The 72,089-nt window shown below is 42.3% G+C and overlaps 1 pseudogene; it reads left to right on the forward strand.

Moving 5' to 3' along the window:
• Nucleotides 1-1,600: 1,600 nt before the first annotated feature.
• LOC139704093 (homeobox protein TGIF2-like) lies at nt 1,601-34,844 on the forward strand (annotated as a pseudogene).
• The last annotated feature ends 37,245 nt before the right edge of the window (nt 34,845-72,089 follow it).

Below are 72,089 nucleotides of genomic sequence, written 5' to 3' on the forward strand. Positions count from 1 at the left end.
CGCGTTTAATCATTTCGGTTTTCTGTAGGAGACTCCACCCGCCAGAGAGCAGTGTATACCCAATAGCCACGCCCCCGGGGAATCCCTTCCTCAGGCCACACCCCACCGGCCTCCTGAGTCAATCTCATCAGGGATTCATTCACCCAATAAATCAAGGCTAATTAAGCCCAATCATTTCTCCTCTAAACTTTGCATTGTCTCACACGTGAACTTTCGGGGCACGTCACATAAACACAGGCTCCTGGAGGAACAAGTCAGGAGGCACAAAGATTTCCAGACTGCAGATGGCCATTGTTGATTGCCCAGTTTCTGGTCAAGTAAACCAATCTAATCAATTCTCCTTTGATAATCATACTTCCTGTTGATTCTGTTCCTCTGGAGACCCCTGACTAATACAAAATTTCCTTCCCCAAATTTTGGTACTGAGTGATTTTCATGGTTATTCACATCTATGTATTTTCTACTTTACCTTGTGCTTTTTTCTTTGATCAGAAAATTATTTGAAATGCTTTTTGCTTTCTACAAATGTGTGGATTTTTACTTCCCCTTCTTTATTATTGATTTCTAGCTTCATCCCATTGGGTGTTTAGAAGACACTGACAGCTATCTTTAAAATGTTTTTAAAACTCTCCATTATGAGCCATGAATACCTTTCATGAGGGATTATAACCTAACCTACACCAAAGAGCCCCAAGTCTTCCTCTTATATTGGTGACTCATTTTTCAAGGTATGAATTGTACAGTCAGATATGAGTAGATCAATCAGACTAAAGCACCAGATCTGAAAACAAAAACTCATTTTCCATTTTTAAATTGGTTTTTGGAAGTATTTCTACTCACAAGTACCCTGCAGGCAGAGTTCAGGAAGAAAAAGGGTTACAACCAAACCATGTTGTGAGAATCTGGGTATTGTGCTGACAACCCTGCTAAAGCCAGAAGAAAAAATATCTATTTTTCAGTAACCTGAATGGAGCAAGACAGCCTCCCAACTACACAAACTAACAGATTTTTGGTGTTGTTGTTAATCTCATTAACTGAACTTTGTGATGGGATTTCCTTTTAGGATTAAAGCCAACACCACCCAGGTTCCCAGTCTGTGGTTAGAAAGTCCCTGGAGGCCAAAGGGGTTTAAGAGCACCCAAACTGCTGCCTGCTAAGTTCCACATACTTGGTGGTGCCTGGTGTGAGGCCCACAAAGCCATGGAGCCATGTTTTCCCTGCTCTGTGCCACAGGCTTGGAATTCTGCAGAGCAGGCACCAAGACTCCAGAGGCCTCCAACCCTGAGCTCAATATGTCCTGAGCCCTTGCCACTGCCTTCTACAACCACCCACCAGATATCTCCTATGACTGCAAAGACTTCCATGGTGACCTGCATTCTACACCCTGAGGGCTTCTTTCCTAGCATAGGTCAAAAAAAGATGACTTTCCCAGAGAACACAGCACCTTGTGCCAGGACACAGAGCCTCCTGTCCTGGACCAGGAGTCTGTGAACAAGAAGAAGCCCCAGGCGCCCCCAGAAAAGTCGGGGGTCTCGCAGGAACCCCTCTATTGGTTGCCCGCTGGAGCTCCCTTTTTGTGTTCTAGGTGCACAGGTGAGGGATGTCTGGAGCCCCAGACCTCTTGGTGGTGGTGACCCTTGTAAGAGGCCTCTTCCTCCTGCCCCTGCCAGCAGCCAGGGGACTAGCCAAGGCTGTTGGGAGGGGATTCCAGGCCTTCTGCGCAGGACTCCCTGAGGCTGCTTGAGTCTGCCACCTTAGAAACCCAGGAGCATTGAGAATTCCCCTGCAACTCTTGTTTAGAAAAGCATTTTGGAAGGAATCATGTTTTCTCAATCAAATTGTGCCAAAATGTGAAATTCTTTGTTGTATAGTCCTCCTGTTGGGAATGTTGGGGAAAGTGGAGGCTCAGACTGCTGGGTGGTAAGAGACCATGTCCAGATTTAAGAGGGTCAAGTCTGTATTTAAGGGGGCCCTCCCTCGTTGTTCTTGTTTTGCTTATTGGCAGGGTGGGTTAGTGGCTTTTGCTAGGTATAGGTGGGTTAGACGGGTAACTAGTGTACCAGGGGTTTCACATGCTGTGTCTCCAAGCAGATACACAGCAGCCTTGAGCACCCAGCTTGAGAAAAGATCTTTCTGTACCACCCTGTCCTCTGTTACCTCTAAGTCTATCATAGAGGTGCTACTGCCATATTGCAGGATTTAATCTCAGTCACAGTTTTAGATTTGTTCTAGTTTTCTTCTTGTTTCAGCCTTGGTAGGCATTGTTAATGTTAGCATTCATCCAACTTGATAGGCTTAAGAGTTGCCAATGATTAAGAGGCTTCTGGGTATGTCAATGAGGGTGTGTCTAGAAATGATTGGCATGTGGGATAGCCAACTGAAGTGGAGTCCCTCCCTAATGTAGTCAGCACCATCCAATAGGATGGTGGCTTGGATGGAATAAAAGGGGGAAGAACAAGGCAGCTGCACCAGATACAACTGCAATTCTTCTAGAAGGGGTTCTTGATTGCTGCTGCCATCACTTGAGGATATCCTACTCTTGCTTCTTCACTCCTCCAAAGTAGGCTCTGCCATTGATTGTTCAGGGAGTTTCTGGAAGCCTTCTGTTTCAGTACCTGAGAGCACTACTGATTTCTCTTGTTTCCTAGGGCTTCAGCCACTTGTGCAGCTACAGGTTCCTCCAGCTCTACAGCCTGCAGATGGCCATTGGGGACTACCCAGCTCCTGGTCAAGTAAGCCAATCTAACAAATCCCCTTTTTATAATCATACTTCCTGTTGATTCTGTTCCTCTTGAGAAACCTGACTAATACACCTTCCTGGTCACTGTTCCTGCTTCATCCCATAAATTCCTGTACAGTGTTTGTCATTGTTATTTATATTAATGTATCTTCTACTCTCCTTTGTGCTTTTCTTTTTGATCAGAAAATTGTTTGTTGGGCTGGGGATGTGGCTCAAGCGGTAGTGCGCTCGCCTGGCATGCGTGCGGCCCGGGTTCGATCCTCAGCACCACATACAAACAAAGATGTTTTGTCCGCCGATAACTAAAAAATAAATATTAAAATTTAAAAAAAAAATGTTAAAAAAAAGAAAATTGTTTGAACTGTTTTTTGCTTTCTACAAATTTGTGAATTTTCACTTCCCTTTTTTATTACTGATGTCTAGCTTCCTCCTATTGGTTGTTACAAAGACACTGACAACTATCTTTAAAATATTTTTTTTAAAAATCTCCACTATAGGTCATGAATATCTTTCATAAGAAACTTGACATAATGTGCTCCAAAGAGCTCCAAATCTTTTTATTATATTAGAGATTTGTTTTTCAAGATATGAATTGGATGGAGTCGGGTATGAGGTCATAGATCAATGAGATTGGGTATAAGGTCATAGATCAATGAGATTTTAGCATGAGATCTGAAACTCAAAACTCATTTTCCCATTTTTAATTGCTTTTTGGAAGTATTCTTAGTCAGAAGTATTCTATCACTCAGGAAGAGTTCAGGCAGGAAAAGGGTTAAACCAAACCATGTTGAGAGAATCTGGGTATTGTGCTGACAACCCCGAGAAAGCCAGAAGAAAAATGTGACTTACATGCAACAAAATGGCCTCCCAGTTACAGAGACTAACAGATGATACGTTTTTATTGTTGTTGTTGTTGATCTCATTAATTGAGCTTTGTGATGTGATTTTTTTTAGGATTAAAGTGAGGTTCCCAGTCTGTGGTTTGGAACTCCCAAGAGGCCAGTGGAGTATACAAATGCAAAAGGTGCTCCCTGCTAAGTCCCACATACTTGGTGGTACCTGGTGTGAGGCCCACAGTGCCAAGGATCAGCACTTTCCCATCTACGTGCCACCAGATTGGAATTCTGCAGACCAGATGCCTGGGCCCTGGCCACTTCCCTTCTATATCCACCAAGAGGATAGCTCCTATGACAGCCAAGATTTTGACTGCAACCTGCTTTCCACACTGCAAGGACGTCTTTGCTGGGAACAGTCTGAACAAAGTGACTTTCCCAGAGCACAAGGTACCTTGTTCCAGGACACAGAGCCTCCTGTCCTGCACAAGGCATCCACAACACAGAACAAGCCCCCAGTGCCCCGCCATCAACCACCAGCTGGGGCTCCCTTTTTGTGTTCCCAGTGCACCTGTGAGGAAAGTCTGGAGCCCAAGACCTCTGCTGGTAGTGATCCTTGTAAGAGACCTCTTCCTCCTGCCCCTGCAAGCCACCATGGGACCAGCCAAGGCTGCTGGGAATGGATCTGGGCCCTTCTGCGCAAGATTCTCTGAAGCTGCTTGAGTCTGCAACCTTTGAGGTCCAGCAGCGCTGGGATTTCCCTTGTTTGGAGGAGCATTTTGGAACAGATCCTGTAACAGTAATGCTTGTGAGTCTGCACCCATTGGCATAGATCTTCCAGAAGACTTCACCCAGAATATTTTGCTGCCAGGGGACTTCCAAGGAACTCTACTAAAGCTGGCCTTCTTGGGTTTTAAAAGTTTCAACTTGAAATCATACTCTGGTTTTTACAACCTTATCAGATACATCCTCAATACTTTTAGATAACAAATACATCCTCAGTAGATTTTTGTTCTTATTTTGACACATGATCTAGTGCAGTTGCAGAAGCTTCTCTTGAATTTGTAATTCTTTTGCCTCAGCCTCCTAGGTCACTGAGATTACAAGCCTGTACTACCCTGACACATATTGCAAGATTTATCTTTACAATTAATTTAATATTCAGGGAGCTGGAGTACTGTTTCTCAGTGATATTTTACAAAATATCTAAATGGAGCTAAATTTTTGCTCCAGTGAAATAACTGAAAAAGGACAATTATGTAAAGTAATTCTAATGAATATATTGCAAGTGATTCTGCTCTGCTAAATGTGCTAATATCTTTAGTATATAACTCCGGGAAGAAAGTGGATTCAATAAGTTGTATGAGTATAGCATCTATTTGATAAGACTCAAAGCAAGGGATACCTTCGATTTGCATCAGAAACATTACACTCTGTAGTGCATAAGACAATGGAGCAGCTTGGGTTTGAATCAACACATGAAATGATATTTCATAGGTTTTTAGGTCCAGATATACAAGTCTAATCCCTTGGATTGAAATTTATGTTTGTATTTGCACTTGGAATTGGTCTCCTGGGTTGAAATTTCACCCTGAGCTCTTTCCATATAGTCATAGTTTGGCATTCTTATTTCATCGATAAGGGCTCCCTCTCCCTACCTTTCTCCTTTCCTTCTTTCCTTCCACCTTTCTTTCATTCTTTTTCAGATACTGCACACAACTTTGATGGATCCCAAGCTCCAGGATGACTACTGTGACTTCTATGGCCAACGCAGCTCCAGACACTGGCTTATTCCTGGACCTCTATGTAGTTTCTTCTTCCTGAATCTTGCCCTCTGCTACATTATCTTCTAGCAATCTAGAGCTCTATTCAGTGATGTCCTCGCCCCACCAAGGTTTCACCTAATTCTGACTGCTGATATGTTCTTGCTTTAAAATTACATGAGTGTTTCTCCTAGAGCAGAAAAGTAATGAGGCTTGGAGGTGGTATGAACCTGGAATCTGGAAAGGAGAGTTCAGATTACACTGGGTATCCAGAGTTCCTTACTGTTATGGTGCTAAGTGCTAACCATAAAGAGATGTTATGAGGTCAAAGATTTGAAATCATAATTGAAGATTCAGCAAGACAACAGATTGGGATGAATAATAGGGAAGAAAAAAATGGATATGAATGAGGTAAAGAGGAAACAATGTACATGAGAACTGGACACTTAATGCTTTTCAACATACTAATTATTGATAATTAGATATAATCAATGACATTCACCCAAAATTAATTACAAAAATGCTCAAAATTACAGAACTCTTTTCATATTCCCTCAGACAAATATATAATACTACAAGCTTCTCCAGTAGGAAAGATAAGGCTAGCCTCACTAATGTTAGACATAAGAAAAGTAAAAGAAACACATTTATATGGCATATTAAAAAGTGCTAAGGGGCTGGGGATGTGGCTCAAGCAGTAGTGCGCTTGCCTGGCATGTGCGGGGCGCTGGGTTCCATCCTCAGCACCACATAAAATAAAAGATGTTGTGTCCACCGAAAACTAAAAAAATAAATATTAGAAAAACAATTCTCTCTCTCTCTCTCTCTCTCTCTCTCTCTCTCTCTCTCTCTTTAAAAAAAAAGTGCTAAGGATTTTTATTACAGGTCTAGGGATGTAGGTCAGTGTTGGAGCTCTTGCCTAGCATGCATAAGTCCCTGGATTTGATTCCTACTTTATAAAACAGAAGAAGAAATTTTCATTATAACCCATGTTGTTAAAAAGTTAGCAAAAATATGCTCTTCAAAACTGGTTGTTTAGTAGGATACTTGAATATGCAACATAGCCATGTGTACTAACAATTTTAAACACTGTTTGACACAGGAATTCCATTTTTTAAAATTTATTCCACAGATTCACTCCCAAAACAAGAAACTCTATGAAATAAAAGTGGCTTTTTTTCATAGTACAAGATAAAAATGATCCACTTAGTTAGAAAGAAGGCAACACTTAGAAATCAAAAGGGAATAGATGGTATAGAGGTTCTAGGACATATTAAATGTCTTTATAAGTCCAAGAGGTAGAGAATACTATGGATTTTGCATCTATGTACATGTTTATAGTGATGAAAACATGGCTTCCCATTGACATGGAATCATGAAGATTTTAAATCTCTAAACCAACATAATGATGCTACACAATTTTACAGATTTTATGTAGAACCTTCAATCTTTCACTTTCATTTCTTTCGGTGTCTTCCTGGAAATTATTCTAATGAAATGAAATTTAAGTAATGACTTTTTTAGCAAAATATTTGTAGAGTCACAAAAACTACAAAAATGTACTGAGACTTTAGTCTGCAAAATGGATGCAAATGATATCAAAAGTAATTCAATTAAGAAGCTTATTAAATTATGAAATGGATACAAAAAATACTGAAGATTATTAAAAGACAAACTTTTAAATCATACAAAGATTAATTAAGGTTAGTTAAAGATTAGTTACATAAAGGTGTCATAGTACAATTAAGTGGGGGTCTAGTCAGGAGATACCTTCTTCTCTTCCTGGTACAATTTCTAAATCAGACCAAAGCACTTGGCCTCTCCCTGTGCTAATTATCAAAGGCTAAGCCTTCCTCAGGCTGTGGAATAGAAACAGAACCTGTGGCCCTCTGCCTGTTGCAAGAAACCACCCTGACTTTTGGCCCTAGGCACACTTGTAGCTTCAGGGACTCATTCCTGCACTGAAAATCCAATGAATATAGTAAATTAAAAATCATATCCCTTTACTATGGTTTTAAGACAATATGTTAATATTATGTATCAGATGTTATATTAGGTATGAAATTTAATTGTTTTCTTTCAGTTTTACAAAAAATGAAAACAATTTTGTAGGCCCCTAAAGTATTGTAAGGCCTTAGATTACTTTGTCTAGTGGGTGGGTAAGACCTGTCTGGTATCCTAGGGATTTGTGTTAGCAGCAGCTGGGCTCTGGCTCTACAGGGGCCAAATTATAAACCCACTTTAAAGCAGAATTCACTTGGTCCTGCATGTTTAAGATGAAACTTTGTGAGGGACTCTTTGCTTTTGTGTGTTTTCATAGACTCCCAATGATAAAAACTCCTCCTCCTCAGATCTTTGTGACAAAAATTTGACAGTAAAACCCACACTGTGGCTTCTTTCCCTCAAACAGAGATTTCTTTATGAATCATTTTCAATTCAAGATCATGAGACTCTTGATTGTATTTCAGGAAAACAATACCATATAGAAAATAAACATAATCTCCTAGGAAAGTCTTAAATTTTTTAAAAAAGGGCTGGGTTGTGACTCAGTGATAGAGCACTGCCCTAGCATATGCGAGCCCTGGGTTAGATCCTCAGCAGCACATAACATAAATAAATAAAAATATAGTTATCAGGTCCAACTATAACTAAAAAATAAATATTATTTTTTTAAAACATAATTCCTTTCAATGTAAGATTTTGAAATAGAGTTAGTGATTGTGAAAGTCAGCCAGCTTTGTGTACTACCTCTATGCAATTGACCATTATCAATCCCTAAAATGTCTGTAAGTCTACTACTCCATCATTTATACTACTCAGAAGGTTGAGGCAAGAGGATCACAAGTTCCAGTCTAGACTCAGTAATTTAATGAGGCCACAAGCAACTTAGTGTGACTCTCTCTTAAAAGATAAAAACAGCAGAGGATGAAACCCAGTGTTAAGGTATCCCAGGTACATTCCCAAGTATCAAGAAGAAAAAAAACAAAATTAATGTCAGTTTTTCTTTTCTATTAATTTATTCTGCTAGCATTATTTTTTATCATGTCCTATGCTATGTATTTCTTCCCATGATTATCAATACTGATAGCATAAGTTGTATAAAGACTTTTAGAGAGTTCTAATTTTGTTTTATGCAAATTTAACCAAAGGAAAGTACAGCTAATTATTTGGCTAGGCTGTGTATGTGTGTGTGTGTGTATGTGTGTGTGTGTGTGTGTGTGTGTGAGAGAGAGAGAGAGAGAGAGAGAGAGAGAGAGAGTAAAAACAATGAAACTTCCTCAAAAATGAAAAAATGTCCTTTTTTGTACATCTACTTTTGTAACGTATAAAGTCTCTCAAGGTCTGGAAACTTTGGGCAGTGGCATATGTAGTCATATCTCATTGTGCTTTTTTTTTTTTTTTTCTTTATTTCTTCCCTGTGGTGGTGCTGGTGATTGAAACAAGGGCTTCACACATGGTCAACAAGGCCTCTACCCCTCACCTCCATCTCAAATTTTTTTTTGAGACAGGAACTTGCTTATTTACTGTGGCTGACCTTGAACTTGTTTCCCCCCTCCCTCAGACTCTAAGTCCTTGGGACTACAGGACTGAGCCATTACACCTAGCTTCCTGCCTTTCTTTATCATGGAGCCTAATCCTCCAGTTCTCAAGTTTCAAAAAAATCAACAAGGAGAGGGAGAGGATGAAAAGCTGATTTAGACTTAAGTCTTTAAAGTGAGGGTGATCACATGGCATGTTTCTCTATATCTGAACCACAAAAACACTCTAACTCCTCTTTGATCCTCTACTCCTATTCCATGCCATGGACAATTAATCTGATGAGAAACACAAAGCAAACAGGTCTAATCCCACTGTTCAGGAAGACCTAGCACCTAAACCCCTCTAAATCCAAATCCCCTTAATCTAAAGCCTACTGCATTTCAGGGAACAGGAAAATTTAAAAGTTCATGTCCATCCTAATGAAGACATTTACTTCCCTTAAAGCTCAGCCCAGTGTATAGTAATTTATTTTCATTTTTTGCTACAGGATATTGCTCTGTTGTTCAGGGTGGCTTCAAAGTCCTGGGCTCAAGCAAGGCTCCTGGGTCTGTGCCTCCTATGTAGCTTGGACTACTGGTACACATCATGGCACCCTGCTGATGATAGTTGGCTAAAGCAACCTGAGCAAACTGATATTTGCCATGTGACCCCACTGTCGTGAAGGGCAAAAGGTGCAGCTTATGCAGTCCTGGTGGAGAAACAAATAATGTCCATGTGCTTCTGCCATTTTCAATGCTTTGTTCACTCATATCACTCAATGTCATTTTACTCTATAGGTTCTTAATCAAGGAACTGACAATCCTTAATGTTAGGCACTGCAATAAACATAATCAATTCACAGTAAACAATTTTAGATTAATTCTAAGCACTGAAAACACATTTAATCATGACAGGCTCATGAAAGACACTCCCTCTGCATGCTAAGCTGAAGTGTCAAATCAAACATCTCAAGCCTTGGGCTCTAAGTCCAGCAGATGCACACTTACTCTGACTGTGGAGGTCAGATCAGGAACCAAGGCAGGCTTCTCCTAGGGTGGAGCTGATGTCTGGCTGAGGAGGCAGTCATAGGGAAAAGTTCTTTCTCACCAGAGTTAAGAGGCTGCTGTAGAGTCAAGAGCTGTGAGAACAATGCTGTGAGGATCAGGCAGATGAGAAGAGTTGGGATGTCAGTCTAGGTCCTCATCAAGCTCTCAGGCTTGTGTGCATCTGTGTCAGCTGGCAGAATATCTGTTTATTTGACCCATCATTTATACTAAATTTGGGGGCTTCTTACCATCCTTTCAATCCCTATCAACTGCCACCAGGTTTCTCAGTGACATCAGTTGCTCTGGGGTTAAACATCTGGTCTGGTTATTGCCACGCTGATTTTCTTGCTTTTTGCTCTCATCAGGGTGAGGGCAACATGGGAGAGACTCGACTCTGAGCTTGTCAGAGTAGGGAGAAGTGAATAGTTTGTGTTTGAGGGCCATACTAGAGGGCTCTGTAGGTAGGCATGCCTGGTGAGACTGCAGGTTTCAAACTGGAGGGTTAAAATGGAGTTGCTTAGGCTAAGGCCTAAGGCCATCCTTACACCCACCACTGGACAGAGCCTACCAGGGCAGGAATCTGTAACTGCCTGGACATGTCTGACCTAGAGCTGATGTCTTGGATTCCCTGGTTGTCAACTCAGAAGGCCCAAAACTAGAGATTTAAATTGGTCTCCTTTCCTAGTTAATGTAACTGAAGACCATTTAAAAGACACTTATTGATGCTGGTTCTCTCCAGAGCTCAAGAAGGTCACATTCAGTTATGAAGAAACACCAGCAATCGGCCACCCAACTACACATTCTGTTAGCACACTACCCTCATATCTCCAGAGATGCCCTTGGGTTCAGCCTATAGCTCTGAGCTGGGTAATTATCTCCTTCTTGCCCCAGACCCACCTAAACATCTTCCCACCCTGACTCACCCTCTTAAAATCAATAGACAGACAGTGAATAAAGGAATGGCTTTAATCATCACAAAAAATTCAATCAGATTAGAAACTATGAGAATTCTCAGTCCATCTAAAAGAAGAGTTTCTTATCAAATTAATTACACAAAGAAGGAAGATTTAAGGTTCAAGACCAGTCTCAGCAATTTAGAGACATCTTTCTTTTTTTGTTTGTTTGTTTGTTGTTGTTTTGTTTTTCTTTTTTTGTGCATGTGTTTGTGTTCATGTGTGTGCATTTTCTTCTTCTGGTTTAGGAAAAAAATCTTTTTCAGTAAGGATCATCTCAGTGGGATAGGGGGAGTTCATGTACAGGTTAATCTGGCCGTGAGCTCTGTAATTGTGGCAGTATATCTTGGTTCTTTGCTCATTTGGACACATTAAATGACCAAAAACCCACATCTAAAACCTCAAGTTCAACATTACTCTCTCCATATTTAAGAATGTCTGCCAAAATTGAGCACTTTTTTTTTTTTTTTTTTTTTTTTTTTTTAAATCTATAGACCCTCATTCAGCCCCACTCTTTGGTCTAGACACACCAATCAACTCTACCATTTTAACAGTGGAATGGCAAACATTTTTTGTTTGTTTTTGTTTTTTTTGGTTACTGATGACTGAACCCAGGGGTACTTAATACTGAGTTAATCCCCAGGTCTTTTTGAATTTTCTATTTTGAGTCAGGTCTCACTAAGTTGCATAAAGCCTCACAAAGTTGCTGAGGATGATCTTGAACTTGGGAATCTCCTGTTTCAGTCTCTAGAGCTGCTGGGATTGCAGGCATGAACCACTATGCCAAACCACATTGTTTCTTTAAAGGGACATTTTTCAGACACTTGGTGGCCCTTTGGATATGCATACCCTTGATGGCTTTGGCAGTTTCTTTGTGTCTTAAAAGTGAACACAAAGATTTGAACCTCTTGATTTGTAAGATTTTGTGGGGTTATGTGCATCAAGACAATAGTGAGCTTTTTCACAGATCACCTTGGACAAGTTATAGGAAGAGGACTGATTCATTTTTCAGGTGATTATATTTTCACTTGATATAAAAAGCTTCAGGGGATATATCTAATTTTATTAAGAAGGAATTTCAACATTTTAAAAATTTTATTTATTAATTTATTTTTGTGTTAGCATTGGGAAGTGAACCCAGAGCCTCATACAGGCCAGGCAAGAACTCTACTATTAATCTGCAATCAAAGCCCTTCTTTGAGAGTTCCTAAGATCTTTTTATGTACATTTCATCTGCAGCTTTGAACTCTAACATAGTAGTCTCTGATGTGCCTCAGCACACCCTACCTCTTCATTCTCCTGCAGTGGACATTCATGTTGCTGCTATCCCCTGTCACCACACATAATTGTCCCTATGCACCTGTGGGAGAATTTATCTAGGGAAGGTGCCCATAAACATAACTGTTCCCTCAAAAGCGTCTTACCAGAATTTTGCTGAGCATTGCCAGATTGTTTTTTAGGGTGAACACTGCATTGACTTTCCAACAATAGTGTTGTGCTTTACTGCATGCACACATTCCCCCCAAACACTTGGAGTGACCCAGTATTCTGACATTTGCTGGGGCTTTGTGGTTTGCTTTGGGATTGATGGCCTCCTGATCCAGTTTTTTCTAATTTTTTTAAATTTTCTCTTTGTGAGTCTGTTGCTGTGTGTTTTTGAGAGATATTCTCTGATGTTCAGTCGTAAATATGTCTTTGCTTTTTGAACAGATTATGAGTTATCTTCATCCCTCATGCTTAAACTGAGTGTGGTCAGTTTCTATTCCTAAAGGCAAAAGGAACACAAGTGTGCCTACCTTTCAGCCTGTTACAATTTCTTTTATTTTTATCAACTGCAAAAGAATAGACATAGGTTTCATTCATAAAATATACATTTTCTCCATAAAAAGTATTAAAATATTTCTGCTTTCAGGATGTTCTTATCAGGTTAGTTTTACATTTTGATTTGAGCAAAAATATGAGTAAAGAAATTGCCTTTTAAATTTTTATTTTGATATTTTACAGTTTTCCTTTCATATAAGCTTTTCAATCAAAAGATAAATTGCCTAAACAGACATTTTTTTTTTACATTTTCTATATATATTAATTGCATTAATACAGGGATCCAGAAACCGGAGGCAGAAGTTCTGCCTTCTAAGACCTCCTGTTTCTGGTGGGTATTAAATCATATCTGAGTGACATTAGTCTGAAAGGGACCAGTTTCTGGGAGAGGCTGTGCTGGGCAGGGGTAGTTGTGTGAATGCATTAGAAACTGGAGATTTCCAGGCCCTTCCTTAAGTAGATGCAGAATAAAAGTACTATTCAAGGAGACACACATCCCACCTAAGAAACTCCCACCACACATTCTTTTCTATACTTGGATTGATTTGTTTGAGGCCAACAGCTGGGGCTCCTTTGCATTGCTCCCCCTGGATACCTTCCATACCTCTGCCCACCAAAGCAAGAGGAACCCTTCTCTAAGGCTCTGATATCAAGTCCACAGCACAGCTCAGAATCAGAGCTTTGTCCCCCACCCCTTGCAGCACCCCTCCATCCTCTCGTCTCTCTTCATTCTGTCTACTGTGGAGCAAGTGAACCAAATATTTATGAGGACCTGTAAAAACAACATCAATTGCTTATTAGAAAGTAAAAAAAGAGACACGTGTAAGAGAGAAATCTTATATTTGTCTGAAAGAGGAGAATAAATAGAATCTCTCAGATTGAACACTCAGTACTCCTAGGGCTCAGTGGTCATGGGCCAGGGTTAAAGATCAGTATGTTTCTGGGCAGCCTGTCTCCAGGACTACATGAATGTGACCAAGAGAAGCTGCCAGGGTAGGCGACTTCATGGTTGCTTTGCAGCATGGCACTCTCCTGAGGCTGAATTTGAGTTCTTCTGTGTCATGGGCATAGGGTTCCAGCGAGGCAGGCAGGAGGAACTAGGCATGTTTCTTAGTATCTGGGCTGCAGGCAACTGACTACGTCAAGGGCAGGCCCAATATAGCAGCCCCCATGGCCTAGATATCAGTTCCCAGTAGAAATGTAGGCTGTGCCAACAGGGTTCTTCCTAGCTTAGGATAGAAGGGGAGTAGCCATGGCCTAGAATCTTCTGAGCTCAGTGTCAAAAGCAACTGGGATCTCAGTGTCATCTCTGCAGGATCCAGAGCCTGCTTCACACAGGAGTAAATGGTCCATGATGATTTTGGCCTCTAGATCAGGAAAAACAGTGTTAGGGCTGAGAGAAGTGGCAAAGGATTGACTGGCTGCTAAGCATTCAGATGCTTATATATGGCTCTCTTGCACAGTCTTAACGTAGAGTTCATTATGTTGGGTGATGATGGTACTCTTGGAGGCAAGTTGCTTCAGAAGGCTGGGTCTGATGAACTTCAGTAGAAAAGCAGTCATCTTCACTTGACTATCCTGTATATCTAAGAAGAACAAATCAAAAAAGCAAAACAAAAAAAGGAAAGCAATCATCTTGAATGCACTTATAATCAATCAAAATGGTATCAGTTATTCATTAGGTTAAGGTTAAAATATTTTACAAAGGCTTGCTTCTTATGAAATGCCAGTCTCTCTGTTTCCTTTACATATGTGATATCCTATGTCACATAGCATTTCTTCAGGGCATGTACCTTCTTCTTCTACAAAGGCTTAATTCACTATTCCAAATCAAACCACAGGCTATGCTGTAGCTGAGAATGAAATTTAGGACCTCTTGGGGAGGACTGTTGGAGAGAAGATGGAGATCAATTCTCCAGTCTTCACTGGAATTCTCAGCTGCCTGTGTTGTTTCTGTACTGCTGAATTTCTACATCAAAAGGACTAAGCGGAAGAGAGAGGTGGTGGGAGGGAAGGAAAGGGAGGGAGGGCAAGCTATAGCTTAAATATCAAATAACTAAATACAGTTCAGATTCAAATTCTTGTCTCAACTTATAACAGATTTAAGTGTCATTTAAATTTTATAAGCCACAGGTGGTGGTGATTGATTAACCTCTGAATGAGAACCAAATTGTTAATTTCAAAAAGCAGATTATAGATATTAAGAAATCATAGAGGTCAGTCAGGCACAGTTGTCTCATACACCTGTAATCCTAGCTACTAGAGAAGCTAACACAGAAAGAGTGAAAGTTTGAGGCCTGGATGAGTAACTGAAGGAGATCCTGTCTCAGAATGATAACAAAGGTTGGGGATATATCTCTGTTCTAAAGCGATTCAGCTTCAATTCCCAGTACAGAAGAAGATAAAAGAAAATGTAAACAAAGTGACAGTTCCTGAGACATAATACGACTAATAACCCTTTTAAAGTTATATTTATTCTTATGTGATTGGTACTATTATGCTAAAAACATAACCCCAATGAAGGACAAATGCATGACTGTGGCCCTTTAAACATCTCCCTAATGTAAGAGGATTTTTCACATTCTTGTACCAGATCCACTTTATATTTATTTTCTTTTTGAGAAAGGGTCTTACTAAATTTCTCAGGTTGTCCTAGAACTTGAAATTCTTCCATCTCAGTCTCCTGAGTGGATGGGATTACATGCATGGCACACTGTTGCCTGGCTATCGGATTCACTTTAAAATTGTCAGAAGTACATATATTTAGCATCTTACAGGACTACAGTCTACTGTGATTAATTATCCTTTTACTTTCAATGTCATAAACTCTGCATTAGTATTACCTTAAGCATATGCAGAGTGCTTACTTTTTGCCAGGTGTTATGAAAATAGCTATAAGTATGTCATATTCCTTCTCAAATGTGGAATTTAAAAAAATAAACATTACTTTAATGTAGAATAGGAATTATTAGAGACTGGGAAGGCGTCAAGAGAAGTAGAAGAAGAGTGGATGGATGTGAGCATTACACTCCATATGTATATATGGAAATATAACATTAATCCCTCCCCAATAGGTACTGTTTAATATGTGCCAATAAGTAAATCAATTTTAAAGGCATTACATATGCAAAGATGAATAAAATCCATTATTCCCTCTCCTTTAGGAGCAGGCACAGAAGTCTACAACCCTAGAGCACCACCTAGAAAGAGAACAGGGTTAGGGAATAATTCCCCAGCTTGAAAAGCCTTCAGGAGACCAGAACCCAATCTAGTTTACTGGGGCTGATGAGCAGAATTCGTAAAAGCACAGAAATGACTTCCACATGGATAGGATTGGAGACTTCTGTCTAAGTACCTGTCTGGTCTTGGCAGCCCCAAGCTGCTGCAGATGAGGTTCTTGTCCCAGTAGATTAGGAGATACAAAAGAACAGAAGGGAAGAAGAACCTGATGGAGGCCATATGTGCCCCCAGAGGCTTTCCCACAGCCTGCTCCTGCTTTCTTGGTCTCTGAAACCCATTTCTGTTTCTTATCCACTGTCCTGTGCTGCTGTCCCCACTCAGGAGCCCTGCAGATTCACACCTTCCTGGGTTGGGTTGGAAAGGCACAGGGTGGAGTGGTGCCCAGATCTTGAGCCTGGAATATGCCTTGGCACAGGGACAGTTTCCTTTCTGTGCCTTTCCTTTCTAGACATTTAAGAAGTTTTGCAAATTCAATCAACATTATTTGGTCTATAATAATAGATATAATAATATTTGTCTTAATTGGTTTTATGGATTGTGAGGGAATATTTCTCAATGACATTCTATCCCCTCTTCAAATAAAGAAAAAAATAAGTCATCATTTCATGAATTTATTCAGTTAGTTGTTAAGTAGGAGAGCAAAACCCTCAGTGATTGGGGCAACAGAAGACCCTTTTTTGTCCATTTGCCTCTAGGTTCAGAACTGACTTTTGCCTTCCTATTCCCTTTTACCAGCACTAGCTTCTTCCTTGGGCCCTGGCTACAATCCTATCCCTATCTTTCAGAATCCCTTAAGTGAGTTCACACCACACCTATCATTGAAAGTACATAATTTGTTATGGAAAATTGAGATTTTCCTCATTCATCTTGTTTTATTTTTTAGAGTGAAAAACTAGAGGGCCATTATGAAAGGCAGAGGTTGGAACATGACAAAAGAGCCCCTCTCAAGAATGAAGAAACTGACTTCCATGCTGAGGATCCAAGGTGGCTGCATCCCTGCTCTATGTATGCCCTGTCCAGTCACCTGCCATTTGCCACTGTGGAGCTCTGGACTGTTCTGATGCTGAATGCCCTTAACTGCCCATGCCCCGCCAAATAGAGAACAAGGACTTTGCCCCTTTCAGCAGAAAATAGCTTGGAGATGTCGTTGCCCACTTTCCATAGAAATGGAGGCTAGAAATTGACAATGGGGAAATGTAACAGGGGTTCATTTGATGCTTTCACTATATCCCTTGGGGCTTTGAAACTTACATTTTTTTTTCTTTTGTCCAACCTTCTTCTTCCTGATCTTCTTCCTAATCTTTTTCCTATCCTTTTTTCCCCTGATCTTCACCTTCCTGATCTCTTCTCCCTAATCTCATTTTCTCTGAATCACCTCTATAAAAGCCCCCTGTTCCTGCTGATGGGCAGACTCACAGCCTTTGGGACAGGAGTCCCCTGTGTTTCTCCTTTGTTAGCAAAGCAATAAACCTTCTTTTCCCCTTTTATCAATAAAAAAGGGGCTTAATTTTGATTTTTCAACTGTATGCATTTGGATAAATGGACTCTACTCTTTTCCTGCCATTAGATGTGAAAAGAGAAAGACTCTTGATCTCCCATTCCTATTTACTGTTCTAGTTTTATTAAAAGGTGTTTTAGAAAATAGAGAAAGATATCTAAAGCCATAGATAAAGTAGGAGATAGTGATAAATCATAAAGGGTATCTTTTAATCACTAAAGGCAACTGAAATTAAAATGATGTTGCTGAGACATAAGTTTTCATTGCCTAAAATAAAACTTTATTTCACAATGCCATCAAAACCCCCAAGTATATCCAAACATTTGAAAGGGCAGATGTTGGAGCACCAGGGTACCAATGACAAGTGTTTCTAACTGATCCAAAGCAGAAATCAAGAGCTCAGAGTTTTGTTTATACTTCCCTGCCTAATGGCACATAGAAATCACAGCTCATCATACCCCATGAAGCAAAGATCTTCTCTTCCCTTTTCTATAATGGTGGGTAGTGTGCTGCAGCGGCAAAGACCAGGATCTGGTTTGTGAAAAGAAAATAGAAAAGGCTTTGCCCTGTAGGCCCAGGTCATGTTGGCTATGGTTTTTAATCTATTAGTACTGTGTGATGTGGTTCCTTTCTGTGGGCTTCACCTGAGGGCTGGTTAGAACTGCACTTCCACCTACTGAATCAGAATCTCTTTTTAAAGTATGGGCTGGTGATTCCTTTTTGCATTAGAGTTTGAGGTGCACTTTGCCAATTGGGTCCTGGGAGTTTGGAAACTGGCTGAGGAAAAATAAATATATGGAGAGTTCAACAGCTCAGATTGCTGCATCCAAATGGATGACAATAGACAAACAGTTACACTTGTATGTGCCCCTCCTTCCCTGAGCACCTCTGGGCAGGGAGAGGGGCGGCAGCGGAGGTGGCCTGGACATTTAGCTCTGAGTCAGTTGGGCACATCTCTTTTGATTATTGCTGCCAGTTTCATAGGGCAGAGGGGCCTTAGGCAGATGTGGGGCCCAGAGAAACGTTCAGGGCTATGGAGGGTGTGAGAGGGAGATGCTGGAGCAGCGGGAGGCTTAGCTCAGCTCTGTTTGTCTGCAGATGTGCTGGGCTTTGGCTAGGACTCAGGGCTGGCTCTGATTCCTTCTAACTCTTGGGCACAGACAGTGTGTTTTGTTCTCTTTTTTTCTATTTTTTTAGACTTTCTCTGAGGGTCTCTTGACATCTCTTTATATTTAGACCTTCTTCTTTGTTGGGTCCCCATCCTAGGTCTGGACAATGGGCTGGAAACTGGAATTGTAACATATCTTGGAGTAGCACAGCCTGGCAAAATCTGCATATGTATATTCCTGCCTTTTGTTCCTATAAATTGCAACACTAGTGTAGGATGAGAGAAGGAAGACTAGCTGCCTTCTCAGTTTGGGTCAAACTCCAATTAAATTCATTTTTCCTTTGTATATATTTTTTTTTTCTTATTTCAGATGCAAAAGCCAAATCCACTCCATCTGAACACCAGCAAGGCCTCTGCCCTGGGGTGCCATGAACTGGGAGGTTGAGACAGGAGAATCATAAATTCAGGACCAATCTGAAGTGAGATTCCATCTCAAAAGCAAAAACAAAATGATGATGACTGAAGACAAAACCACAAAAGTTTAGAAAAATAAACTCTACTCAGTTATAATTTAGCAACTTGCCATCCAAGACAATACGAACTCCCGGTGTAATAATTGTTCTGGAAAATCCACATTTACAAGACCAGGATTCTCATCCTGGCTGGACACTAGAAACATTCAAAAGAACTGATGGTATCTGAGTCCTGACCCACCAAAAATTGGTCTGAGGAGGCCAATACACAACTAGGGTTGAAAACACCTGCCGTATACTCTGTCTGTTGATTGCAGTAGAATTTCTAGGGGCAAAAATTTGTCCTGGACAGTTTTGCAAGGCACTGCATGTGCAACTTGTCCACCCAGGGCTGCTTTTCTTCCTCCCTTCCTTTCTTCTTTCTTCTTTTTTGTTTTGCTGTACTGGTGTTCAAACTCAGGGCCTCGTGAATGCTAGGATCCCTCTCCACTGAGCCACATCCCCTGGCCCAAGGCTGCTTCTGACCAGCTTCTCACTGAGAGATGACAGGAAGTTCATTTGCTCACCTTCATCTCTCCTTCCACTTCTACTTCCAACACCACCTGCTGAAACTCCCCATTGTATTGTCAGCTCTTTTTTCTTTTCTTTTTTTTAAAGAGAGAGAGAGAGAGAGAGAGAGAGAGAGAGAGAGAGAGAGAGAGAAGTTTTTAAATATTTATTTTTCAGTTTTTGATGGACACAATATCTTTAATTTATTTTTTATGTGCTGCTGAGGATCTAACCCAGTGCCCTGTGCATGCCAGGTGAGCATGCTACCGCTTGAGCCACATCCTCAGCCCCCCTTTTTTTAAATTAATATTTTTTAATTGTACATGGGCGCAGTACCTTTATTTTGTTTATTTACTTTTATGTGGTGCTGAGGATCAAACCCAGTGTTTTTAAAATTTTCTTCCTTTTATGGCTCTATATCCTTGTGAGTTGGGGAAAAACAGCACATTCTATTTTGTGGAACTGTCTTTTTATTTTTGCATAAAAAACAACCTTCCTTTCTTTTGTTGACAATCAGAATTATCTTTGATCATATATAATCAATTTCTCAGTTTACCAGGGATACATGTAGTGAAATAAACCTCAGAGATGGATGTTTAGGATTATGTTATGACGCTAGAAGCAGCTGATAAGAGACATTTGGAAGAAATTCACAACAATGTGATCATCTTGTATAAATGATTCTTTCCTCCCCTATTTCATGTAAGAATGTCATTAGATGTATTTAGCAATCTGTTAAATAGACTTCCTTGTCAAACCCAAGACTGAGAACTGTTTCTTAGTCATTTTTACAGAACTTTTTACATTAACTGCCTTGCATTTGAGATGGGTTCATCAAATATTTAACTGAATTAATCATATTAATCAAATTGTAGATGAAGAGACACCCAAACCCTAAATTAACTATAAACCCTAAATAGCATCCAGATTCTTAAAGCTATCCAAAAGTAGAGTAACATGAGTGTATTATCAAAAGGTAAATTTAACTTCCACAAAGTCTGCCCTTAGGGTGAGCACCATACATGACATCCTAGGGGACTTTCTCCAGGAGACTTCCCCATTCCTGCACTATTGGTCAAAGTAGAAGGACAGCAAGTTTGGATAAGTTTAGTATGTTATGTACCACAGAACTGAATGAGAGACCAATCTAAGAGAACTTTACTTAAATAGACCTGGGGAAGAAAAACAATGGCTTTCCTAAATTGAGAACTTCTTAGGAAACAGGTGCTATATTGAGTTCTATATAAATAGCAAGCCTCACTATTACCCACCACTTGGAGATGAAGACAGTTGAGAAAACTGAGGGGTAGAAAAATTAAGTAACTTCCCCAAGGTGTCCCAGCTCAGGAATGGAGTGCTGGGATTTGAACTCTGGTTGTCTGGCTCCAGACTCATTACTCTCTCCACTATGCTACCTCTCCAAATGTATTATTAAACTTTCTTTCTCTTATGTAATAAATTAAGACTTTTCCTATTTTTTTCCACTGCCACCTAGAACTCATTTGTCTTGTATTCCATTCCTAGCTCATTGGATAAACTTATTCATAAAACTCATTCTTAAAAACTACACTCTGTTGACAAGACTCCTAAAGCCCAAGAAATAAATCAAGAATCAATAAATAGATGGATTCAAACTGAAAAACTTCTTCTCAGAAACAGAAACAATGAGGTGAAGAAAGAGCCTACAGAATGGAAGCAAATTTTTACTATATGCACATCAGAGAAAGCACTAATGTCCAGGATATGTAAAGAACCCCAAAAAATTAACACCGAAAAAACAAATAACCCAATCAATAAATGGGCTAAGGAACTGAACAGACACTTCTCAGAAGATATACAATTGACCAACAAATATATGAAAGAATGTTTAACTTTTTAGTAATGAGAGAAATGAGAATCAAAACTAATCTAAGATTTCATCTCACTTCAGTCAGTAATATTAAGTGTTGTCAAGGATGTGGGGGGAAAGGCATACTCGTACATTGCTGTTGAGACTGCAAATTGGTGGAGATTCCTTAGAAAACTTGGAATGGAACCACCATTTGACCCAGCTATCCCACTCCTCAGTTTATACCTAAAGGATTTAAAAACAGCATACTACAGGAACACAGCCACATCAAAGTTTATAGCCACACAATTCATAATAGCTAAACTGTGGAACCAATCTAGATGCCCTCTGTAGATGAATGGATAAAGAAAATGTGGTATATATACACAATGGAATATTATTCAGCAATAAAAGATAATAAAATCATGGCATTTTCAGATAAATGGATGGAGTTGAAGAATTGTGTTAAATGAAGTAAGTCAATCTCAAAAAACTAAAGGCCAAGGTTTTCTCTGATAAGTGAATGCTGATCCATAATGGGTACATCATGGGAGGAATGCATGAACTTTGGATAGGGCAAAAGGTTGTGTGAGGAAGGGAGGGGTCATGGAGATAAGAAAGATGGTAGAATGAGATGGACATCATTACCCAGGTACACATATGATGACATCAATAGTGTGACTTTACTTTGTGCACAACCAGAGAAATGAAAAATTGTTCTCCATTTGTGTACTGTGAATCAAAATGCATTCTGCTCTCACGTATAAATAATTAGAACAAACAAATTAATTATTTAAAAAACTACACTCTGAAACGAACTTGGGAAGCCAACAATATAGACAAACAAACTGTGAGTTCTTTGATTACTGTTGCATTAGGATTTCTATAATGTTGCCCAGTGCCAAATAGGTTTTTGTTTTATTTTGTTTTGTTTTGTTTTATATTGGAGATTGAAATCAGGGGCACTGTGCTCCTGAGCCACATCCCCTGACCTATTTTTTTTTTTTTTTTTTTTTAGTTTCTGAGGGCCTTGTTAATTTGTTGAGGCTGGCATAGAACTTGCCATCCTCTTTCCTCAGCCTCCTGAGTCACTGGAATTACAGGTGTGTGCCACCACTTCACCTTATTTGTTTATTTTTATGTGGTGCAGAGGATCAAACCCAGTGCCTCACACATGCTAGACAAGCGCTCTGCCATTGAGCTACAGCCCCAGAACCTCTTTTCATGTTTTGTTTTGCTAAGTTTCTTACTGTCTCATTTAAGTTTCTGAGGCTGGTTTTGAAATTGTGATTCTCCTGCCTCAGCCTCCTGAATTGTGGAGATTATAGGCATATACCACCATACTTGGCTAACATTAGTAATTCTGAGGATGAGAAAATTTAAAGGAATGTGTGAGCTACCCCATAATATCTGTTTTTAAGACTTAAGATTGAAGGGCTGGGATTGTGGCTCAGTGGTAGAGTGCTTGCCTGGCACATGTGAGGCACTGTGTTTGATCCTCAGCACCACATAAAAATAAATAAAATAAAAGTATCATGTCCATCTACAACTAAACAACAACAATAACAATAACAAAACCTTAAGATTGAGATCATAGTTTGGAAACAAGGGAAGCAACTTGACTTTTTCCTTCCCCCAGAGGAGTCACAAGTCTGGGTATAGCAAGAGATGACCTGAGTGGGAATCAGAATGTTCCAGAACTACCTGTGAATATGAAAAGTCAGGAAAGAAGAGAGACATTTGTCCACCAGTCTAAGTCACTAAAATGCCTCCCTAAACCCTTTGGGAAAAAAGTTAGGATTCACTACTTTAGGACCAAATAGCTTCACTCATTTAAATAGAATTTTTTAAACCAATTTTCTGTTTATCTCTGATAACTCTCCACTGAGAGGAAATTACAGAAATCTTAAAATTTAGGTCTTTGTTATATGGCTGCTTCAAAAGTCATGAAATTTTAAAACAAACCTCTGTTTTCTACAAAACTGGGTGTATCCCATGCATTGGCTCTAACACATGATCGGAGATTTCCGAAGTCAGGAGGGATTGTTAGTACTTTGTAACACCATCATGACTACATGACCAAGACCAGAGTAAAGAAAGGGCTGTTGACATGGTTGGCTGGGATTTGTTGTTACTAGAACTACTACTTCTTCTGGTCTGTGCTCCCTCTAATTATTTGTGGTTGTTATTATTTTCTGTGGATTGTAGGGGAGAAGATACACTAGAGAACAAATGTTCTCTCTCTCTATATAGTCAGTGAGTAAAATTATAGTTGTGGATTGGATATTAAATGTCCCCCAAAAGCCCATTTTTGAAGGCTTGGTCTCCAGCTGATGTTGAAAATCAATTTACCTGCAGTCCTTCTTGGCTTAAGTGGTTTAATGTTATATTTCATTCATTTATTTGGAGATGGGGGTCTCACTGTGTTGCTAAGGCTGGCCCTGAACTCCTGGGCTCAAGCAATTCTCCTGCTTCAGCCTCCCAAGAAACTAGGACTATGGGCCCTCACCACTGCAAAAGAATGATTTCAAATGTCCCAAGGAACTTTATTGATGCAGAAAGCTGAGAAACATTAGGTAGTAGGAATGAAAAAATTCTTTTCATCTTCAACATTTTGACCATAGGATTATAGTCTTTTGAAATTAGGTAACGCTTTGTCAATCTTTCAAGGTATTGTAAATGATGTTCTCAATTGCTCTGTTGGCCTCCATTTAGAAAATTGTTTCAAACTTTTTACAGCACGATCAAGTTCTCATAAGTCACACCTGTGAATATTATCTGTGGAAAATATGCTTTGAACGAAGTGTGGTTGAATACAGGAAAACCCCTGGACAATGGTTCTTTCCAAGAGTGCATGGGGCTCAATGTTCATAGCAGCTCAATTCACGATAGCTAAGACATGGAACCAACCTAGATGCCCTTCCACAGAAAAATGAGTTGAGCTTTGTACCGGGTGAGACATAAGGATTTAATTTCATTTTGCTACATATGGATTTCCAGTTTTCCCAGAAGCATTTGTTGAAGAGACTATCTTTCCTCCACAAATGTTTTTGGTGACTGTGTCTAGTATGAAATAACTGTGCTCATGTGGGTTTGTTTCTGTGTCTCCTATTCTGTACCATTGGCCTACATGTCTGTTATGGTGCCAATACCATGCTGTTTTTGTTATTATGGATTTGTAGTATAGTTTAAGGTCTAATATTGTGATGCCTCCTGCTTCACTCTTCTTGCTAAGAATTGCTTTGGCTCTTCTGGGTCCCTTATTTTTCCAAATGGATTTCACGATTGCTTTTTCTACTTCTATGAAGAATTTCATTGGGATTTTAATAGGAATTGCATTAAATCTGTATAACACTTTTGGTAGTATGGTCATTTTGACTATACTAATTCTGCCTATCCAAGAATGGGAGATCTTTCCTTCATCTAAGGTCTTCTTCAATTTCTTTCTTTAGAGTTATATAGTTTTCACTGTAGAGGTCTTTCACCTATTTTGTTAGATTGATTCCCAATTATTTTATTTTTTTTTTTGTGAGTCTATTGCAAATGGGGTAGTTTTCCTAATTTCTCCTTGAGTGGATTCATCACTGATGTATTATGGGTGTTAATTTTATATCCTCTTACTTTGCTGAATTCATTTATGAATTCTACAGATTTTCTGATGGAATTTTTTGTGTCTTCTAAATATAGAATCATGTCATTGGCAAATAGGGATAGTGAGTTCTTCTTTTCCTATTCATATCTCTTTAATTTCTTTCCTCTAATTGCTCTGGCTAGTTTCCAGGACTATGTTGAAGAGAAGTGATAAAAAAAAAAGGCATTCTCGTATTGTTCTAGTTTGATTTTTAAATATTTTTTAAAAGTTGTAGTTGGACACAATATCTTTATTTTATTTATTTATTTTTATGTGGTGTTGAGGATTGAACCCAGTGCTTCACATGTGCAAGATGAGTGCTCTACCACTGAGCCACAATCCCAGCCCCTTGTTCTGGTTTTTTAGAGGAAATGTTCTCAATTTTTCTCCATTTAGAATGATGCAGGTCTTGGGTTTAACATATATAGCTTTTACAAAGTTGAAGTATGTTCCTACTATCCCTAGTTTTTCTAGTGTTTTGAACATGAAGAGGTGCTGTATTTTGTCAAATGCTTTGTCTGCATCTATTGAAATGATCATATTATTCTTGTCTTTAAGTCTGTTGATGTGATGAATTACATTTATTGATTTCTGTATGTTGAATCAACCTTGAGTCCCTGAAGTGAACCCCACTTGATTGTGATGCACTATCTTTTTAATGTTTTTGTATGCAATTTGCCAGAATTTTACTGAGAATTTTTGCATCTATATCCATCAGGGATATTGGACAGAAGTTTTCTTTCCTTGATGTACCTTTGTCTGGTTTTGGTATAGGGTGATATTAGCCTCATAAAATGAGTTTGGAGGGGTTCTTCTTTTTCTATTTCATGGAATAACTTGAGGAGTATTGGTATTAATTCTTTTTTGAAGATCTTGTAGAACTCAGTTGAGAATCCATCTGGTCCTTGGATTTTCTTGGTTGGTAGGCTTTTGATGGCATATTCTATTTCATTGCTTGAAACTGATCTGTTTAAATTGGGTATGTCCTCCTGATTCAATTTGAATAGGTCATATGTCTCTAGAAATTTGTTGATGTCTTCAAATTTCCTATTTATTTTCTATTTCTATTAGAACCTACTAGAAGAAAAAGTAGGTCCAAATCTTCACCTTGTTGGCTTAGAAACTGACTTCCTTAACAAGACACCTAAAGTGTTAAGAAGTAAAATCAAGAATTAATAAATGTGATGGATTCAAACTAAAAAGCTTCTTCTCGGCAAAGGAAACAATCAATAACATGAAGAGAAAGCCCACAAAATTAAAGAAAATCTTTACCACATGCACCTCAGATAGAACATAAATCACCAGGATATATAAAGAATTCAAAAAAACTTAACATAAAAAAAAACACACAAATAACCCAATCAACAAATGGGCTAAGGAATGGAACCAGATGATTCACAGAAGAAAAAATACAATCGATCAAAAAATTAAGAAAAAGTGTTCACCATCTCTAGCAGTTAGAGAAATGCAAATCAAAACTAAGATTTCATCTCACTCCAGTCAGAATGACAATTATTAAGAATAAAAGCAATAATAAATAATGGTGAGGATGTAGGGGAAAATGTACACTCATACATTGCTGGTGGGAATGCAAATTGGTGGAACCATAAAGCAAAGCAGTATGGAGATTTCTCAGAAAACTTGAAATGGAACCACCATTTAACCCATCTATCTTATTCCTCATTATATATCCAAAGTACTTAAAATCAGTATGCTACAGTAATACAGCCACATCAATGTTTATAACAGCTCAATTCACAATAGCCAAACTGAGGAACCAACCTAGATGTCCTTCAACAGATGCATGGATAAAGAAAATGTGGTATATATACACAGTAGAATATTACTGAGACTTAAAGAAGAATGAAATTATGGCATTTGCCAGTAAATGGATGGCTCTGTAGACTATCATGGTAAGGGAAATAAGCCAGTTTTTTTTTTTTAAAAAAAAAAAAAGGCCAAATGTTTTCTCTGATATGTGGATGCTAATTCACAATAAGTGTGTGGGGACTAGGGAAGAACAGATGTAATTGAGGTTAGACAGAGGAGAGTGAAGGGAAAAGAGGAAATATGGGAGTAGAAATGGTAGTAGAATGAATTAGACATTATTGCCCTGTGTGCATATACAATTATACAACCAGTATGATTCTATATTGTGTACAAACAGAAGAGGGAGGAGTTCTCCCTTAATGTATGATGTGTCAAAATGTGTTCTACTGTCAAGTATAGCTAATTAGAACAAATAAAGTAAAAACAGATGAATGAATAAAGAAAATGTGGTATATATACACAATGTAATATTACTCAGCCACAAAGAAGAATGAAATTATGGCATTTGACAGTAAATGGATGGCTCTGTAGAATGCTAAAGGAAATAAACCAATTCCAAAAACCAAAGGCCAAATGTTGTCTCTGATATGTGGATGCTGACTCACAATAAGTGGGAGAATGAGGGAAGGGCTGGAGGTTTATTGCATTGGACAGGGAAGAATGGGGGAAAAAGAGGAGGGATGGGAATGGGAAAGACAGTAGAATGAATTAGACATAACTTTCATATGTTTATATATGAACACATGACCAGTGTAACTCTACATTATGTACAATCATAGAATGAGATGTTATACTCTCCACATATGTATAATATGTCAAAATACATTCTACTGTCATGTATAACTAAAAAGAACAAATAAAAAATAAAGAGATCAAAAAATTTTTTAAAAGTGCATGTGGCAACACACATGACTGACTTAATTCCAATGCAAATTCCTTGAGGCAGAGACCATGTCTACTTTGTACTTTTGTATCTGCAGTTGGCAAGTGGATGGCACACAGTAGTATCAATATTTTTTGAAGAATAAACAAGATGCCATGAATATCCAGATGCCATGGCACATGCCTGTAATCTCAATGGCTCAGGAGGCTGAGGCAGGAGGAATGTGAGTTCAAAGCCAGCCTCAGCAATTTAGCGGGGCTCTAAGTAACTCAGTGAGTCCCTGTCTCTAGATAAATATTAAGAAAGGGCTGGGGAGGTGATTCAATTGTTAAGCACCCCTGAGTTCAATTCCTGGTACCAAAAAAAGAATTAAACAAATGAATAAATTAGGAAGTGGTTATATCAGCCATTTCTCATGTTTGCCAACTTTAATGAAGAGTGATTTTTCTTCACCAAATGGTTATTCCAAATGTAAACTTATAGAATAAAAATTTCCCTCATTTCAAAGGATGGTGGTTACTCTAACAGCCCTTAATCAGAAGCCTGTCTTAGTGATTGCAACTGAACTTATTCACACATTTTTCAACCTTATTGGAACATAGAGTGTTCATAGAATGACAGGAGGCACTGTTTAATCTGAAGATTATGTTGAGTCACCTGAGTTATGCTGCGGGGAGATTGATGGTACCGGAAAATTAAATACAGCACATTTAAAAGTTAGTGTAGGAATTGTGATAGGTTGGTACCAATAAATAATTAGAAGATGACATTTCATTTTATGGGTTTGTGTCAGCAACAAATTATAAAATGTCAACACTTTCTTATTTGGTATTGTAAAACACCAGATGTCAGATTAATAGTTACATAAAGATTTTATTCATTTTCCAAAAAAAATCTTAGACCTGAGTCATAAATAATAGACAATACACTTATTTTGTACAACTCAGTCCTTTTTAATAACAAAGAAATTGATGATTTCTTTGATAATTCCAGAATTCAAATTCCACTGTAAGTAGCTGAATCAGTTACATTCCGTGATACATTTGTTAGAAATATTTTCATTTCACATACGGCAATGCACAGCGCCAGATCATTTGAGCACTCATATCTGGCCTCAAGATCTAGATAATGTTAGAAACACATGGTAATCAGAGACCCAATACTTCTTATTTAATATATTATATGACTATAGAATTCAATTCAAATATGACTGAATGATCTCTACCCTTTTATTAACTTTTTTTGTGTAATTTTCCAAATGTTCTCAATTTTTTTTCACCCTTGGTTTATTTTATTTGGTTTAGCCTGACACGGTTTTATGGGACTCTTGATAATTGGGTATCATAGGTAAAAATAATCCAGGGGGTCTGGGACACATTTTAGAGTTACCTGTGCTCTAAATGGACAGGTGAATGGACAGAAGGGGTCCTTCTCAGCATGAGCTGTCACATCCCTTCTTTCTTTCCTCTTCCTAACACCTTTCTTTTTTTTTTTCCAACAGAGGGATATGGTGACCCAGTGGAGTAAGGGCTTACTGATATGAACAATCAAAGCTAGCAGAGTTTGAGGGCTGCGGTTATGCTCAGTGGCAGAGCGCTTCCCTCGCACATGTGAAACACAGGGTTCAATCCTCAGCATCACACAGGAAATAAATAAATACAATAAATATACTATGTCCATGTATAACTAAAAATATATTTTTAAAAGCTATCAGAGTTTGATTTCAGTAGTTAATGAATAAAGGTATAGCTTTTACAATGTGCTTTTAGTTTATCTATGTAAAAGGCTATATAGATTAACTGAACATCATTTTCAAAAATAGAAAAAAGGAAAAAAGGGCTAGTTTGAAACCATCCTAATGACTCCATGTGACAAACTTACCTTCATTTTTGTCTTACTGTGATTTTGTCTTACTGTGATTGATTTAGACTTCATCAGTATTTCTTTTCAATGAAATTGGAAGCTCCAAGACTTCTACAGACAATAAATTCTATTCAAATAATAAGTATCTTGGGAGGTGCTTGGTCATTTTAAAAATTCTAAAATATCCTTATATACATGTCCTTTGTCCAAAGAATGAAGTAGGGCTGAAGATGCAACTCAGTGGAAGAGTGTTTCCTAGCATGTGCCAAACCATAGTTCAATCCTCAGTATGGCAACAAATAAAATAAGGTAGATTTGATGGATAAATACAGCTTTTTAAAAATCATTCTATGGGCCTGGGGATATAGGTAAGTTGGTAGACTGCCTGCTTCACTCACACGAGGCCCTGCTGTTCAATCCCCAGCACCACCAAAAGAAAAAAAAAAGTAAAACTTGCTATGAATGTAAACATCATCAATTAAAACAAAAACCAGTGCTGGGCTGGGGTTGTGTCTCAGCTGTAGAGCACTTGCTTAGAAGGTGTGAGGCACTGGGTTTGATTCTTAGCACCACATATAAGATAAAATAAAGTTTCATCAGCAACTACAAAATACATTAAGTTTTTTTAAAAAAGGAATTTGCTTACAAAATTATATTCTACATAATTTTTAAAAGGATACAGTAAAGATCCTTGGTAAGCATCTACCAGGTAACTCTTCCAGGCCATTGCAGACCTGGCCCTGTAAGAATCTGTAAGTTAATAATTCAATCAGTTGCCATTATTCAGTCAATAAATACTCAGCAAATGTGTATGTGCACAGAGCTTTGATATGTTGTAAGAGAGACAAATATGAGTGATAATTTAAAAATTTTTATAGCTATAGATGGACAGCATGACTTTATTTTATTTATTTATTTTTATGTTGTGCTGAGTTGATCGAACCCAGTGCCTCACACAGGTTAGGCAAGTTCTCTGCCACTGAGCTCCAGCCCCAGCCTGAGTAATAAATTTTTGACTGTCAAGGAACTTAATCTTAATAGTAGCTGAGACCCAACATAAACAACCAAAATTACCCTAAAGGCAAAATGACACAGGAAAAGCACAAAACAGATGCAATGGGAGACAGAGGAAGAAGAAAATGACAGTTGACAAGACACAATCACAAAATAAGAGGACCAGAATGAGAAGACAACCCATTCACCCTTGGCTCTGGGATATCAGCACCACACTCAAACCAAGGTGAGGAGCTCAGAGCACCTCAGCTAAGAGCTAAGTTCTGTCTTCCACTTAAATCACCTGCCACCTTCATCCTCAGGCTCTTGAAGAGTTTTAGGGGTAAATTAATTGAGATAAGCCATACACTTGCTAATTTCAGGTATCGTGAGTTTATAAGGAAATATTTTTATGTATTTTAATTTGATTGATGCATTTTATTTCTCATCATTTCAGCCAATATGCCTAATAGCATGCCCAGTGTACTTTAAGGAGCTGGCCAAGGACAAGCAGACAGTTGTGATGTATGGAAGACTAGCATTGGAGCAATACAGCCTGGCCACCAATTTGGGGGAAACAGAAAAATAAACGTTTTCCTTCTAGGGACTCTATCTCAATTAAGTTGTTTAAGTGCCCAGGGGACCAAGAGAAAAAAGCAGCAACAATGACAGACAGTAGCTATGGCTATTGATAAGCCATGAATCTCATCCAGAGTATATGCAGACATGCAGCAGGGACCAGTGTTACTAGCACACTCTTTGTTCTCTACCCTGTTTACCCAAGTGTTTTAAATGAGATAAATCTTTTTCTGCTCAATTTCAGACACTGCTGCAAAATTCCTCTATCCTTGGAGCGCAATTGCATGTTCAAAAGGAAGATGCAGCTGGGTGTGGTGTAATCCCAGCGGCTCAGGGGTCTGAGGCAGTAGGATTGCAAGTTCAAAGCCAACCTCAGCAAAAGTGAGTTGCTAAGCAATTCAGTGAGATCTTGTTTCAAAATAAAATACACTAGGACTGGAAATAGGCCGAGTGCCCCTGAGTTCAGTCTCTGGTCCCCCCTCCAAAAGGAAAATGCAAATGGAATTGACAATCACCAAAATCATTAAAGCCAATGGGTCAAGATGACTAATGTTCTCTTACATAGAAGCAGCAGCAGGGATTAGCAAATCAGTATATCAAGAAATCAACTGTGTAAAAAGAACAGAGAATCTCCTTTTGTCTCATTTCATGCTTGCATTATTGCTCATTCTATTTTCTTTAAGAGACTCAAGAACTCTCTTATCATTTTTCCAATGGTGTGTGCATTCTGTGGCAGAATATCAGGACTAAAATCATTTTCTTTCTTTTTTTAATTCATTTTTAGTTGTTGATAGACCTTTGTTTTATTTATTTATATGCGGTGCTGAAAACTGAACTCAGTGCCTCACACATGCCAGACAAGTTGACTACCACTGATCCCCAGCCCCAGCCCCTGAGATCATTTTATTATATGTGTAATACTAAATGGAATGTCAACTGTATCAATTTATTAAAGGGGAAGTTTTCTGTTTTAATGTACAAAATTAAATTCAACAAAACATTCACAAAGCACCAGATAAGCATTGGGAATTCAGGACCCTTGACAGTTTTCCCCACTTCTCAAGCACTAACAATTTATTCTCCTTAGCAAGCAGGCTGATCTCTTCCCCAAGCTAGTAAGAAAGTGGTATATTTCATCTGTAGGTAACTCATTTGCAACAAAGATAGCCCACTCATTTCTATTGCAGCTTAACTTGCCACTAAAATAGACACAGACGTACCATTGTTTACAAGTGCTGCTTCCTTGGAAGGCTGTTAGACAATTGAATTGTTTCCTCCCTGAATTACATTATAATTTCATCAATGAGTTCAATGATCATTTTTGAAATGACAACAATTGGGGGTTTTAATTTTTAAATTTTATGTATGTATTTGTTTATTTGCAATACTGGGAATTGAACCTAGGGCCTTGTGCTTGCTTGCTAGGCAAGCACTGTATCACTGAGCTATACTCACAGCCCTATTTTCAAAATTTTTGACTTTTAAAATGCTCTTGCGTTCCTCAGAAAAATTGGAATGGAACTAGCATTTGGCCTTGTTATCCCACTCCACGCTATATACCCAAAGGACTAAAAATCAGCATTATACAATGACACAGCCACATCAATGTTTATAGCAGCTCAATTTACAACAGTTAGGTTATGGAACCAACCTATCCTTCAACAGATGAATGGATAAAGGAAATGTAGTATACATACACAATGGAATATTCTCAGAAGAATGAAATTATGGTAAATGGATGACTCTGTAGACTATCATGCTAAGTAAAATAAAGCCAGTTCTAAAAAACCAAAAGTCAAATGTTCTCTCTGATATGCAGATCTAACAATGGGAGCAGCTATGGAAGTTCAGTGGATTATACAAAGGAGAATGAAAGGAAGGGGGGATGAGAATAGAAAAGTCAACAGAATGAATTGGACATGACTTTCCTAGGTGCATAAATGAATACATGACCAGTGAAACTCCATATCATGTATAACCCACAAAAATGGGATTCTGATTAGTATAAGATGTACTCCATGTAAGTAAAATATGTCAAAATGCATCTACCATTATGTATATCTAAAAGAACAAATTTTAAAAAGAGGAGAAAAAATAAAAATGTAAAATGCTGTTGCATTAATTTGCATACTTATTTAGAGGTGATTATATATGTGTATGCAATTTTCTGATTACTAAGAAGTACATAAAATAAGTATGGACATGCTAGGTGGGCACCAAGGCATATGCCTGTAATCTCAGCAAGTTGAGAGGCTGAGGCAAGAGGATTGTAAGTTTGAGGCCAGCCTTAGCACCTTGATGAGCTCCTGTTTCAAAACAAAACATTTTTAAAAAGGGGCTAAGAATGAAGCTTAGTGGTAAAGCACCCCTGGGTTCAATTCCCAATACTGGGTTGGGGTCACAGAAATAAAAGAAATACTCAAAACAAAACAAAAAAAAAATGTAAATAATAATATTTTTTTTTCCTTCAACAGCCCAAAATCTAATTATAGAAAGCCAGACATTCAGACTTTAAGCAGTTGATAAACAAGGCAGAAGAAATGATTGAGTGCAGACAATTTACCACACTCACTTAATGGCTTAAAACAGCATGGATGTATTCTCTTAAAGCTCAGGAGGTTAGGGCTGGGGTTGTGACTCAACAGTAGAGCACTCACCTAGCATGTCCAAGGCCCTGGGTTCAATCCTCAGCATCACATAAAAACAAATAAATAAAATAAAAAGGTATTGTGTCCAACTATAACTAAAAAATAAATATTAAAAAAAAAAAAGTTAAGGATATTAGACCTGTGAGCTGTCAGGCCTGGTCGATATGTGTGCAACCCTGGTTCCCCTGTCCCACCCAGAATGCCCAGATGAGGCCAAATGGGTCTAAAAGCCACCAGGAAAACCTCATCTAAGACCCTGTCTAGCTCCTTGGCACCATGTCGGACATGATCTGGGTGGGGACCAAGGCTTTCTCTCCCTGGCTGGCAAGAGGAAGTGCACAGGGAACATGCCCAATGGCTCTTTGAAGATCCTCTGGGACTGGCTGTACTTGCACTACTACAAGCCCTGCCCCTCAATTCAGAAGCTGAGCCTTTCTGGTTAGACCAACTTTTTTTTTTTTGCTGCACATATGTGATTGGTTCATCAACCTCTGGCGGTGTCTTCCCCAGACACGCTTTGGCAGGATGGCAAAGTCCCTAATCAGTTTAGCATTTCCTGTCATGGTGCTAAACCCTGGAAAGTGGCCCTGCCAGGTGGTAATAGCTGCTTACTGTAACAGTGCTGACTGTATCAGTACCAGGTCCATCAGTGTGCTCATTGTCTGTGTGCTCCACACTTGCCCTCCTGACCAGGGCTGAGGCTGGGAACTCCACAGGTGGACTCATCAACACACCACAGTTGATAAACTAGGCAGAAGAAATGATTGAGTGCAGACAGTACCCTCACAGGTAGGAATTAGAGTCAATTGAAAGAACTAGGTCTTCATCAGGAGCAGCAGGACCTGGCACCCTAGATCCTACACATTCCAATCACTTTAGTTTTTGAGAACCCCAAGAAGGCATCAGCCAACAAGGGTGCTCAAGGCTCAAGCCAGCTGTTCTGGGTTCCTGGTTCACTTCCCTTTTATACAGAGGGTCTTCTATAGATCACTGCCAAGCATCAGGACCATCTTCTCTGTCCAGAGATCTTCCGCAGGATGGTGTAAGCTGGCATCACTGCATTGTGACAGGGACTGCTCTGCTAACTCTGCCAAGTCTCCAGGCCTCCTCAGTGATGAGACAAAAGATCCATAGAAAGGAACAGCCTCAGGCTGGGGTTGTGGCTCAGAGTAGAACACTTGCCTAGCATGTGTGAGGCACTGGGTTCGATTCTCGACACCACATATAAATAAACAAAATAAAGGTCCAAAAAAAAAAAAACAAAAAACAAAAAACAAAACAAAACAAAAAACACCAATCTTGTAAAAAAGAAAAGAAAAGAATTGCTAACTCTAATCAGAGGCAAACAGAAAAGGGAATACAGAGAAATTTGGGGAGGACACTATTCAATCCCCTGTGTTCATCAATACCTTTCTAATCAATGAGGTGGTATCATGGAGGGAAGGGAGGTCCAGCCACAAGCCTTCAGGCCACAACAGGAAGCCCAGGTCAAAATGCCTCAAAGAGGGCTCACAAGAACCCCCTCCCTTCCCTCAAACAGAGGCCTGCCTCAGGGGCATAACACAAGGGCTACAAGGGGAGATGCCTGCCTCTGTAATCCATAGCCCAAAGTCCCTGACACACAGCAAGTGATGAGGAGTTTCCAACCACTCAGAATAGCTCCACACAGAAACTTCTGTGGGTCCTGAGGGATGTGGGCTGCTGATAAGTAGAGATGGCTGAGAAGCTGGTTCTCTTTCTCAGGACAAGTACAACAAAGGTTCGGTTATAAATGGCCAGAAAGCATATTTGACAAGACAGGGCTATTGATCAGGAAATAATGCTCTGGTGGAAGCAGCACTCTTTTCAATGAGTAATTAAGATGGTATCACTTGATAACTACTCCAGGGATCATCCCTCTTTCTGCTCAGTGTCATTAATCTGGTGTCATGGCAACAGGCTGGCCTTGAGTTCTCCCTCTGGACCTTTCTTGTGCTAATGTGGCGATCTCCTGCCTCTGCACTGGTGTGTACATCCTTGCAGTTCTTGTTCCCTTAGCAGCAGCAGCAGCAGCAGCAGCAGCAGCAGCAGCACTGGGGTGCTGCAGTCTGGCTGGGCACAATCAGGAGCCACTTGTCAAAAGAAACTAACTTTATTTTTAGAACCAAACACGCCAAACAAACAGCATCTCAGGAAAAACCCCTCAGAGCCTCAACTGCCACCACCGGCTTTCCACACGCCTGTCTCTCCCCCCACAAGCTTCTCTCCACCTTCCACAATCCTCCTGCTCTTGAGGCCGATTGGCTGGGTCACGTGGGCAGAGCCAAAAAGTCCCCCAATGAGCAGCTCCGTGGTCTGAAAGGGCAGGGAAACAGTCCAATGAGCATCACCGCAGAGGAGCCAATCAGCTAGATGTTGCTGGGGCCGAGGAGCCAATCAGCTAGATGTTGCTGGGGCCGCTGTGAGCCAATCATCAGCCGGCAGCTGGATTGCTGGCAGCTGGAAGTTTGCTGGGGCCCCTTCAGCTGTGGCTCTCAACATCTCCCCCTCTCTGTTTAAACAACAAGCATGTGGCTTAGGGACCGTGCCTGTTAGGCAGTCCAATTCAACATATGTTCCTTACCCGTCATCGGATGAACTGACCTCTAGGCGTCAGCCTCCTGTCTTAGGTTGGTACCACTGCAATTGGATCATACCCGTCACTGACTACCGGTCCAGCATACAGCTATACTTGTGGATAGGCCTTTGCACCAGTGGGGGGGTGAGGTTCTTTGCCTCACCTCTGTTGGCCCCCAAATTTTAGACCATCACTAGTAGAGGAGGATGCAAAATGTCATGACATTAAGCCAATTGAGGGCTCCTTTGAAAAATTGTACCACCGGTGACATCATCAGCAAAAATACCCCAACACTACCACAAGTCGCTGCACCAACAGATAGTTCAAAATGCATACAGGTGAGCTCACAATGTGTCCAGGCAAGTTCTGCAAGCAGTTCAGTGATGGCTATTGTAGAAGGTGTAGATTGGTTTTATCTTTGACTTCACCAGCACTGGGATGAAGATAGGAATTCTGGCAATAATGGCTAAAGAAAAAATTATGTAACATTACAGAAGGCACTAAAAGAAAACAATTTTCTTAACAATTTACATTGTCTTTAAGAGAATTATTAAATATAATGAAAAGGAAAGGTGAAAGTAAACAAACAGATCTGTTAACCTTCTTTTTTGTTTACATATTAAAACAATCCTCAACAGTTGTTTACCCAATTTAAATTAAACCATATAAATCACGTGAAAAAAAAAATATTTGGATCCATTTTATCATGAGCGCTCATCATATATGATATATGGACATTCAAACATATAACACAAAACACAAGTGTGCACACATAACATAATACATACAACACATAACATTATAGTAAAGGCCTTATAACTTTTTACAGGTGAAATCTCCATTGCAATGTTTAAAAACTCTATAGTCAAAAAATAGAACTGATCAGCAAAACATTAACCTAGGTCTGTATGAGCTCAAAAAACAAAATAGAACTTCATGATATGGCAAAGGGCAATAATAAAATAGATATTGAAAAAAGCATCCTGGTTCTGTTGCAGATGTAAGAATAGCCAAACTGGAGTTTTGGATATCAGTTGTTATGGATTTGAGCCAAATCATCTTCTTTTTGGTCTGTAGAAATCGCTTTAGTTAATCTTTCTGGAATCCAAATCGGCTGCTGTTCTCCCTGTGGGAACACATAAACAGACCCCCGACTCCAGACAATCACTGGGTCAGGACTTTGGTTAATCTCTCTGGAATCCAAATCGGCTGCTGTTCTCCCTGTGGAAACACACAAACAGACCCCCGACTCCAGACGATTACTGGGTCAGGACCTTTCCATTGTCCTGTTAGAATATCCTTCCAAAGTACCTTGGGCTTATGTACATTTTTTGGACACATATGCCTTTCCGCAGCACTAAGTCCTGATGAATCCAAATTTAAAAAGTTTAGAGTAAAAAGGGTTATTTTAAGTTTAGCTTTGGGGAATATATACCCCTTCCCAATTCCTTCTTTTTGCTTTAATAAGTACATTTTAATAGTTTGATGAGCTCTTTCAACTATGCCTTGTCCCTGTGGATTGTATGGGATTCCTGTTATATGAGTAATGCCAAATGTTGAGCAAAATTGTTTAAAAGAGGTAGAAGTATAACCAGGGGCATTATCTGTTTTTAACTGTTTTGGAACACCCACAGTGGCAAAATTTTGTAAGCAATGAGCTATAACATCTTTAGTTTTTTCTCCGGCATGAAGGTAGCCCATCAAAAATCCAGAAGAAGTATCAACTGTAACATGCAAATATTTTAATTTTCCAAATTCTGGCAAGTGTGTGACGTCCATCTGCCAAATATGGTTAGGTATCAATCCTCTAGGATTGACTCCAAGATTAACTTGTGGTAAAAAGGTCACACAATTTTGACATTGTTTTATTATTTGTCTAGCTTGTTCCTTAGTTATTTTAAAACGCTTTTGTAAAGTATTAGCATTGACATGGAACTTTTTATGAAAATTTATAGCTTCTTCTAGTGTAGAGAAAATATGTATGTCATGTGTAGTTTTATCTGCTAAATCATTGCCCAAACTAAGGGCTCCAGGCAATCCTGTATGTGCCCTGATATGTCCTATAAAGAATGGATCTTTTCTGTCCCAGATTAGACTTTGTATAGTGGAAAGCAAAGAGAAAACAGTAGAAGAAGGGGAAATCCTACCAGCATCTTCAAGAGATACTATAGCATTAACTACATACTGACTATCAGAAAATAAATTAAATACAGAATCTTTAAACATCACAAAAGCTTGTAAAACTGCATTAAGCTCTACCTTTTGAGCTGATTGTTTGGGTACTAAAAATGTAAAAGTTTGATCAGGGGTAACTACTGCTGCTGTACCATTATTTGACCCATCAGTGAATATATTTGGAGCATTCATGATAGGTGTTTTTCTTGTCATTTTTGGAAAAATTACAGGATGCAATGCCCAAAAAGACAATAAAGGATTAGATGGTAAGTGGTTATCAAATGAAACATTAGATTTGCACATGATTATTGCCCAAGTATTTAACTCATTAGCTAACTCATCAATTTGATTCATAGTATATGGAGTAATAATTTTATTGGGAGAAATTCCAAACACTCCCTTTGCTGCTTTTATTCCTTTGAGTATTAATTGTCCTACAGCCTCAGGATACCTAGTAAGAATAGTGTTAGGAGAATAAGATAAATGTATCCATAATAATGGACCTTCTTGCCAAAATACTCCTGTAGGAATATTTTTTGTTGGTAGTACAATAAATAATAAAGGCAAACTTATATCAATTCTATCCAAATGCATATTTTCCATATATGTTTCAATGATTTTTAATGCCTTTCTTGCTTCAGGCGTTAACATTCGGGGTGAATTTGGATCTGATGGACCTTTTAGGATATCAAATAAAGGTCCCAACTCTCCTGTTGGTATACCTAAATAAGGCCTTATCCAATTTATGTCTCCTAATAACTTTTGAAAGTCATTAAGTGATTTGAGTTGATCTACTCGTATTTGAATTTTTGGTGGACGGACCATGGTTGAGGATAATAGAACTCCTAAATAATTAATTGGAAAATTTAATTGTACTTTATCTATTGCTATCTCTAGATTATAATTTTTTAATAAGTTTGTAAGTGTGGCATAACATTCTAGCAATGTGTTTTTATCTTTGTGTGCTAATAATACATCATCCATATAGTGAAATATTTGTAGTTCAGAATTTTGATTTCTAAGTGGCTGGATTGCTTTGTTAACATAAATTTGACACATAGTTGGGCTGTTAGCCATCCCTTGAGGGAGTACTTTCCATTCATATCTCTGATCAGGACCTTCATGATTCAGTGCAGGGATAGTAAATGCAAAACGTGGACTATCCTCAGGATGAATTGGAATTGAAAAAAAAACAATCTTTAATATCTATAACTAAAACATACCAGGTTTTTGGCAAAGCAGACAACTGAGGAATCCCTGATTGAGCAGGTCCCATAATAACCATCTCATTATTAATGGCTCTTAAATCTTGCAATAATCTCCATTTACCAGATTTCTTTTTGATGACAAAAATGGGAGTATTATGGGGAGATACAGAAGGTTGTATATGTCCTTCTGCTAATTGTTGTTTGACCAGGTCATGGGCTGCTTGTATCTTTTCTTTAGTCAGGGGCCACTGAGGAACCCACACTGGTCTTTCTGATTTCCAAGTAATTTTTATTGTCTCAGTGGCCCTTTCTGAAAATCCAACCCATGTCTGTCTGTTCCTTGATCTATTTGTATTGGTGCTGCTATACCTTGTTCTTGTTTTTCTAATCTTTTTCCTTTCCTAAAACCTTGTCTAGTCATAATAGTGGGTGCATTTTGGTTGATGTTATTTGTTAATGTCAAACCTAATTGATCTAGGACATCTTGTCCCCATAAATTTACGGGAAGATGATCCAATACATATGGCTGTATAGTTCCTTCACATCCTTCAGGATCCTTCCAATCTAATACCATTGCACTTCTATGGGGATTAGTCGCCACTCCTAGGCCTCGAAGCGTTTGAGTGGCTTGTTGTAATGGCCAATGTTTTGGCCATTCTTGACGAGAGATGATGCTAAGGTCTGCACCTGTATCCAGTAGCCCATTAAATTCATGTCCTTGAATATTTAGTTTTAGCATGGGGCGAGAATCTAAATTTAAAGAAAGCATAGCCCAATCTACACCTGTGGAACCTAATCCCTTGGAACCTCTTTCTACAGTACGACTGGAAAATTTATCATGTAGGCTGGGTATTATTAGTAACTGTGCTATTCTATCTCCTGGTGAAATTACTGATATACCCTTTGGAGAACTGGCTATAATTTTTATTTCACCTTCATAATCGGGATCAATTACCCCAGGACTTATCATAAGTCCTTTTAGAGTAGAAGAGCTGCGTCCCAATAATAAGCCTACTGTTCCTTTGGGAAGAGGTCCTTTCACCCCTGTGGGAATGATTTGAACTCCCATCTCTGGAGTTAGTACTGCTCTGGCGGAAGCGCAGATGTCCAACGCTGCGCTCCCTCTGGTTTGTCTGATGAGGGATCTGATGGACAATGTGTCCTGGGCACTACCCTGATGGGGTTGCTGGGTTCCTCCAGTGCTCCGTATATTTGTGGTTTTGGGCCCCGGAGCATTGGGCCCCCTTGTCCATTTTTTGGCAATGGAGCCTGATGCCTTTCTCCACGATATCGTGGATAAACACCTGGTCCTTGTTCGTTTTTTGATAATGGAGTACCCTCTATGGTGGTTTGAGAACGGCATTCATTAGCCCAATGTCTCCCTCTACGGCATCGTGGGCAAATACCTGGTATTCTACTCCTTGGATACCTAGTTTTGTTAAACCCTCCTCCAATGGGGCACTAGTAGAACTTGTGGGGAACTTGCTAGAATCTCAGAAGCTCAGAAGCTCAGACCCCACCCCAGCATCAGAATCTGACCTTAGCAGCATCCCCAGATGATTCAGAGTCACAGTCAAGTTCAGAAAGCACTGCCAGATAGAGACTTCCCTTGAAGAACACCAGCAACAGCTTCATGCAGAGGTTTCTCTTCTGAAGAGCCACCTTTTTTTCTTTTAGTGAGCCTTGCAGGCCTGTCAAGATTTCAACAAAGAGTATGAGAGAGACACTGTTTATACTGTAAGGAGAAAGCCTGGGAATGTAGCCTGGGACTCTGGACTGTAAATCTGGAATCATATCCAGCTGTATAAAGCAGAGGAGGCTGTTCCAGAATCTGGACCAAACAAATGACAAAGCAAGCTCCATTCCAGCCAGGCTACAAGAGGATGCATCACAGCAATGAATTTCTTGTCTAAACACTGACCTAAGAATGTTCATGAAAAAGTGTTGCTATCCTAGAGAATCAAGTTTGAAGGATTTTCCTCCATTCCTAGAAGGCATAGGAAAGGCCACAAGGCAGGTCTCTACAATCATAATGAAATGAGAAAGAAGCCAATTCCCTGGATACTTTCATTCCTCCTAGTGGGAGTAGATCTAATCCTCAACGGTGTAATAGGGAGAAGTTCATCACAATGTAAGTGAGTCTCCTGACACCGCTTATCCAATTGAACCTTAAAGTCCTGTTCATCCAGAACTCCGCAGTCTATAGACAGTATGTAACTTCCATCTGATGTTTACACTCTTGGTCAGTAATCATATCACCTCTGCCCAAAAGCTGGCCCATTGTCTGAGCCAACAATTATTGGGACACCAAATCTGAGAATAATTTCCCAGAGAAGCATCCTAGTATCTCCCTAGCCTTTTCAGTGCGGGTGGGAAAGGCTTCCACCCAGTCAGAGTATGAACACACAAGAACCAAAAGTTATTTATAGCCCCCTGAGCATGTAGTTCAGTGAAGTTTACTTCCAAGTCTTCAAAAGATGCTCCTCCTATAGTTTGGATTCCTGTTGGGAGCTCTGGCCCCTGCAAGGATTGTTGTGAGCACAAACTTCACATTGTTTGCAGATCATCCAGGTGTTGCTTGTGAGCCAGGGGACATAGAACTGTCTCAAGTGCTGTATGTGAAGCCACATTTAAAGATAGGTAGTTAGTGTAGTTAGGTAAATCGGGTCTAATATCCAGTAAAATAAAAAATGAAGGCCATGTTGAGAATGGAGCCCAGGAAAGCAGAGCAGCACTTGGGGAAATTGAAATGTTAATGTTCCCAAGGCCCAGAGCCCATTCTAAAGGAATGTTAAAGAAGCAGCTCCCAGCAAACTGGGAAGTACTAGTCAAAGGCAGCCCCAGGCCCTTCCTGCCCAGATTACTCCTCTGGCCCATCTACCCCTCACCTTTAGTCTTCTCACCTACATTCTATCACTGCAAGATAACAGAACAAAGGACAGAAATGTGGGAAAGATGAAAGAAGACCTTAGCTATAATCCCTTCCACAGATTCCACCTCTTGGTTACCCTTCTTCCTCCAGGGAGAAGTCTTTTCTGCTGTCCTTAATAAAGTTTCTACTTTCCACTCTAAACTTGCCTGGGTGTGCTTCTCTGGTGTTATACTTCAGCATTGCGGAAGCAAGGACTCATCACCTGTAAACAGCGGTAACATAGGTCCAACATGTTTTCCTGCGAAACTGTCTGATAAAGGCTGGGGCTAGAATCTCCGGGATAGCTATTCCGGCCATCAGAAAATCTCCACCATCCACCTAGGAGAAAAGTTTCTTTTTTCAGTCTTAAATCACTTACTTTCATGTTGGGAGTATGTTGGCTCCTATTCTGTTAGCTAGTCAGCTAGACAGAAGGGCAGCATTTAAACCTGGGACTGGATTTTCTTCCCATTTCTTTCAGATAGCTAACCTGGCCTCTCTGTCAACTCTCTGGTGCCTGAGAAACCACAGTGTTTCCCTTTCGATGACATTGGCAATATATAATCACAACCTTCCTTGGAGCCCACAGTGCATCCAAAAGTTTAAGAATTTCTTGCCCATACATTATGTCCCTTTTTTTCTCTCCTAATTAGCATACATAAGGCCCTATGAACATGAAGGGTAGCCAACACATATTTTGAGTTTATGTAAATATCCACACAGACTCCTGCTGGCAACTGAGGTGCTTGAATCAAAGCAATAAGTTTTACTTTTTGTGCTGAAGTTCCCTGAGGCAGAGGTTCTGCCTTGACAGTGGAGTCCAGAGTGACCATTGTATATCCAGCAAAACATACCTCATCTTTTATAAAACTGCTTCCATCTGTGAAGAACTCTGCATCAGCGACTTTGAGAGGCTGGTCTGTTAGGTCTGGTCTGCTGGAGAACACTTCATCCATGACCTCAACACATATGTGATCAGGTTTTCCAGGTCCAATGGGCAACAAAGTTGCTGGGTTTAGAGTTCTGAGGACCTCGACGTGGATACGTGGATTTTCACATATCATGCCCTGATATTTGACCATTTTTTCATTAGTCAACCAATAGTGTCCTTTATATTCTAACAATGTCAAAATTGAATGAGGAACTCTGACAACCAGCTCTTGTCCCATGGCCAGTTTATCAGCTTCCAATACCAGAAGAGCTGTGGCTGTAAGGGCCCGTAAACAAGGTGGCCAGTCCTGGGCTACAGAGTCCAGCTGTTTAGACAAATAGGCCACTGGAGGGTTCCATGTCCCCAGCATCTGAGTCAAAACTCCCATAGCCACTCCAGACCTATCATGGACATACAGAAAGAAAGGCTTTGTGAGGTCAGGGAGCCCTAATCCAGGTGCACCGGTGAGTGCTTGTTTAATGTCTTCAAAGGCCTTTTGCTTAGTTGGCCCCCATATTAGACGATCCTGTTCTCCCCTCTTTGTGGCTTTATAGAGAGGTTTTGTCTTAACTGAAAGATGGGGATCCATATATGGCTGAACTCAGTAGCCCCCAAGAATTCTCTAGTCTGATGGCAGGTTGAAGGGACTGGAATTGAGCAGATCTCCTGTTTCTTTTGAGGCCCAGTGGTTGTTCTGTTCTATTGCTGAGTCAGATGGTGACTAAGCTATTTGACTTTTCTTGATAGATGTGGACTTTTACGTTAGAGTCCAGTGCTGTCACAAAGATGGTGTACTCAAGCACCTGGGAGGAACTGTCATTTAGGGAAGGGAGGCATATATAGAGCCTCTGGTGCTTTAAGATGCAGGATTTTATTTTATTTTATTTTATTTTAGTTATCTCCCAGTGCAGGATCTTGGCTGCTAGGATTCTCCAACTCTTAAATCTAATGTAAATCTTAACAGAGACTGATGACCTGGGACATCATTTGTGTAAAAGCCACTTATGTCCATCTCATCGTGGGCTGTCTGCCAAGGATGGAGGTCAGTGGTGGTACCAGTGTGGCAGCCACATTGTGCCCATCTAGGTGTTGCTCCTTGACTGTGTGGCTTTCTCCTCCTGCCAGGTGGAAGCCTGCTCTAATTGTCCATAGTAGCTGCCCCGCTTGTGTTTTTGTTCAGTATGCCTGGGTGCATGGGGCTCTGTGGCCCTTCCTGCTGGTGGCTCCCAGCATGTGGCTTGGAGCCAGGGTGGCAAGTCCTTTTGGAGTGAGCACCCTATGGCCCACTATCTGCTGTTAACATGAACATATTCATGGTTCATTTGGAGGCTTGCAGCACCTGAGCCCTCCTGAGGTGCTGGGTCCCGTGCATCAGATGCAGTTGGGTGTCTATGGGACCCCTGCCATATTCGTCAATCATCAACTTCCAAGCAAGTGGGAAGAAACTGAAAGGAGGGGCTGGGACCAAAGGCTGGAGGAAAACATTCACTCCTTCTCTGTTCAAGGCTTAGCATTTGAGCATGACAGTGGGTGCTCTCCTGCTGGGGCCACTGGAGGCTTCCTATTTTTCTGGCCATGCTTTTTTTTCCTTATAAACATTTGGACCATTGGCTTTGTTCTAGTGAGACACCCCCCCCCCTTTGAGGGACCTCTGGGTTTGTGGTGAGGGCCACTGTAAGAAGATCCATCCTCCTCTTCATCTTTTTGGTCTGCCTGTCTTTGAGTCTCTGGATCTCGATCGATGAAAACTGTGGTGGCCACCTTAATCAGCTCACTGGCACACTTCTTAGTAAAGCCCTCTAGGATTGTAATTTTTGGCAAATGGCTCTCTGAGCCTGTCCCACTAAGGCTGCATTGATCACCTGTTGCTTGCACCTGTGCATTTCTTTACTGACAAACTTGCATTGCGGCTGTTACACTTGTATGTGCCCCTCCTCCCCCGGGCACCTCTGCGCAGAGAGAGGGGCGGCAGCGGAGGTGGCCTGGACATTTAGCTCTGAGTCAGTTGGGCACATCTCTTTTGATTATTGCTGCCAGAGAAATGTTCAGGGCTATGGAGGGTACGACAGGGAGATGCTAGAGCAGCGGGAGGCTTATCTCAGCTCTGATTGTCTGCAGATGTGCTGGGCTTAGGCTGGGGCTCAGGGCTGGCTCTGATTCCTTCTAACTCTTGGGCACAGACAGTGTGTTTTGTTCTCTTTTTACTTTTCTTTTAGAGTTTCTATGAGGGCTTCTTGACATCTCTTCATTTTTAGACCTTCTTCTTTGTTGAGGCCCTGTCCTAGGTCTGGATAACGGGCTGCATCAGATCAGTCATGGCCCAAGCTTTCTCCATGTAGGAGGGAGTATGATTTTTCCAGCTTATGAGCTCAGTGGTGGTGAAAGGCTGGCACACAAAACTGCCTTGTCTCCCTCAGACATTTCCCTTCTGGTCAACATGGGTATGTCCTTTAGTCCCTTGCAGGGGCATCTGGAGAGTTCTCATCTGAGTTGTGGCTATGGTCTCGGGACAAATCTCCCACCTTCATCTTTGGAGGTGAAAGAGTCTTTGGTCCTAGGAAGCCTTTAGCTCTGAGGACATCACAGAGGAAGGAATAGCCAGTATTGGGGGCCATCATTTGTTGCCTCTGAGGACAAGGGGGCTGAAAGGAGAGTCTGTTGTCCCAGTGGTCTTGGCAACGTTGGGTAGAGTGGCACATAAGGTCTTGGGTCGTCTTCTGGCTCACAGGAAAAACTGTTTGCCTTCCTCTTTCCTAGTCAGATTTTCTGTTTAGCTGCTTTCCTCTGGGTCTTAGAGATGCTCCTGGTGAACATCAGCTTGGACTGTCCATCTAGACAGGCTCTCAACCAAGGGGGCTGTTTCTGAACTATCTCTTGCAAGCAATCAATATAAGCAAATTGGTTCAGGGGTTCCAACAACAATCAAAAGGATCTCAGCAATGACTCTCTCTTCTAAAGATCCATCTGGTGGCCAGCCCACATCTTGGGTGGGCCATTCTAATTCACAGAGTATACAACCTTTGTGGAGTGAGTTTCACTCCACAGTTACCAGGAAAACCTTCCTAAAGGTTTCTAACACACGTCAGAAGGCTCAGTTTCCTTAGTGTGCCTCCCATGTTCCACCCTGCATCGGTGGAGCACACTTTAGAACAAAACACGCTTAGGACAAGAGTTGCTTCATCCATCTCCTGCCACTCCTCTCATGGGGACTTAGGGCCCTCTTAGCCTTGCAAGTCGGTATCAACCGCTGACCTGGAGCTTTCACCTGGATGTTGGTGGGTGAAATTCCGCCATAGACTGTATGAGGTGCCACGGAACCGCGGATCAGGACTCTGCACTTGCTTTGGCCCTCGGGTTGGGTCGGAACCCTTCCCTTTGTCTGTCTCATTCACAAAGTTTCACACACTTTCCCACAGACATGGCCAGGACAGAATTTCTATACCGCCCAAATTCCAATAATTCCAAACCAAACAAAAAGGGAGTCACGGTTTCCCCTCTGCTCGCTGTCCCTGAACAGAGACTACTCTGGCGACTCCCCGGGTTCATTTCAGCTTCAACTAGTTTGGACAGTACTCGGGACCCAACAGAGGTTGATCTGTTGTAGGGACAAACGAGGCAAGGCAAGGCACCGAAGATGGCAGGAAACAGTTTTATTTGGCTGCAGCCAGGTTCAGAGGGTACAGCCTTTGCTGTAATCAATCAATTCCCTGAACCTCGAGTTCAGGGAGTTTCAGCGTTTTATACCCAGCGTGTAAGGGGAGGGTCTCAGAAGTTCACAGTCTGCAGAAGTTGACATAAAAGCAGCTTTTTCTTTCACTGTTTTGGTCAAGTTAACTCTTCAAGGACAACACCTGAGAAGGGGAGAGCTTCTTTTCCCCTTTTTTCCTCTCCCTGCCAGTTGTTACCAAGGAACCCAATTGTAACTTATCTTAAAAATATAGACATCTCTGTGAAGCCCAGCTCAAGGCCAGAGGCCTTGTTTGCACATTTCTTCAAAGTACTATACTGAATATGTTTGTGAAAAACTAGTAAGGGGGTGTCCAGCACCTGGAGTGATGCTACCTTCTCTGCCAGTGGCCAAGTAAAACAGGGCAACAAGAATATAGGAAGTTTATCTACATTGAACTCTTTTGCAGAGACTCTTTTGCTGACAGTCCTAAAATCAGCCATGGTAAAGATTTCTGGAGAAGCCCAGTTAAGACCTTCCTGTGGAGAGAGGGGGTGCCACTTCAATGCTTCAGGGTCTGAGCTGTGGTCTTATTAGAAAACCTGTGGGTGTTCTGGCTGTTCTGGGAACATCCCTTCTCCCCCTAGATTGTGACCTGTGCTTCAACTCCTGTTGAACTGGGTGGCACTTTTGGAAATTTGTATACTATGCTGAGCATTCTCTTCAGGTCCTAGGTGTCTTGTTGCTAAATTTAGATGCAGCCTGCTCTTTCTTTCCTTTGTCTTTTTTGTCTTGTGAAGGAGAATCAGAATTCTTTGGTTGCCCACTCAACCCCTCCCTACCTCTCCTGACTCTGATTGGTCTGTGGTTCTCTGAACTGTCCTGCTCTGCCCACTGTCTGTTAAGGTATCTGCTTCTATTGCCCTTTGCTGTTTGGATTTTTCTGTGGGTGACCCTCAACTGACCTAAGGTCTGCAGCTTCAATGTACTCCTTGTTGGCCCCTTATAGTTCTTTTTTGCTTTTTGGTATTGGGGATCAAATATGCCTCAAAATCCTAGGCAAGCACCCTACCACTGAGCTATGCCCCTAGCACCTTAGTAGAGCTTCTTATTGTTTGTGCCTCTGTATCATTTAGAAAATGAAATAATTTTATTTTACTAAATTGTGAAAACAAAGAGTTTATTTTAAAATTCAAGTGATGTAGAAAGGTCTCATTAGGAAGTAGTCGTGGAAATCATAGTCTAATGTGACTCCAGTATTAATATTTTCATAGTTAATTTGAGGTTATCACCCTGGATTTGTGTTTTCCATGCACATATAACACATAAATTTACCTGAATGAACTCACATTTTGTTCCCTGGTATTTTAAAATTTTGATTCTTATTTATTTATTTATTGGCACCAGGAATTGAACCCAGGGGCACTTAACCACTGAGACACATCCCCAGCCAATTTTTAATTTTTTAATTAGAAACTGTGTCTCACCAAGTTGCTAAGGGCCTCATAAGTTGCTGAGACTGGCACTGAATTCTCAGTCCTCCTGCCTCTGCTCCCCTAGTGGTTGACCTCCAAACATGAGCCTCTGCTCTTGGCCTGTGGGTGACCTTCTAAGAAGGGCTTTAAAGTCCAGTGTGGAGAGAGATGCTGAATCTAGCACAAACTGCTGGCCTTTCATTCCCTTGTGAACACAAGGGTGGTGGTACCTGCACCATGTACTTCTTCAGTGGAGTGGAGGGATTATAATTTAAAAATTTTAGCATGAGATTGATCTCTTTTTAGGTGCAAAGGGATGGAAACTATCCTTAGGTCTCAGGGTCTGAACTGTCTTATTAGAAAAACTGTGGGTGTTCTGGCTGTTCTGGGAACATTCCCTCTCCCCCTAGATTGTGATCTGTGCTTCAACTCCTGTTGGACTGGGGGGGGGGGGGCTCTGGAAATTTACATTATTTGCATAGAATACTATGCTGAGCACTCCCTTTAGGTCCTCAACATCTTGTTGCTAAATTTAGCAGCCCGCTCTTTCTTTCCTTTGTCTTTTTTGTCTTGTGAAGGAGAATCAGAATTCTTTGGTTGCCCACTCAACCCCTCCCTACCTCTCCTGACTCTGATTGGTCTGTGGTTCTCTGAACTGTCCTGCTCTGCCCACTATCTGTTAAGGTATCTGCTTCTATTGCCCCTTGCTGTTTGGATTTTTCTGTGGGTGACCCTCAACTGACCTAAGGTCTGCACAGCTTTAATCTCCTCCTTGTTGCCCCTTATAGTTCTTTTTTGGCTTTTTGGTATTGGGGATCAAATATGCCTCAAAATCCTAGGCAAGCACCCTACCACTGAGCTATGCCCCTAGCACCTTAGTAGAGCTTCTTAATGTTTGTGCCTCTGTATCATTTAGAAAATGAAATAATTTTATTTTACTAAATTGTGAAAACAAAGAGTTTATTTTAAAATTCAAGTGATGTAGAAAGGTCTCATTAGGAAGTAGTTGTGGAAATCATAGTCTAATGTGACTCCAGTATTAATATTTTCATAGTTAATTTGAGGTTATCACCCTGGATTTGTGTTTTCCATGCACATATAACACATAAATTTACCTGAATGAACTCACATTTTGTTCCCTGGTATTTTAAAATTTTGATTCTTATTTATTTATTTATTGGCACCAATAAATAAATTGGAATTGAATCCAGGGGCACTTAACTACTGAGCCACATCCCCAGCCCATTTTAAAATTTTTATTTAGAGACAGGGTCTTGCAAAGTTGCTTAGGGCCTCACTATGTTGCTGAGGCTAGCTTTGAATTTACACTCCTGCAGCCTCAGCCTCCAGAGCCACTGGGATTACATGCCTCTGCCATTGCACCTGGCTTGTTCCCTGCTGCCTTATGTGACAGTTTGTCTTAAGGTTTTTCATGTCAGTAAATGGAAACATGAATAACTTAAAAAAATTGTGGAGCATTTTTTTTCTTTTTGTGTTTATTTATTTATTTTTAGTTTTGATGGACATAGTAACTTTATTTTATTTATTCATTTCTATGTGGTGTTGAGGATGGAACCCAATGCCCCATACACGTGATTGGAGCCCTCCTTCACTGAGAAGGAAGCCCTGGAGCATTTTCAATATTCACAAAAGTTGAGAGATTGTGCTTTTGCCACTTTTCACCTCTTCAATAATTCTCCATGCATGGCCAGCAAAACCATTGCATTGAATGTTCTATTGTGTACCTCTCAAAGTTAAGTTCTCACAAAGACTTAAGACTATCGGGGCTCAAGCGGTAGCGTGCTTGCCTGGCATGCGTGCGACCCGGGTTCGATCCTCAGCACCACATAAAAAACAAAGACGTTGTATCTGCCGATAACTAAAAAATAAATATTAAAATTCTCTCTCTCTCTCTTTAAAAAAAAAAAAAAAGACTTAAGACTATCAACAGTAATTCATTACTATTGTCACACTGGTGGTGTTTGGATTTTCTTAGTTGTCTCAAAACATGAAAAGTTTGTTTGCCTCATGGTCTAAATAGTTTCCCAAAGGCTGAGTGATATTTTGTTTGGATGCACTCTAATTTACTCCATCCTATTGAGGGAGTGGTGATGCCAGAAGTGTGCCATTAGTGTGCTGAAACTTATCTCCTAGGGGGAGGACCCTTCCACCCTTTGACCCTGGGGGTGGAGTCCACACCCCAGGATATAGCTGTGGCTATGTAAAGGAAGTCCCAAAGTGATTCTCCGTTTTGTGAAGAGCCTGCAGGAAGGTGTCTTAAGCAATTTGGAAGCAGTCTTCAATCTCCAACTTCTACCCCTGCAAAACGGTAAGAAATAAATGGTTGTTTGCAAGGTAGAGATGCCATGGGGTCTTGTTTTAGAAGCCTGAATGAGCCAAAGCTTGGATATTTCCTCATAGTAGTCTGCCGTTGTTTGTTTAAACTAGTTTTGCTAATGGGGATTGAGCCTAGGACTACTTTATCACTGAGCTACATCTCCAAAATATATTTTTAGTTGTCAATGAATCTTATTTTACTTTTGTATATGTGGTGCTGAGAATTGAACTCCACATCTCACACATGGTAGGCAAGCGCTCTACCACTGAGCCACAATCCCGGCCCCCTCAGTCCATTTTTGTTATTTATTTTACTTTTTATTCTGAGTTAATAGGGTCTCACTGACTTGCTTGAGATTGGCCTAAAATTGGTATCCTCTAGTCTCGTGCTCCTGAATACTTGGGATCTACTCATGCGCTAGTTCGCCCACATTATTTGCCCTTATTTAAGCGAGTTTGTGGAATATATTTGTTGAATTGGCCCGAACTCTTCAAAATGAGTTTGTGGAAGTGGAATCGCTGGTCCAGCAACAGGGTTGTGAGTCTTTGCATTTCTGCCGGTTCAGTAGGTAGACTTCCTTTGTATTTTGTTCAGCACCTGGGTGGTAGAACATTTTTGTCTTTTTATATTTTGGGGGGTCCCGGGGTTTGAACCCCAGGGAGATTAATTACTGAACCACTTTCCCAGGTGGTTTTTTATATTTTATTTAGAGACAGGGTCTGGCTAAGTTGCTTAGGGCCTTGCTAAATTGCTGAGACTGGTTTTGAATTGGTACTCCTGCCTCAACATCCTGAGCTCTGCTGAGATTATGGAGTGTGTGCCACCTTGCCCAGCCAGTCTTTTCTTTTAATTGCTTTTTGGTTCTTTTTTTTTTTTTTTTTTTTTTTGCCAGTACTAGGAATTAGACCCAGAGGTGTTCTACCACTGAGCTTTATCCCTGGCCTTTTTAAATTTTTTATTTAGAGGCAGGCTAGCTTGGAACTTTTCATCCTACTGCCTCACCTCCAAAAGTAGAGTTATTTCATATTTGTTGTTGTTGTTTGTTTTCTTTTTCTGGAAGAGGGTCTTCCTATGTTGTCCTAAAGTTCAGGGTTCAAGTTGTCCTCCTGCCTCAGCTTTCTGAGCAGCTGAGACTACAGGCTGGTACTTTCTGGGTCCAGGTTTAGGCGTTTGTTTTTTATTTTCCTTATGATTTTCATCCAAATAGAGGTTTGACTCCAGTTGGGTGAAGTTTTCATCATTTCAGGAAAGTTTTGCAGTTTTATAATTGTAGAGCTTGCATGAGAGTTTATTCCTAAGTGTTTTATTATATATATTTGAGAGAGAGAGAGAGAGAGAGAGAGAGAGAGAGAGAGAGAGAGAGAGAGAGAATTTTGTAATATTTATTTTTTAGTTCTCGGCGGACACAACATCTTTGTTCGTATGTGGTGCTGAGGATCCAACCCGGGCTGCACGCATGCCAGGCAAGCGCGCTACCACTTGAGCCACATCCCCAGCCCAGTGTTATATATGTTTAACAATTGCTGATTTCTGTGCTGAGGGTATAGGGTGAATGTTGAGCCTGTGTGGAGGCCCTGGGGTTTAATGTCTAGTGTTCACCTGCAGCGGCTCGCCAGCCACTCCCTAACCCTTCAACCCCTCATTTATTCCTAATGAGTTTTCCCCATTGTGTTCTAACTGGTTATCCTTTTTAATATAGATATTTGTTTTCTAGCATTTTTATGAGTTAATGAATGATAATATACATGCTCTATTTTTGGCAGAACTGGAGATTAAATTGAGAGATACACTGATGGGCCAGCTCCCCCCCCCCCTTTGGGGATTTAAGGGTTAATCACAGATATTTTTCTGCTATGGAGATACATCTCAAACCCTTTTTACATTTTTTAAGTTTTTTCCTTTTTTTTTTTTTTTTAGTTGTAGTTGGACCCACTGCCTGTATTTTATTTTTATGTGGTGCTGAGGATGGAACTCAGCATCTCGCACCTGCTAGGCCACAACCCCAGCCCCACATTTTACTTTTTAAGACAATGTCTCCCTCAGTGGCTAAAGCTGGCTTCAAACTGGGATTCCTCTTTCCTCAGTTTGAAGAGTTGTTGGGATTAAAGGAGTGTCCCACTGTAACCAGCTGGACATTAATTCTCTTGTGTGTGTGTGTGCGTGTGCGTGCATCCTGTGTGTGTGTGCGTGCATCGTGTGTGTCGTGTGTGTGAGTGTGTGTGTATGAGTGTGTGTGTGTGTGTGTGTGTGTGTGTGTGTTTGATACTGGGGATTCAAACCAGGGGAGTTTCAACATTAAGCTACAGCTATGCATTTTTGTTGTTGTTGTTTTTCCCTAGGGATTGAATCCAGGGCTCTTAAGCACTGAGCCCCATCTTCAGCCTTTTTAAAATATTTTACTTAGAGACAGGGTCTCACTGAGTTGCTTAGTGCCTTGCTAAGTTGCTGAGGCTGGCTTTCAACTCACAATCCTCCTGCCTCGCCTCTGGAGCCGCTGGGATTACAGGTGTGCACCACCTTGCCTGGTTTTGCCATGACAATTTTCACTGCTTATTTTGGCAGAAGGTCTGATTTCCCAGGCTGCTCTCTAACTTTCATTCCTCCTGCCTTAGTGCCTTAGTTCCCCTCTCAGAGACTGAGAGGGGATTATAGATGGTCACCTCTGTGCCTGGCTCTCACGTTTTCTAATGAAGACTTTTCCTTTAAAGTGTTTATGATAATCAATGGTAATCTTATGTATAATAAGTGTATTGGTGATTGGTGCTGGTAGTAATGTTTCCACAGGAGTGTCACTATTGTACATATATCTTTTGTTTGTTTCTTCATTTGTTTGCTTTGGGACCTATCCTGTTGTTTGTGAACTGCTTTATAGTTCTAATTTTTTTTTCCCCCTCCGGGAACTAGAAATGGGACCTAGGGGTGATCTACCTCTGAGCTTTATCCCTGGCCCTTTTTACTTTTTATTTAGAAGCAGGCTACCCTGCAACTTTTCATCCTACTGCCTCACCTCCGAAGTAAAGTTATTTCATATTTGTTGTTGTTGTTTGTTTTCTTTTTCTGGAAGAGGGTCTTCCTATGTTGTCCAGGTGAGCCTTAAAGTTCAGGGCTTAAGTTGACCTCATGTCCAAGCTTTCTGAGCAGCTGGGACTACAGGCTGGTACCTTCTGAGTCCAGTTTAGGCATTTGTCTTTGTTTTCCTTATGATTTTTATCCAAATAGAGGTTTGACTTCATTTGGGTGAAGTTTTTTATCATTTCAGTGAAGTTTTGCAGTTTTATACCTGTAGAGCTTGCATGAGAGTTTATTCCTAGGTGTTACATATTTTTAACAATTGCTGATTTCTGTGCTGAGAGTATAGGGTGAATATTGAGCATGTGTGGAGGCCCGGCTTTCATCACCCCCCAACCCTTCAACCCCTCATTCATTCCTAATGAGTTTTCCCCCATTGTGTTCTAACTGGTTATTCTTGTTTATAAAGATATTTGTTTTCTAGCATTCTTATGACTTAGTGAATGATAATATACATGCTCTATTTTTGGCAGAACTGGGGATTAAATTGAGAGATGCACTGATGGGCCAGCTTTTTTTTTTTTTTTTTTTTTTTTTTGTTCTGTTAGGGATTTAGGGGTTGATCACAGATATTTTTCTGCTACGGAGATACATCTCAAGATCTTTTTATGTTTTTTTAAGTTTTTTCTTTTTCTTTTTCTTTTTTTTAGTTGTAGTTGAACCCACTGCCTTTATTTTATTTTATTTTTATGTGGTGCTAAGGATGGAATTCAGTGCCTTGCAACAACCAAGCCCCCTTTTTTAGTTTTTAAGACAATGTCTCAGTCAGTTGCCTCAAACTGGGATTCCTGTTTCCTCAGTTTGCAGAGTTGTTTGGATTAAAGGAGTGTATCTCTGTAAGCAGGTGGACATTAATTCCCTGTGTGTGCTTGTGTGTGTGTGTATGTGTGTGTGTGTGTGTGTGTGTATTGTGTGTTTATGATACTGGGGATTCAAACCAGGGAAATTTCACCATTAAGCTATAGCTATGCATTTTTGTTTGTTTGTTTGTTTGTTGTTATTTTTCCCTAGGAATTGAGTCCAGGGCACTTAAGCACTGAGCCGCATTTTCAGCCTTTTTAAAATATTTCATTTAGAGACAGGGTCTCACTGAGTTGTTTAGTGCCTTGCTAAGTTGCTGAGGCTTGCTTAGAACTCACATTCATTCTGCATCACCCCTGGAGCCATTGGGGTAACAGGTGTGAACCACCTTGCCTGGTTTAGCCATGACAATTTTCATTGCTTATTTTGGCAGAAGGTCTGAATTCCTAGGCTGCTCTCTAACTTCAGCAACTGAGGGGGGATTACAGATGGTCACCTCTGTGCCTGGCTCTCACATTTTCTAATGAAGACTTTTCCTTTAAAGTGTTTATGATAATCAGTGGTAATCTTATGTATAGTAAGCGTATTGGTGATTGGTGCTGGTAGTAATGTTTCCACAGGAGTGTTGCTATTGTACATATGTCTTTTGTTTGTTTGTTTTGAGGCCTATCCCATTGTTTGTGAACTGCTTTATGGTTCGTTTATTTATTTATTTATTTATTTAGGTAGTGGAATTGGACCCAGGGGTGATCTACCACCAAGCTTTATCCCTGGCCTTTTTTTTTTTTTTTTTTTTTAGAACAGGCTAGCTTGCAACTTTTCATCCCTACTGCCTCACCTCTGGAGTAGAGTTATTTCATATATTTTTTTTTTTCTGGAAGAGGGTTTCCCTATATTGTCCAGTCCAGTGTTAAAGTTGGGGGCTCAAGGTTTCCTCCTGTCTCAGCTTTCTGAGAAGCTGGGAGTACAGGCTGGTACATTCTGGGTCCAGGTTTAGGCGTTTGTCTTTTGTTTTCCTCATTTCGGTAAAGTTTTGCAGTTTTATAACTGTAGAGCTTGCATGAGAGTTTATTCCTAGGTGTTACATATTTTTAACAATTGCTGATTTCTGTGCTGAGAGTGTAGGGTGAATGTTGAGCATGTGTGGAGGCCTGGGGTTTAATGCCTAGCGTTCACGTGCAGCATCATGCCAACCACCCTCCCCCCCAACTCTTCAAACCCTCATTTATTCCTAATGAGTTTTCCCCTATTGTGTTCTAATTGGTTATTCTTGTTTATAAAGATATTCGTTTTCTAGCATTCTCATGCCTTTATTTAAAGGATCATAATATTACATGCTCTATTTTTTGTGGAACTGGGGATTAAATTCAGAGCTGCTCTCATCAGCCAACTTTATTTTTTTTTAAGTTGGTAGTTTAGGGATTGAATCCAGAGATTCTCTGCCACTGTGCTAAATCCCAAGCCCTTTTTACTTTTTATTTTAAGACAGTGTCTTCCTCAGTTACCAAGGCTGGCTTCAAATTTGGTTCCTCCTTCCTTATTTTGCAGAGTTGCTGGGATTAATTAAAGGAGTGTACCTCTTTAACAGCTGGACATTCATTGTGTTGTGTTTGTGTGTGTGTGTTTGATACTGAGGATTGAACCCAGGGGAGTTTAATCACTAAGCCACATCCTCAGCCATTTTTTTAATTTCTATTTAGAGAGAGGGTCTTGCTGAGTTGCTTAAGGCTTCACTAAATTGCTGACGCTGATTTTGAATTTGTGCTCCTCCTGCCTCAGCCTCCCAAGCTCTTGTGTGCCACTATGCCAGCCTGTCCAGTTCTTTGTGAACTGCTTTATGGTTCTTTTATTTATTTATTTTTTTTATGGAACTAGGGAATGGACCCAGGGGTGATCTACCACTGTGCTTTTCCCTGGCCCTTTTCATTTTTTATTTAGAAGCAGGCTAGCCTGCAACTTTTCTTCCTTGGCCTCAGCTCCGGAGTAGAGTTATTTCATATTTGTTGCTTGTTTTCTTCCTTCCTTCCTTCCTTCCTTCCTTCCTTCCTTCCTGCTTTCAGAGGGTCTTCCCATGTTGTGCAGGCTAGCGATAAAGTTTGGGGCTCAAGTTGTCCTTCTGTCACAGCTTTCTGAGCAGCTGGGACTACAGGCTGGTACCTTCTGGGTCTAGGTTTAGGCGTTTGTCTTTTGTGTTTCTTATGATTTTCATCCAAATAGAGGTTTGACTCCAGTTGGGTGATGTTTTTTCTCATTTCAGGAAAGTTTTGCAGTTTTATAATTGTAGAGCTTGCATGTAAGTTTATTCCTAAATGGGTGAAACTGGCTTTGAATTGTTAATATTTTTAACAATTGCTGATTTCTGTGCTGAGGTATAGGGTGAATGTTGAGCATGCGTGGACGCCCTGGGTTTAATGTCTAGTGTTCTCGTGCAGGGAGGCACCAACCACCAACATGTCTATTCCTAATGAGTTTTCCCCCATTGTGTTCTAACTGGGTATTCTTGTTTGTAAAGATATTTGTTTTCTAGTATTCTTATAACTCAAACAAGGTCTTTTAATATTTTTTTAGATTATAGATGGACACAATACCTCTGTTTTGTTTTTGTATATTTTTATGTGGTGCTGAAGATCAAACCCAGTGCCTCACATATGCTAGGCAAGCACTCTTCCACTGAGTTACAACCCCAGCCCACTTAAGCAATTTAATGAATGATAATATATGTACTCTGTTTTTGGCGGGAGTGGGGGTTGAATTCAGAGCTGCACTCATGGGCCAAGATTCTTTTTTTTCTTGTGGGGATTTAGGGGTAGAACCCAGATATTCTCTGTAACTAAGCTACATTCAAGTCCTTTTTGCTTTCTATTTATTTTATTTTTTAATTATTAGTGCACAACTTTATTTTATTTTATGTGGTGCTGAGGATTGAATCCAGTGCCTCACACATGCCAGGTGAGTGCTCTGCCTCTGAGCCTCAGCCCCAGCCCTTTTTTGCTTTCTATTTTAAGACAGTGTCTCCCTCAGTTGCTAAGACTGGTTTCAAACTTTGATTCCTCCTTCCTCAGTTTGCAGAGTTGCTAGAAATGTGTGTACTTCCTAAACAAGTTGGATATTCATTCTTATGTGGTGTGTGTGTGTGTGTGTGTGTGTGTGTGTGTGTGTGTGTGTGTTTAATACTGGGGATTGAATCCAGGGGAGTTTTACTACTGAGCTACAGCCATTGAGTTTTTTTGTTTTGTTATGTACAGGGCATTGAACCCCTGGGCACTTAAGCACTGAATCACATCCCCAACCCCTTTTAAATATTTTTTTACAGATGGTCTCACTGATTTGCTTACTGACTAGTTAAATGGGTGAAACTGGCTTTGAATTGTTAATCCTCCTGCCTCAGCTTCTGGAGCCACTGGGACTATAGGTTTGCACTACCTCGCCTGGCTTAGCCACAGCAGATTTTATTGCTTATTCTGGCACAAGGCCTAAATTGCCCAGGCTGCTCACTAACTTTCTGTCTTTCTTCCTTATTCCCCCAGGGACTGAGAGGGAATTACAGATGGTTACCACTGTGCCTGGCTTTCATGTTTTTTGTTTGTTTTTAGTATATATTTAGTTGTCAATGGACCTTTTTAAAAATTTATTTATTTATATGTGATGCTGAGAATCCAACCCAGTACCTCACCTGCCAGGCAAGCTCACTACCACTGAGCCACAACCCCAGCCTTCTCCTGTTTTTTAATTAAGACTTTTCAAGTGTTTATGATAATCAGTGGTGATCTTCTGTATAATAAGATGTATTGGTGATCTTTGCTGGTAGTAACGTTTTCACAGGAGTGTCGCTATTGTATCTATATCTTTGTTTGTTTGGTTTTGGTACTGGAGATTGAACCCAGAGGCACTGCATCACATCCCCAGCCAGTTTCTCATATTTTATTTAGAGACAGGGCTTTGGTGAGTTGCTTAGGGCCTCAGTGAGTTGCTTAGGGCTTTGGTGAGTTGCTGAGGCTGGGTTTGAACTTGCATTCCTCTTGCCTCAGCATTCCATGTTGCTGGGATTACAAGGGGCCGGGGCTTTCCATTTTTTTAAATGATTTTATAGCTTGCTAAAGAACTTTGGTTTTTGTCTCTGTTTCAAGGGTTTAGTAAGCAATTGAAGCTTTTATTTAAGCAAGGTATTAAAGCATTTGATAGAGATAGTGGCAGTAGGATTATAAAGAATGTGGAAATTTCATCATCAGCCCACAAGTATGTAAATTTTTCTTGTGAGATGTGTGCCTTCACAACACTCAGTTGTTTGAGTTTTCATAAAAGGCAGTGTGTATTCTTGAGGTCTTAAACCTGAAAAGAAACTTCTAAAATGCATACATAAGCCTTGTTCTGAGATGTAGACAGGTCCTAGTTGAACCATCTGTATGATCTGAAATTGTTTGTCTTTAATTTACTAGGTGTAGATAGTGGAGATCTTCATATCTTAATTTGCTGGACTGGGGGTATATGGGTGTTGTAGTATAGATCTATAGCCCCAGTTATTTTAAATTTGCTATTGAGACAGGGTCTCACTAAGTTTCCTAGCTGGCCTCAAACTTGTGATCCTCCTGCCTCAGATTCCCATGTCACTGGGATTGCATGCACATACCACCCTTCCTGGCTTCCAACCTATTGTTTTATGTATACCATGTATTTAACACTTGGTAATTTAGTGGGGTGTGGTGGTGCATGCCCATAAACTCAGCAGCTCAGGAGGCTGAAGCAGTAGGATCATGACTTCAAAGCCATCCTCTGCAACTTAGCGATGTCCTAAACAACTGGTGAAACCCCATCTCTAAATAAAACACAAAGTAGGGCTGGGGACGTGGCTCAGTGATTGAGTTCCTCTGGGTTTAATTCCTGTTAATATATAATAATAATATATAATAATTCAAATATATAATATATAATATATAATATATATATATATATATATATATATATTATATATATATATAATAATTCAAATTTTCTAGCTTGTTATGATAGAGAATAGTTTCCAAATTTCAAAATGAAAAGACTAAAATAGTAATTTACTCATTTACCTTTATATACTTACTGGTCAAAAAAAAATTATGCCATCATCTTAAGGTACTGGGTAGTGCATATATCACAAGTTATAGTGAAAACAGCTTTATGCTACTCAACTAATTTGACAGAAGTGTTTGTGAGCATGGCACAGAATTCTTATAGTTTGTGCCACTTTTAGAAATTCTTCCCAGGTCATCAAAGTTGAAAATACAGTGGAATATTGAGCATGAAGAAGAATGCTATGCAATTTCTATTCTCTCTGCTTTCATTAAAATTAAAATTAAAATTTGAACTTTGTTCAATCATTCACCTCTATGGATTATGAAATCCTGCTGGCTGCCAGTTGCTGTATATGACAGAAATGAGGAGATGATTTACTGAATCAGAGTTTATTGAAATACAATGAGAATTGTTGTGTAGGTTTACATGTTCAGAGGGGAGAGAATAATGTGAAAAAACTTCATAGAATACAGCAGATAGATGAAGTACTTTAACCACATATTAATGGTTTCCAAAATTCTTAAGCCCACTTGTTCAATTAATATGGAAACAGGCTTTGTGAAAAGTAAAGTGTCCTTGAAGCTGAGATTTTCCTGTACAGGAGCAGTTCTTGGAGAAGCCAGCTTGACCACCTTGGGGGACAGTCAGGATGACAGGTAAGGTCTCTAATTGCTAGTTGATAGCAGGTGATATTGGTGGATGAGGATTCTGAGATTAATTCGCAGCTGATGAGGCCTTGTCACTGCTTGACTCTAGGCTTTCAGAGAAGTGTCATGGTCTTTCACACGACAGAGGTGGCCCTACCTTAACCTAAGCTCTCAGGGTATCTGACAAAACTCTGGATTTGAGATCTTTTCTTGAAGCTCAGTAGTTTAGATCAGTGGCTGACACATGGGGAGTCTGATGGGACACATAAGGTCTGGCAACACATCATGCTCTAGCAAGGAGGGAAAACTCTCCAAAACATCAAACTTTTAGAAGTATTTAGAAACATTTCATAGTTACATAACACATGGCCTAGCACCAAAACCAAGCCACCCTCTGCCCTGGTTCCAGGCTCAACCCATGAACAGGTGGACAGAAGATGCCATTATTCCAAGCTTTTGTAATTCTGAAGCCTGAAAAGGCTACCCAGGAGCTTTAAGGAGTAAGTGGGTGGAGAAAATGATTTCTTAGAAGAAGAACCTGACTGGCCTGGTGGCCCATGCCTATAATTCTAGTGACTGGGAAGGCTTATGCAGCAGGTTTGCAAGTTGGAAGCCAGCCTCAGCAACTTACAAAATGCTGTTTCAAAATAAAAATGGCCACAAGTGTTGCTCCATGATAGAGTGACCCTGGGTTCCATCCCCAGCACTGCCCTCACCACCCCCCTCCAACCAAAAAAAGTGTGGTTGCTCCTGCCTGCAGGACTGTGGGGTCCAGAAATAGACAAAGCATTCACTCCGGCTTCCCATTGATCACAGCTAGTCTTTACAAGGTTGGCCCCCTTCCCCATACCTCTTCACAAATCTTTTCCAACAACTGTATCTTACTCCCAAAGTTTGTGATATTGATTAAAATTACATTCATTATGACATCTTGTTTCCAAAATTAATGCTTTTTTGACCCATGTAGGGCATGTGTTCCCTACAGTCACCACATGTGCCCCTTACTGAAGTTTGGCTCTGCATATTTTTTTTTAATATTTATTTTTTAGGTGTAGATGGACACAACACAATGCCTTTTTTTTTTTTTTTTATGTGGTGCTGAGGATTGAACCTGGCTCCTGCTCCTGCTAGGCAAGAGATCTACTACTGAGGCACAATCCAAGCCCGGGATCTGCATATCTTTTATGTTGTTTGTTCCTGAGGATTTAAATATTTTATGTCTGTTGTGAAAGGGAGACTTTTTTTTTTTTTTTTTTTTTTTGGTGGTGCTGGGAATTGAACCCAAAGCAGTGTGCATGCAAGGTAAGCACTCTATCAACTGAGCTGTATCCTAGCCCTGAAAGGGACTTTTATATGAGGCTATTGCTAATTCAGTGATTTTTCTAATGATTTTCATGAGAATGAGAAATGATGGGTTTTCATTTTCTTTCTTTCTTTCTTATTTTCTACTTTGTGTAATTGGTGCAGGTATCACCAGGTAGTAGAAATGTTCTTCAGTACTCCTGTCTGGTCTCTGAAAGCTTGTGACCTTTAGCTCAGCCATGAGGCTGGTTAGAGAATTCAGTTGTATCTGTGTTAAACTCTTAAGTGGGTGTTGACCTTACAAAATATGTTCCTGAGGCTGTGAGGTCGATATTAGATTCATGTTAGATTCAGGTTCCTAATGTTTACATTTGTCGTCTTGTCTCTAGCTGACAATGTGGCCTCTTTTATTTATTTATTTATTTTTTAGGTACTGAGGATTGAACCCAGTGGTGCTTAACTACCAAGTCACCTACCCAACACTTTTTAATATTTTACATAGAGACAGGGGTCTCATTAAATTGCTTAGGGCTTCGATAAGTTCCTGAGGCTGGCATTGAACTCACAATCCTCCTGCCTTAGCTTCCTGAGCTGCTGGAATTACAGGTAGGAGCCACCACTCCCAGCCTGGGGCATTATTTTCAGGTTTTTGTGTCACTATTAGACTTGTTAAAACCTCTGCCATTGTTGTTTCTGTTTGACTGATCCACCCAACCCAATCATGGCATTTTTCTGTGTACTTGAACTTTATTTCATTTAGGAAATGGTTATCTGTGCGTCAAATTTGGCCTGCCACATGTTTCTAAGTAAGGTTTCACTGGAATACAGTCATGGCTGCTTTCTTGGCACAGGAGCACAGTTGAGTAGTGGTGCAGACTGGATGACCTACAAGGCAGAATTATTTACTGGTTGGCCTTCCAAGGAGGCATTTTCTAATCCGTGCATTCCTGTATCCTTCACCTCCCCTAGACAAGGCTTGTGGTCTGTGTTAGTCAGGTTTTTGTCACTAACAACAAAGTACATGACAAGAAAACTAGTTTCAGAGGTTCAATCCATGGTGGACTTACTCCATTGCTCTGGGCCCAAAATGAGGCAGAATGTCATGGCGGAAGAGCGTGATGGAGGAGTGCTGCCCCATTGATGTTGGCCAGGAGACAGAAAGAGGGGAAGGGGAAGAGGCCATAGGGAATATGGACCCATTCCAGATAGGTACCCAGTGACCCACTTCCTTCAATCATACCCCACCTGTGTATGATTACCACCCAATTACTCTATTCAAAATAAGATGAACTGATTTAGGTCACAGCTCTAAGTCTAATCATTTCACCTTTGAATCATTCTGCATTAACAGTTTTCACTTTATGTCCAAATCATAACATGAGCCTTTTCAATTGCGGGGACCTTGCTTCAGTAGTTTCCTTACCAGGAAAAACGCTGCCCTTAACAAGGTATATGTTCTAGTGGGGGAGAGATTGGCAATAGGAAATAAATTAGTAGATGGTGCAGTAAGTTGCAAAGTTGTTGAGGAGGATTAAGAGGAAGCAGTGGATAATACATTGGACACTGAGGTTCTTCCCATCCATGAGCTCTTGCATTTGTCCTTCAGCTTTGACCCTTCAAGTGAAACTGGACTTTTCACACCTCCTTCCTGCATCTCCCCAGCTGCAGCCAGTGCCCTTCCTGGTCTCTACAAACTGTGAGTACTGAGGTGAAGAACCTGCTGGACAAAGTCCTAGGGTGAGTGCTGCTGAAAATGCACACAGGGCTGTGTGGGTGGGGGCAAAGAGGGTCTGCAAGAGGGAATTAGAAGGGAAGTGGTGTTAGGTGGCCTGGCCCACCGAGCTGCAACCAGGTGGACCCTCTTTCTTGTGTCAGACCCCTTTGTGGGTCTCTTGGTAGTCTGTCTTGCTTTGGAGTTTGAACTTGACCTGTGGGCATTGACCGCATGATATTGATATGGGAGTTCTAAGAATTTTGGTCACTTTTGTGTTTTCAAAAATGATAGAAGTAATGGACCCATGTGAGGACTGTAATGGAAATTCAGAAGAAGTTATTTGTAATGTCTGGCACATGGTTAAGTACCAGCAACATTTGCGAAATGAAGTAAAATAGTTGTATTCCATATAGTTATAGTGCTCAGGAACTTTGGTTTTTATGCTTAACTGTTCGTAATAGTTGAGTGTTATCTTCTATAAGATGGAAGGGAATGATCAACTTGAGTTTCCATTGACTATTAACTCAAATAGTTGAATATAGGTTTTCCAAGAAAAATGAAGATAAGATGTACTTAAGGAATACATTTGTTATTGGTTCCTGTTTTTAGCCACTTGGTGGACGTTTTCTTACCGGGAGGAACATTTATATTTTCAGTATAAAAATTTCATAGAAAAATAAGCCGAGTTCCTTTATTTTAAAATTAATGGTAATTTCAGTTATGTATTTAAAAAATTAAAATACTTTTGTATTGGTACTTGTCATCAAGTTCCTATAGGTTGAAGCCTCCAGGATATTAATTGTGAGGAACAGAGTCTCAGGCAAGTGGTACATTTCTGGTGATGTAACTAACAATTTTATTAAGTCAATATTTGTGGTTATATGATTGAGGTTTTATATATTTGATAAATATTGTTAAGAATAACTTCAGGGCTGAGGTTGTGGCTCAGCGGCAGAGTGCTTGCCTAGCATGTGTGAGGCACTGGGTTTGATTCTCAGCACCACATATCAATAATTAAAATAAAGGTCCATTGACAACTAAAAAAAAATTAAAAAAGACATAAAGATGTTATGTCAGTTTTTCATGGCTGTGATCAAAATAACCTAAACAAGAACAACTTGGAGAAAGAACAGTTTATTTTGGTTCATGGTTTCAGTGGACTCAGTCATGGTGAATTAGCACCATTGATCTGGCACCCAAATGAGGCAGAATATCATGGCAGAGGGTATGGTAGAGAAAGCTGCTCAGCTCTTGGCAGTGGGGAAGCAGGGTAGAAGAGGAAGGGCCCAAGGACAAATACTGTCCTCAGGGCCAAACCCATAATGACTTACTTCCTCCATTCATGCCCCATATGCCTATACTTTTCACCACCTCCCTGTGGTCCCTTCAAATTATTAAGCCAACTAATAGATTAACCCACTGGTAAAGTCAGAACCCTCATGAACATTCACCTCTGGAACATGGTGGCATTGCCTTAACCGTGGGCTTTCCAGATTAAAAACAGTAACAGATTCTATTATTGGTTCTATTTTAGCATAATGTAGTTGTTATAACTGAGTTTCATGATGTAATTTGTTGCATGACTTTGTATTGTCCAAGTGTCTAGAGTGTCCGAAGAAACCCAGACTCAATAAAGGGTAGACATGAGGGAATTTGGTTATTAGGGGCAGGGTTATAGCAGGGGAATTGATCCTATGAAGTCAACACAGGATTGACATGTTCACCATAGAGCAATACATATCTGAGATGAGAAAGAGCAAATTGACTTGAATTTGTCCTGGATTGGTGGCCCCATATTGTTGGTGGAATTAGAAGACTAAGGCTCTAGGACTTGTTTTGTTCTTGTGATTAAAAACCAGGGCCTGGTCCAAGCTAGGGAAGCAATCACTGATTGACACTCCTAGCTTTAGGCAACAGGCTTTAAAATTTTAGGCAGCTTTTCTATCTGAGCCTTTATATAAATTCTATCTAATTTATATAAAGGAACAAAATGATGCTTGTTCACAGGTATACACTTAAGGTATTGCTCTATGATGGAATGTTTTCTGACAAATGCATCCTGAGGTAATTTTGTCCATATGCAAACATCAGAGTATGTACCCACATAAAGTAAGATGACTACATCACTAGGCTATCCAGTCTGATGGGACCAACTTATAAACTGATCTTCATTGAGTGAAAAGTTATGTCATATGTGAGTGTAAATGGGACCACAGAGGTAAACCTTTTGTTAACAGTTCAGTATTTTTTATGGGTTTGAATGATTTTCACACAAACAAACTGAGGTTTGAGGAGAAGACTGGCTCCTGGAAGTCTCCCATGTCAGACTTCCAGGAAGGGCCAGTTTGACCCATTCCTAGCCAGTACCTGATGTGTGAGAATCATGTGACTGAAATGAAGAGGAAGAAGCCCTTTCCAGACTGAGGGGCTATACTGGTGGCCAAGCCAGATGTCCCTGATTCAGATGGTAAGTCTCCTTCCTTCATATACTGGTTGGGTGGGGTCGGGGTAGGGGGTTGCCTAGAACTTTTGGTTTCCTGAGATTGGATTGTCATGGGACTGCTGGGATACTGTCACACCTGGGGCTGAACAATGGACACAGCAGCAGAGCTGGAAACATCACAGGCAATCAGGCCTCTCAGCTCTACCATGCAAGTGTGAGAAATAGGGTTATGAGGAAAGGCCATAGGTACACAGTAGGTATGTGTGCAGGAAATAAGATCCAGCTGAACAGTGCGAGTGTGGGCACTGGATATGGGGATATGGCTGGGCAATGCAAGATTTGTGGCCTTTTTTGGGGGAAGCTGCAGATAGATACTCCATAAGCCCCCCACCCCCCATGCCCAGCATCTCTTCCTTTTGTGTGTTACTGGCTCCTTACACTTGTTGCCTAGATTTCTTGTTTGGACCCTTTTAAAATTCCTTTGTCACATTCCCTGCACCAGTCCTGTGCCATTATCCCATTCCCACATGTTTACTTCCTGGTCTTAAAAACTTGGCCTCAAAAAATTACGATGGCATTGTGTACAACTTTGATGGCCATAGATTCCCATCCTTGTCTAGGTGACAAGACCCTTTCCTTAGGCCCACTGCCCCAAAACTTACATGTTCCACTTATTCTATATACTTGTCCCCTTGTAAGGGACACTTATCTCTGTTGTCCAGTCAAGTGAATGTGACTGACAAAACAAGATACATAGTCCTGGGACAGTGCATGGGCCCCTTAGTTGGGACCATTACCACATCCTCTTTCCCAGACCTATGACCATGCTCCAGGACCCCAAGCAGCCAGCAGTGGACCCGGGCCTTGAGCCTTCTTGCCCCTAAGCCACCCGCTCCCCTCTCTCCACTCCCTTCCTCCCCTCCGCTGAGCCTGATGGGGGCCCTGGCACGTGGCTCTCCAGGCATAGGCCTGGCTCCTTGCTAAAGCCCCAGTCCACTCATCTTCAGGACCCTGGACCTCTCCCCATCTCTGGATCACAGGCCCCTTGCTGGCGGCCCCTGTTGGGCCTCCCCTCTGTTGCCCTGGTGCTGTGGGATCCCTGCACTGGCCGGACCCACCGCTCCCCTTGAATGTCCCCAGCCTGGGCTCCTCCAACAGTCCCGGGTCCCCTACCACAAAGACACACAGCTTCATGCTGGCTCTGGCAGCCTTTCCCCAAACAAGACACTCCTTTGGTGGGGCCCCTCATGCCCCAGCCACCACCATTACACCCCACCCTTTCCTCCGCCAAGCTATCCCCCTTCCTCCCCTTCCCTCTTTCCCCTTTACTCTCTCCCTGCTCCTTGGCCTAGGTCGCGTGGCTCCCTAGCCTGGGCTCCTCCAATGGGTCCCGGGACCCCTCCCACCCAGCCACCCAGCTTCATGCTGGCGCTGGCAGCCTTTCCACACCCAGGGCCCTCCTTTGGCCCTGCTTGCGTCCAGGTCCCTCCCTGGAGCATCTCCTCCCCTGGATTGCAGAGGAGTGCAATGGGCTGGCCTCTGCGCCCTGAAGGCTCCCTAGGGGAAACACAGCCCTGCCCCTCGCCTGGGCCCCCTTGGCTGCCCGAACCCTGACACCTGGCAGTGGACGTGGGCGCTGCGCTGACCTTGGCCTGCGCCATCCCCTCCCTTCCCTCCCCTGCCCTCTCGCCTTGCGTGCTGCCCCTAAGCCAAGCCAGCCCTCCCTAACCACGGAGCTTTAAGCTCCAGTCCTGGGGCCTGGCTCCTGGGCTGGGACCCTGACCGCGTGTTCATCCTCGTGTCGCGTGGTGTCGCGTGGCATCCCGTGGCGTCGGGTGGCGTCGCTCCGCCTCCTCGGGTCAAACCGGGGGCCCCTTGCTTGGGCCCCCTACCGCGCGCGCTCCCCTCGGTGCCCCTCGCGCCCCAGCCGCCTCCAGCCCACCCCACCCCAATCTTTCCTCCTCCTCCTCCTCCTCGTCCTCGCGCCGCCCCTTCCTCCCCTTCCCTCTTTCCCCTTTACTCTCTCCCTGCTCCTTGGCCTAGGTCGCATGGCTCCCTAGCCTGGGCTCCTCCAATGGGTCCCGGGACCCCTCCCACCCAGCCACCCAGCTTCATGCTGGCGCTGGCAGCCTTTCCACACCCAGGGCCCTCGTTTGGCCCTGCTTGCGTCCAGGTCCCTCCCTGGAGCATCTCCTCCCCTGGATTGCAGAGGAGTGCAATGGGCTGGCCTCTGCGCCCTGAAGGCTCCCTAGGGGAAACACAGCCCTGCCCCTCGCCTGGGCCCCCTTGGCTGCCCGAACCCTGACACCTGGCAGTGGACGTGGGCGCTGCGCTGACCTTGGCCTGCGCCATCCCCTCCCTTCCCTCCCCTGCCCTCTCGCCTTGCGTGCTGCCCCTAAGCCAAGCCAGCCCTCCCTAACCACGGAGCTTGAAGCTCCAGTCCTGGGGCCTGGCTCCTGGGCTGGGCCCCTGAGCGCGTGTTCGTCGTCGTGTCGCGTGGCGTCCCGTGGCGTCGGGTGGCGTCGCTCCGCCTCGTCGGGTCAAACCGGGGGCCCCTTGCTTGGGCCCCCTACCGCGCGCGCTCCCCTCGGTGCCCCTCGCGCCCCAGCCGCCTCCAGCCCACCCCACCCCAATCTTTCCTCCTCCTCCTCCTCCTCCTCCTCGTCCTCGTCCTCGCGCCTCCCCTTCCTCCCCTTCCCTCTTTCCCCTTTACTCTCTCCCTGCTCCTTGGCCTAGGTCGCGTGGCTCCCTAGCCTGGGCTCCTCCAATGGGTCCCGGGACCCATCCCACCCAGCCACCCAGCTTCATGCTGGCGCTGGCAGCCTTTCCACACCCAGGGCCCTCGTTTGGCCCTGCTTGCGTCCAGGTCCCTCCCTGGAGCATCTCCTCCCCTGGATTGCAGAGGAGTGCAATGGGCTGGCCTCTGCGCCCTGAAGGCTCCCTAGGGGAAACACAGCCCTGCCCCTCGCCTGGGCCCCCTTGGCTGCCCGAACCCTGACACCTGGCAGTGGACGTGGGCGCTGCGCTGACCTTGGCCTGCGCCATCCCCTCCCTTCCCTCCCCTGCCCTCTCGCCTTGCGTGCTGCCCCTAAGCCAAGCCAGCCCTCCCTAACCACGGAGCTTGAAGCTCCAGTCCTGGGGCCTGGCTCCTGGGCTGGGCCCCTGAGCGCGTGTTCGTTGTCGTGTCGCGTGGCGTCCCGTGGCGTCGGGTGGCGTCGCTCCGCCTCGTCGGGTCAAACCGGGGGCCCCTTGCTTGGGCCCCCTACCGCGCGCGCTCCCCTCGGTGCCCCTCGCGCCCCAGCCGCCTCCAGCCCACCCCACCCCAATCTTTCCTCCTCCTCCTCCTCCTCCTCCTCGTCCTCGTCCTCGCGCCGCCCCTTCCTCCCCTTCCCTCTTTCCCCTTTACTCTCTCCCTGCTCCTTGGCCTAGGTCGCGTGGCTCCCTAGCCTGGGCTCCTCCAATGGGTCCCGGGACCCCTCCCACCCAGCCACCCAGCTTCATGCTGGCGCTGGCAGCCTTTCCACACCCAGGGCCCTCGTTTGGCCCTGCTTGCGTCCAGGTCCCTCCCTGGAGCATCTCCTCCCCTGGATTGCAGAGGAGTGCAATGGGCTGGCCTCTGCGCCCTGAAGGCTCCCTAGGGGAAACACAGCCCTGCCCCTCGCCTGGGCCCCCTTGGCTGCCCGAACCCTGACACCTGGCAGTGGACGTGGGCGCTGCGCTGACCTTGGCCTGCGCCATCCCCTCCCTTCCCTCCCCTGCCCTCTCGCCTTGCGTGCTGCCCCTAAGCCAAGCCAGCCCTCCCTAACCACGGAGCTTTAAGCTCCAGTCCTGGGGCCTGGCTCCTGGGCTGGGCCCCTGAGCGCGTGTTCGTCGTCGTGTCGCGTGGCGTCCCGTGGCGTCGGGTGGCGTCGCTCCGCCTCGTCGGGTCAAACCGGGGCCCCTTGCTTGGGCCCCCTACCGCGCGCGCTCCCTCGGTGCCCCTCGCGCCCCAGCCGCCTCCAGCCCACCCCACCCCAATCTTTCCTCCTCCTCCTCCTCTTCCTCGTCCTCACGCCGCCCCTTCCTCCCCTTCCCTCTTTCCCCTTTACTCTCTCCCTGCTCCTTGGCCTAGGTCGCGTGGCTCCCTAGCCTGGGCTCCTCCAATGGGTCCCGGGACCCCTCCCACCCAGCCACCCAGCTTCATGCTGGCGCTGGCAGCCTTTCCACACCCAGGGCCCTCGTTTGGCCCTGCTTGCGTCCAGGTCCCTCCCTGGAGCATCTCCTCCCCTGGATTGCAGAGGAGTGCAATGGGCTGGCCTCTGCGCCCTGAAGGCTCCCTAGGGGAAACACAGCCCTGCCCCTCGCCTGGGCCCCCTTGGCTGCCCGAACCCTGACACCTGGCAGTGGACGTGGGCGCTGCGCTGACCTTGGCCTGCGCCATCCCCTCCCTTCCCTCCCCTGCCCTCTCGCCTTGCGTGCTGCCCCTAAGCCAAGCCAGCCCTCCCTAACCACGGAGCTTTAAGCTCCAGTCCTGGGGCCTGGCTCCTGGGCTGGGCCCCTGAGCGCGTGTTCGTCGTCGTGTCGGGTGGCGTCGGGTGGCGTCGCTCCGCCTCGTCGGGTCAAACCGGGGGCCCCTTGCTTGGGCCCCCTACCGCGCGCGCTCCCCTCGGTGCCCCTCGCGCCCCAGCCGCCTCCAGCCCACCCCACCCCAATCTTTCCTCCTCCTCCTCCTCCTCCTCCTCGTCCTCGCGCCGCCCCTTCCTCCCCTTCCCTCTTTCCCCTTTACTCTCTCTCTGCTCCTTGGCCTAGGTCGCGTGGCTCCCTAGCCTGGGCTCCTCCAATGGGTCCCGGGACCCCTCCCACCCAGCCACCCAGCTTCATGCTGGCGCTGGCAGCCTTTCCACACCAGGGCCCTCCTTTGGCCCTGCTTGCGTCCAGGTCCCTCCCTGGAGCATCTCCTCCCCTGGATTGCAGAGGAGTGCAATGGGCTGGCCTCTGCGCCCTGAAGGCTCCCTAGGGGAAACACAGCCCTGCCCCTCGCCTGGGCCCCCTTGGCTGCCCGAACCCTGACACCTGGCAGTGGACGTGGGCGCTGCGCTGACCTTGGCCTGCGCCATCCCCTCCCTTCCCTCCCCTGCCCTCTCGCCTTGCGTGCTGCCCCTAAGCCAAGCCAGCCCTCCCTAACCACGGAGCTTTAAGCTCCAGTCCTGGGGCCTGGCTCCTGGGCTGGGCCCCTGAGCGCATGTTCGTCGTCGTGTCGCGTGGCGTCCCGTGGCGTCGGGTGGCGTCGCTCCGCCTCGTCGGGTCAAACCGGGGGCCCCTTGCTTGGGCCCCCTACCGCGCGCGCTCCCCTCGGTGCCCCTCGCGCCCCAGCCGCCTCCAGCCCACCCCACCCCAATCTTTCCTCCTCCTCCTCCTCCTCCTCCTCGTCCTCGTCCTCGCGCCGCCCCTTCCTCCCCTTCCCTCTTTCCCCTTTACTCTCTCCCTGCTCCTTGGCCTAGGTCGCGTGGCTCCCTAGCCTGGGCTCCTCCAATGGGTCCCGGGACCCCTCCCACCCAGCCACCCAGCTTCATGCTGGCGCTGGCAGCCTTTCCACACCCAGGGCCCTCCTTTGGCCCTGCTTGCGTCCAGGTCCCTCCCTGGAGCATCTCCTCCCCTGGATTGCAGAGGAGTGCAATGGGCTGGCCTCTGCGCCCTGAAGGCTCCCTAGGGGAAACACAGCCCTGCCCCTCGCCTGGGCCCCCTTGGCTGCCCGAACCCTGACACCTGGCAGTGGACGTGGGCGCTGCGCTGACCTTGGCCTGCGCCATCCCCTCCCTTCCCTCCCCTGCCCTCTCGCCTTGCGTGCTGCCCCTAAGCCAAGCCAGCCCTCCCTAACCACGGAGCTTTAAGCTCCAGTCCTGGGGCCTGGCTCCTGGGCTGGGCCCCTGAGCGCGTGTTCGTCGTCGTGTCGCGTGGCGTCCCGTGGCGTCGGGTGGCGTCGCTC

Source organism: Marmota flaviventris, unplaced genomic scaffold, assembly GCF_047511675.1.
Source record: "Marmota flaviventris isolate mMarFla1 unplaced genomic scaffold, mMarFla1.hap1 Scaffold_240, whole genome shotgun sequence".
NCBI lineage: Eukaryota > Metazoa > Chordata > Mammalia > Rodentia > Sciuridae > Marmota > Marmota flaviventris.